Genomic DNA, 72,089 nt, shown 5'->3' with positions numbered 1-72,089 from the left:
CCACCCCTCTGTACCTCTTTAAATCTTCACCAGCATGAACAACTTCTCCAGCCTGCTGCTTGCACCAGCCTGGCTCCCCTCTGAAATCACTTCCTGGGCGCAGGGCCAGGAAATGATGTCAGAAGGAAATCCAACGTAAGCACAAGCAGCAGGCCAGAGAAGCTGCTTGTGCTAGTGAAGATTTAAAGAGGTATGGGAGGAAGGGAGGGTGTGAGTGTGACACAGGGGGCAAGGAAGGAGTGGGGTGGCATGGTAGGAGTGTGGTGGCGTGGTAGGAGCGGTGAGACAGAGAAGAGAGCGTGAGGCTGGAGGCCTCCTACCTTTCCTACGCCTAGCCCCCTTGCTCACTCTGCTTCAGTCACTTGATTTTATATTATACTAGTCTTTAAGCCCGTTACATTAATGGGTGCTAGAATACTGTTCATCCTCTATGTTGCCCCTTCCATTCACTGCCCTCTCATCTCTTTCCATCCAGTGTCCACCCTCTCTCTCTCTGTCCCATATGGCCTCTCTCCATCTCCTCCTTCCTTTTGTCTTGGTCTGGCATACCTTCCTCCTTCCCTCCAAGCCATTCTCTCCCCCTCTGCTCCCTTTCCTCATTTAACTACTTCATTGGTCAGCAGCAGCATTCACAATTCATTGCTGTTGCTGGCTTCAGGTCTTTCTCTCTGGTCGGTCCTGTCTTCATGAAAACAGGAAGTAGGCAGGACCGGCCAGAGAGGAAGGCCTGAAGCCAGCAACAGCAGCGAATTGCAAACGCTGCTGCTGCCTGAAGCACCCGAGGCTGACGCTTCTCTCCCCTCCCAGCCCAACCCCCACTGACTCTGCGACCCTCCCAGCAAGATGACTTTAATATGAAACCTCCCTCCAGCGTTGGCATCCGCTGCACATTAAACAGGCTGCTTCGGCTTTCTTCTGCAGTTGAGTCCCTCTGTTGCATCATTGATGACGTCATCGGTGACGCGGCAGAGGGACTCAACTGCAGGAGAAAGCCCGAAGCAGCCTGTTTAACGTGCAGCGGCTACCAACGCTGGAGGGATGTTTGTACCGGTGCAGAAGCGATATGTCTCTCCCCCTCTAGTACCTGTGCAGCACTTTGCTGCGGCGCATCCTCCCATGGGGGGGGGAGGGGTTTGCACAGTGGGAGCGGGTGAGAGCGCCGATCTCCAGTTGGGTTTTTTTGTTTGTTTGTTTTAAGTTGAAAGCCGGCGCTGCAGCTCCTCTCTCGATCCTGGTGCAGTTCGAGAGAGGAGCCGGTACCATTCACGGTGAGGAAGGCCGCCGCAGCTGTATCATTTTTTTTTTATTATTTGAAAGTCGCCGCGAGCAAGTGGTGACATAAAACCCGCGCATGCGCAATCGTGTTTTCGCGACAGATCAGGGAACACGATTTTTTTAGTGCGCATGCGCGGCCTAGCATTTTATTATATTAGATGTCTATGCAGATGATATACAGATACTATGCACTTTAGACCTTATAGATACAACATAAATCAATGCCATCAATTACAAACTAATCTACTTAACAGATTGACTGAGCACAGGCTGGTGCTCAATCCAAGGAAATCTAAAACCCTGTCGTTTTGTAGCCCCCTACAACAAACACTAGCAATTCACATAATTCTCTCCTCTACTCCTGTTCTAGCAGTTATTCAGAGTAGTGAGGACACAGAAAGATTGCGAAGACCTGCAATGTGACATAAACACGCTCGAGAAATGGGCAAATGGCAAATGAGGTTTAATGTGGATAAGTGTAATGTGATGCATGTCGGTAAGAAAAATCTTATACACGAATACAGGATGTCTGGTGCAGTACTTGGAGAGATCCCCCAGGAAAGAGACTTAGGAGTACTGGTCGACAAGTCAATGAAGCCGTGTGTGCAATGTGCGGCGGCAGCGAAAACGGCAAACAGAATGCTAGGAATGATTAAGAAGGGGATCACAAACAGATCGGAGAAGGTTATCATGCCGCTGTACCAGGCCATGGTACGCCCCCCACCTATAATACTGCGTCCAACACTCGTCGTCGTACATGAAGAAGGATACGGTACTACTTTAGAGGGTCCAGAGAAGAGCGATTAAAATGGTTAAGGGACCGGAGAGTTGCCGTGCAGTGAGAGATTAGAGAAACTGGGCTTCTTCTCCCTTGAAAAGAGGAGACTGAGAGAGGACATGATCGAAACATTCAAAGATAATGAAGGGAATAGACTTAGTAGATAAAGACAGGTTGTTCACCCTCTCCAAGGTAGAGAGAATGAGAGGGCACTCACTAAAGTTAAAAGGGGATTGATTTCGTGCAAACATAAGGAAGTTCTTCTTCACCCAGAGAGTGGTAGAAAACTGGAACGCTCTTCCGGAGGCTGTTACAGGGGAAAACACCCTCCAGGGATTCAAGACAAAGTTAGACAACTTCCTGCTGAATCAGAACGTACGCAGGTAAGACTAGACTCAGGGCACTGGTCTTTGACCTAAGGGCTGCTGCGTGAGCGGACTGCTGGGCACAATGGACCACTGGTCTGACCCAGCAGTGGCAATTCTTATGTTCATATGTTCCTTGGTATCATTAAGACCACTTGCTTTCTTTTATAACCCAGATTTCATCAGTCTTTCAACATACAGTGTATAAAATGCATATAATCTGTTCTATAAGAAATATTCTTATACCCTTGGCACTCAACGTTCATTCTTTGATTATTGCAACTCTCTATACAAGGGCATCAAAATCAAAGATCTTAAACATCTTCAACTACTTCAAAATACTGCATTGAAACTAATCAGAGGTCACCGCAAATTTGACTATGTCACAGCACTCTTAAAATCCACCCACTGGCTCCCTTTTTCACATAGAATCACTTACAAAATCTTATTGCTTATCTTTAAAATCCATACAGCCAATACTTCTCACTATTTAGCTAGACTTCTTACCTCCCACTGCCCATCAAGAATGCGCAGATCATCATACCAAAATCCTCTTATTAGCTCATCTCTCCAAAGAATACTTCCAGATACCATCCGTTGATCTACTTTTGCTGTTCAAAGTCCAGAGCTCAGGAATACTCATCAGGCTTTAATCTTTAACTAAATTTAAGATAGACCTGAATTCTATCCAAACTAGACTAAATCCTGGCTAATCTGAAGATTAGAGTAATGCTGTAAATAGTCATGATTTTCTTGAATTATCACAAATACCGTGGATTCAGTTGGATTTATGTCCTGTTCAATTATTTTATCTCGCTCTCTCCCCCCTCCCACCCCACCCCCGCTCCTCTGCTTTAGAAGGAGTTTGAATGTGGATTTAACCCAAAATAAGTAAGTCTATAACCTATAACAAATACAGACATACATCATTCTTGTTTCCATATTTCCTATGTTTTCCTCGCTCGGTTTGTTGTGTTCTGCATGCCTTCTGGGTTCCTGGTTCTCATGACCTATGTCCAATCACTCACTCAATCTCTATTTTCCATCTATTCTCCCACTCCCATGCTTCTTAGATATTTAAGTAGTCACCTTTCTTCATTTTCCTTTTCTCCCCTGCCCTTTGTGAACTATTCACTAGGTCTTTCTCTTGTTTTGTTTTGCTGTGTGTGTGTGTGTGGGGGGGGGGGGGGAGATTTGTCACTGTGTGTGTGTTTCTTCCCTTATCAGCTCTCTGTCCCTTTCTGTGCAAGATCAGATGGGACACAGGGATGATCTTTAGTCATGATCTCCCTGGGGGTCTCTGTCCCAGGCTCCAGTGCTTCTGGGATGAAAAGTGAAGCAAGAGACACACTGGCAGCAGCTTGTCCTGCATGGACAGATGGCCAACACTCCCATTAACATGATCCCAGACATTGCTCTAGTCCTGCCTTGGAAACTGCTTTTCTGTGCTGGCATCTTCTCACACCGGGCTAGCAGCCATGGCACTTCTCTTGCCCTACAGGGAAGAAAATGCTAATAACAACACAAAAATGTCATCTCACTTTGGAAAGAGAGAGAGAAAAGAAGATTATTTCTAAATTAGGATGGAAATAAAAGCCATCAATTATGTTATGTAATATTATTGTATGTTTTACTGTATATAATATATTCCTTATATTATATCAGTGAACTAACACTGCAACCACACAACATTATTCAAGTATTGTAATTTCTTCATTTTTCTTTATAGTTAATTTTCATGTCACAGGCTGAAAAACTGTTCCAATAATATAAGGGAGAGCCTTTGCTAGTCTCAGTGCTAATAGTTTTGCTAGCAATTTACCATCAACATTTATTAATGAGATCAGCCTGTAATTAGCTACCAATAAAGGATCTTTATTTGGTTTAGGGAGCACAATTGTGAGCGCCTCTAACATAGTTCCCATAGTATGCCCTTTTTCCATTTGTTCTCTATACAATTGAAAAAGATGAGGTAGTAATGTATTTTGAAAGGTTTTAAGAAAATCCACCGTAAATCCATCATTACCTGAAGCTGATCCCCCTTTGAGAGACTTCAATGCTGTTCGGAGCTCAGGCAGAGATATGGGTGCATCAAGAGACTCCTTAATATGATTCGGAAGCTTTGGTCTGAAAAATGATTGTAAAAATTCTCCTGTTTTGTCTCTGTTCCCAGAATCTGTATCAGAGGAAAACAGTCTTTTATAATACTTAAGAAATTGGGATAAAACTCCGATTGATTAGTATAAACCTTCCCCCATTACTACTAATAGCCGTAATCTTTTCTCTACGTTTTTTAGTCTTAAGGTAATTTGCAAACATTCTTCCTGCCTTATTTGAGTTTCCATAATACACTGCTTGCTGAAGGAAGAGATCCTTCCTTGCTAATTGACTACTAATGGCATTATATTTGAATTTGGCTACCACCAGAGCATTCAAAGTTACTTGATTCCATTGAGAGATCAACTTCCTTTCAAGATCCGAAATCACAGCTTTCAATTTAGAAAATTCAGTCATCAATGACTTCCTTATATGAGATGAATAGGCTATAATTTGACTTCGTATAGTTGCTTTAAAAGCATCCCATATAATTTCCAAAGATAACTTCTCAGATAAATTAAGTTGGAAGAATTCCGATATTTTATTTCCATGTCTTCCACAAAATTAGTATCAACAAGAAATGAATTATTGAATCTCCACATTGGAGCCTAAGAATATTCTTTATCAAATTGAAAACTCATCCAAATACCCACATGGTCTGTTATAACAATAGGATCTATATTAGCTTTCAGAATCTGATGAATTATATGATTTGATACTAAGAAACAATCTATACATGAAAAAGATTTATGCACTTGGGAACAAAAAGTAAACTCCCTAGCCTTAGGATTGAGTATCCTCCAAATATCCTTTAGTTCACAAGTGCTCATTAAATCATTACTCCCAAATACTTCATATATCTATCTGGTTGTTTGTCTATATAAGGATCCACATACAGCATTGAAATCTCCCTCTAAAATTAAGTTTGGAAAAGCCTGAGCAAGAATAATCTGCCAGTTTTTTAAAAGAAATCCAACTGATTCGAATTTGGGGCATAAAGATTGGAAAGCGTCAAGAATTCCTCACCTAAAGTCATAGTGACATAACCACCGCCCCTATGGATCAGCATATATATTATCAAAATTAGCAGAAAACTTTTTATTAACCAAAATTACCACACCAGCCTTCTTTCCTACCGCTGGTGTGAAGAAACAATGCTTGATCCACCCTCCTTCCAATTTAATTGATTCTCCTGCTGACAAATGTGTTTCCTGCAAAAAATGTAGATCCACTTGTTGTTTCAAGAAAGTAATTTAAATAAAAAAGTTTTATAGCCATTTTGCTTTAGTTAAAGAAAAACTACCAGATAAATTCCAATTCCTAATTTCCACCATACTTGAGAAATTACTGCTTTATGCACCTCTAGGTAACCTAATCCCCCTCCCTCCCTTATCCCACCCTTCCCCCACAAAATGACACCACTCATGGCAAACTTGGATGCATATAGGCATACCTATGATCCCCCACCCCCTACACAAAACTTATACATTATAAATCAGAAACTTCAATACTATAATCTAAAGACCCCTTTCAAGGCATAGATATATTTAACAAAACTACCCAACTTCCATAGAGTAACTATATCGAAAGTCTTCATCTATATAAACCTTTTGCAGCAGATTATACAATCATTCAAATATTTTATCAGACTAAGCCAATAAATGAACCTTATAAAGGAATGCATAGACAAAATAAACCTCAATTGTTATGGTGTTATCCTTTCTTATTCAACCCCATCAACAGAATTATATTAAAAAATAAATTACTAATATATAGAGAAAACTATCAATACTAAATCAATCAATCAATCAATAAAATATATAGATAGATAATACTGACATATATTATGAGTCATCTGATATGATACTATCTTCCCATATCTTTAAAATAAATATAAATGAAGACTAAGGGCTCCTTTTACTAAGCTGCGCTAGTGGTTTTAGCGTGTGCTGCATTGCCACGTGAGCTAACCCCGCACTAGGCGCCAAGAACTAACGCCAACTCAATGTTGGTGTTAGCGTCTAGCACACACAGCAATGTAGCACATCCTAAGCACGTTCTAAAACTGCTGGTGCAGCTTAGTAAAAGGAGCTCTAAATGAAGAAAATATATCAATGTTTAATTTCTTTTCCCTCCTTTCTTCTTACCTTTCCTTTCCCCCCGTTTCCCTTCCCCTTTCTTCTTCCCCCTGATTCAATTTAAATTTTTTTTTATTATTATTTTTTTTTAACTTTTTTTCTTCTTAACTATTTCTGGGCAAGAATCCAAAGCTTTACCCTGCACTGTGCTTGGGTTCCAACTGCCAAAATCTCTGTTAAGACTTACTCCAGCCCATCTACACCCTCCCAGCCATTGAAGCCCTCCCCAGCCCATTCTCCACCAAACGGCCATACACAAACACAGACCGTGCAAGTCTGCCCAGTACTAGCCTAGTTCAATATTTAATATTATTTTCTGATTCTAAATCTTCTGTGTTCATCCCACGCTTCTTTGAACTCAGTCACAGTTTTACTCTCCACCACCTCTCTCGGGAGCGCATTCCAGGCATCCACTACCCTCTCCGTAAAGTAGAATTTCCTAACATTGCCTCTGAATCTACCACCCCTCAACCTCAAATTATGTCCTCTGGTTTTACCATTTTCCTTTCTCTGGAAAAGATTTTGTTCTACGTTAATTCCCTTCAAGTATTTGAACGTCTGAATCATATCTCCCCTGTCTCTCCTTTCCTCTAGGGTATACATATTCAGGGTTTCCATTCTCTCCTCATACGTCTTCTGGTGCAAGCCTCCTATCATTTTCGTCACCCTCCTCTGTACCGCCTCAAGTCTTCTTACGTCTTTCGCTAGATACGGTCTCAAAAACTGAACACAATACTCCAAGTGGGGCCTTACCAATGACCTGTACAGGGGCATCAAAACCTTCTTCCTTCTACTGACTACGCCTCTCTTTATACAGCCCAGCATCCTTCTGGCAACAGCCACTGCCTTGTCATACTGTTTTTTCGCCTTTAGATCTTCAGACACTATAACCCCAAGGTCCCTCTCCTCGTCCGTGCATATCAGCTTCTCTCCTCCCAGCATATACGGTTCCTTCCTATTATTAATCCCCAAATGCATTACTCTGCATTTCTTTGCATTGAATTTTAGTTGCCAGGCATTAGACCATTCCTCTAACTTTTGCAGATCCTTTTTCATATTTTCCACTCCCTCTTCGGTGTCTACTCTGTTACAAATCTTGGTATCATCTGCAAAAAGGCACACTTTTCCTTCTAACCCTTCAGCAATGTCACTCACAAACATATTGAACAGGATTGGCCCCAGCACCGAACCCTGAGGGACTCCACTAGTCACCTTTCCTTCCTTCGAGCGACTTCCATTAACCACCACCCTCTGGTGTCTGTCCGACAGCCAGTTTCTGATCCAGTTCACCACTTTGGGTCCTAACTTCAGCCCTTCAAGTTTGTTCAACAGCCTCCTATGAAGAACTGTATCAAAGGCTTTGCTGAAATCCAAGTAAATTACATCTAGCATATGTCCTCGATCCAGCTCTCTGGTCACCCAATCAAAAAATTCAATCAGGTTCGTTTGGCACGATTTACCTTTTGTAAAGCCATGTTGCCTCGGATCCTGTAACCCATTAGATTCAAGGAAGTACACTATCCTTTTTTTCAGCAACACTTCCATTATTTTTCCAACAACTGAAGTAAGGCTCACCAGCCTGTAGTTTCCTGCTTCATCCCTGTGACCATTTTTATGAATAGAGACCACATCCGCTCTCCTCCAATCCCCAGGAATCACTCCCGTCTCCAGAGATTTGTTGAACAAGTCTTTAATAGGACTCGCCAGAACCTCTCTGTGCTCCCTTAGTATCCTGGGATACATCCCATCTGGTCCCATCACTTTGTCCACCTTCAGTTTTTCAAGTTGCTCATAAACACCCTCCTCCGTGAACGGCGCAGAATCTACTCCATTTTCTCGTGTAACTTTGCTAGACAATCTCGGTCCTTCTCCAGGATTTTCTTCTGTGAACACAGAGCAGAAGTATTTGTTTAGCACATTTGCTTTCTCCTCATCACTCTCCACATATTGGTTTCCAGCATCTTTTAGCCTAACAATTCCATTTTTTATCTTCCTCCTTTCACTAATATATCTAAAAAAAATTTTATCTCCCTTTTTTACATTTTTAGCCATTTGTTCTTCCGCCTGTGCCTTCGCCAAAAGTATCTCTCTCTTGGCTTCTTTCAGTTTCACCCTGTAGTCCTTTCTGCTCTCCTCTTCTTGGTTTTTTTTATATTTCATGAACGCCAACTCTTTCGCCTTTATTTTCTCAGCCACTAGGTTGGAGAACCATATCGGCTTCCTTTTTCTCTTGTTTTTATTGATTTTCTTCACATAAAGGTCCGTAGCCATTTTTATCACTCCTTTCAGCTTAGACCACTGTCTTTCCAAAACTCATTTCCCCTCCAGTTAGAGGCTGCAAAATGAAAAAACACCACGAACACCTTCTCTCTCACCAAGCAGTCCTATGAGGCAAAGACCTAGACCAACTGCTTTCGCCCACTACATACGGGGAATTCAGGAAACGCCTAAAAACATACCTGTTCCAGAAATACCTAAACAATTGACCCGCTCTCCCTCTCCCTCCCCCCTCCCTATTCCACCTGAATTTACAGCACTGTTATAAATATAATCTGTTATCTTCATCTTATAGTAACTTTACGTTGCTATTTATCCTCAACAGGTCCTGTCGGACATTACCTACTAAAATGTAGATATTACATTTTCGCTCAGCAAATTGTATTTCTATACTATTGCCTCCTGAGGTCTCTGATCTCTGTATTTCCTCTGAATATCTACTTATTGTATTTCGCTGAATGTCCAGCACTCTTGATTGTAAACCGCCTAGAAGTCGCAAGATTGTGGCGGTATAAAAGAATAAAGTTATTATTATTATTATTATTTTCCCCCTTATCAAGTGAATGAAATGAATGAAGTCAAATCTATCCACCCTTCTGATATTCTCCCCACTTATACTTTTAAAATGAGGCCCCACATTATACCCAGACTTATAATTAACTAGATATAACAAGATCATAGACAGTGACTAAAAGACCTACAGATGATATATAAACTATGAAATCAGCAGTATATCAAATGAATCAAAATGAATATATAAAATATTTCCACTGTTATAGTATTATTTCATAAAACCCTTATATAAAACACAGTTATATTGTAAAATAATATATAAAGGACTAAACATCAGCTTGAATATAACTAAAAACATCCAATGAGATCATAACATCCTCAAACATATCAATATGAATATAGGCAAAGACATCAGCTATTACAATATACCACATACCAATAAAACAAAACTCCTAAAACAATCACAAATAAAAGACTACCTTCATAAAGGCATACCATATTAAAATAAAGATAAATATTATAAAATCTCCAAAATATCAGTTTGAATATAGCATATAAACATCAACTGATAGTATATTGGCTTTAAGCCTTACCTTTAGCATATAGCATTATGAGTCCATCACAAAACATCAACTATAATAATGAAACTAATATATCAAGAAAACAAAAAACAAATAACCCTAAAACAAATTAAACATAAAGGACATACATAACATAAATACCAGACCTGAATGAATCTTATATTATAAGATCTAAAATTCAACATAAGTTATCAATTCAAATAAAGCTAAAGACATAGACTGTTATAGCATTATCTTCAATCATAGTCAGACATATTTTCCACATATAGCACTAAACAAATATATAATCACAACCTGAGAATATAGTTACTATTTTTTTTCTTTCTAATTATCCATAGAACAATCACGAATATAAATGGAGACATCAATTGTTTTGATGCACCTTTTAAATTAAAAACCAAGCCATTAAAACCTAAAAGAGAACAAACTCAAAAAATACCCTTATAGGTGAAGATATATATGTCATATATTCCACTGGAAACATACGTCAAAACTTCATTGTTCTTTCTTTGTACCTGTAGTCCCCATCCCATTCTAATACAAAGTGCAAATGAATTAATTTTTTCTCCCTTCCTTTCTTTCCTATTTCTCTTTTAATTAAATCTAAACAGTATGAATATAGCCAAATGCTTACACTGTGCTTTGCAACCAACTTTAATGTACCCACATCTCTTCAGTTCTAGAGTACCATTGATTAAACAGTTGGATTCTCAACATTTACATACTTGTATATTTAATACTATCATCTTTTGCTCATGCTCTCCTGACCAGAAGTCTAAAGCTAGTAAAAAAATGTAGCAAGTTATTTCAATAAAAGAAGTACAGTATAATCTTATTAAGAACATAAGAAGTTGCCTCCGCTGGGTCAGACCAGAGGTCCATCGCGCCCAGCAGTCCACTCCCGCGGCGGCCCATCAGGTCTATGACCTGTAAGGTGATCCTTGTCTAAAACCCTTTATTCCCCTTTTATGCTTCTATCTATACCCTTTCACAATCCTATCTATTTTCCTTTTTTGTTTTATTTCTATTTATTACTTTTAAAGTGTAATAACATGGCAACCATATAATTTTAACCTAGCAGTGCCCTACCACACATATGAAAAGGCAGGCAGGTAAAGGGCATAGGACTTGATATACTGCTTTTTCCGTGCGGTTTATGCAATCAAAGTGGTTTATATGGGGGCAATGAAGTGTTATGTGTCTTGCTGGATTCCCAAGTTACTGCAGTGAGAATTGAACTCACAACCTCAGGGTGCTGAGGCAGCTGCTGTAATCGTTAGGCCACTTCTCCACTCCTCAATCCTAAGTCTACTAGATTACTGCAACATCCTCTACCTCCCCTGCCCTGCTACAATGACTAAACAACTACAAACAATCCAAAATACAGCTCTGAGACTCATCTACTCATTGAGAAAACACGACCATATTACAGAAGCATACATCAACTCACATTGGCTACCAATCCAAGAAAGAACACTATTTAAATTCTACTGTATGTTATTTAAAGCCTTAAACGGAGACAGCCCAACCTACCTGAACAACCGCTTCATCCAAACCACCTCAATCAGACAAAGAAAAACACACACCCCATTCACACACCCCTCGATCAAAGAAGTAAAACGGAAAAAAACTATACGATGGCCTCCTGGCCACTCAAGCAGCTAAACTAGATAACCAAATCTCCAATCTACCGATAACGACACCAGACTACAAGACGTTCAGAAAAGAAATAAAAACTATACTCTTCAAGAAATTCTTGAAACAGCCCTAACTTCAAACTTACCGTCCTTCCCCCCTCCCTCTTCCCGCCACACAGAAACTACATAACCTACTCTTTACCTCTCCAGAAAGGACAAATGTTCTTCCATTGTAACCCTCTGTTTTTTATTTCTTTTGTAATCCGCCTTGAACTGCAAGGTAATGGCGGAATAGAAATCTCTAATGTAATGTAATGCAGCATGTGACACCAGTGATCAGACAGGTGGATAAAGGGGAATCCATAGATATCATTTACCTTGACTTCCAAAAGGCCTTCGACAAGGTACCACACGAAAGACTGCTTAAGAAACTATGAAACCAAGGGGTACAAGGGGAGGTCCACCGATGGATCAAAAACTGGCTGGCAGGCAGAAAACAGAGGGTTGGAGTGAAGGGTCACTATTCAGATTGGAAATGGGTCACGAGCGGGGTGCCGCAGGGGTCGGTGTTGGGACCGCTCCTTTTCAATATATTTATAAATGACCTGGAGGCGGGAACAAAATGCGAGGTCACTAAATTTGCAGATGACACTAAACTATACAGCAGGGTTGAAACAACGGAAGACTGTGAAAATCTCCAAAAGGATCTGATGACACTGGAAGAGTGGGCCAATAAGTGGCAAATGAGTTTTAACATAGGGAAGTGTAAGGTCATGCATGTAGGAAAAAAGAACCCGATGTTCAGCTACAAAATGGGGGGATCACTGCTGGGGGTAAGTAACCTTGAAAGAGACCTGGGAGTAATGGTGGATACAACACTGAAGGCATCGGCACAATGCGCCACAGCCTCAAGGAAAGCAAACAAAATGCTTGGAATCATTAAGAAGGGCATCACGGCCAGGACAAAGGAAGTCATCCTGCCACTTTATCGCGCAATGATGCGCCCACATCTGGAGTACTGTGTCCAGTATTGGTCACCGCACCTCAAGAAAGACATGGCAGTACTCGAGGGAGTCCAGAGAAGAGCAACTAAACTGATAAAGGGTATGGAAAACCTCTCATATACTGACAGGCTAAAAAAGCTGGGGCTATTCTCCCTTGAGAAGCGGAGACTTAGAGGAGACATGATAGAAACCTTCAAGATCCTGAAGGGCATAGAAAAAGTGGACAGGGACAGATTTTTCAGATTATGGGGAAGCACAAGTACAAGGGGGCACTCAGAGAAATTGAAAGGGGACAGGTTTAGAACAAACGCTAGGAAGTACTTTTTCACCCAGAGGGTGGTGGATATGTGGAACGCACTTCCAGAAGCTGTGATAGGCCAGAACAAGTTACATGGCTTCAAAGAAGGTTTGGATAGGTTCCTAGAGAACAAGGGAATTGAGGGGTATAGATAAGAATTAAGGATAGGGATAGGAGTAAAGATAGATTAGAAAAATAGTCTAGGACCACTGCTCAGGCAATGGGCCTGATGGGCCACCGCGGGAGCTGGGAGCTGGGCGCGGAAGCTGGGCGCGATGGACCTCTGGTCTGACTCAGCGGAGGCAACTTCTTATGTTCTTATCATTATTGATGAAAAACAATAATAAAAGAAAAAAAAAAACTATACTCACAGAAGACTCACAAATGATCAAATGCATGGAAGAGATTTACAGGTGTATGTGATTGCATGTTTGTAAACAGAAGGTGAAATGACAAAAGGGGTATATTTGAAAATGCATATATTTCATTTATTAGGGCCTTAACAATGAGCTTTAGTTACAGAATCTGCAAACTGAATATTTCATCGGGTACTGTTGTGTAGATTAGACATCAACATATAAATGCTACATGTCCAAGAAACCTGACTTTGATCTCTGCTGAACTAAGACAAAATAGAGGGAAATTAAGAGAAGGAGGGAGAGACGAACAGAGGTATCACAACTAGCCTGCAGTTATAAGCAAGGCTGAGAGATCATCGCTATCAATGAAACTCTTTCATTTGCTTCCTGAGCGGTATGGCCGTTAGGAGTGACAATGCAGGTGAGCAGATGCAGTTCTATGAATCAATGAGGTATTAAAAGGAAAGGAAAACAAAATCTCTGTTTATTTCACTGACTTCCGATTGATAGAGAGGGGGCTGGGAGGAAGGGAAAAAACATCTTTATTCCATCCAATTATGTGCTCTAAAGTGAGGACATATACTCGTACACAAACACACAGACATATGCACAGGCTCCTCAGTTAGAGAATGACACGGGGACAAAATTCCCCACGGGATCTTTCTCTATCACCGTCCTGTCCCTGAAGGTTCTGTCCTTGTCCCATCCCTACAAGTTCTGTCATCTGCACAAGCCTCAAACACTTTAAAATCCTAGGTGTTCGAGGCTTGTGCAGATGAGGACAGAGCTTGCAGGGATGAGGCAGGTACAAGGACAGAGCTCAAGGGGACGGGATGGGGATGGATATTGATTAAGTGGGGATGTCTGACTCTGACGAACTAGGGTACCGCAAATGTTTTTGCAAAGACAGAGCTCAGAAGGCAGTAACAAAAAAGGCAAAGGTATAGAACAACATACACAGTAATTTACATGTGGCAGTCTAGCAAAGAAATTGGTTAAAGACACCCAGCTCGAGAGTAAACATTGTCTCTTCTCTGCACTACTGCTATTTCTGCATGGCTGTTTTCCAAAAAGGAAAAAAGAAACCCAAACTGATATTTATTTATTTATATAGTTTTCTATCTCGTTCTCCCCAAAGAGCTCAGTATTTACATGCATTTTATTTATATTTCATTAATTCTACAAGATAGCTCATGGCGGTGAACAGTTTATTATACACATGACACCTATTAGCCCTGATATCTCATCATATCAGGGCTTCCCAAACCTGTCCTGGAGACCCCGCAATAGTGGTGTATCTGGCTTGGCCCGCTTCAGTTGAACACTCCCGCCTCTGACCAGAAAATCCCCTCCTCCAGGCAGTGTGTGTGTGTGGGGGGGGGGGGAGGGGGTGCATGGAGCGGTCATTTTTTTGATTACCTGATTGCCCTACTTCCATGATGTGGGGAAGACTTCAGCTCTTAAAGATTCCTGTATTACTCATTCTAAATTAGAAGTAATGGAAAAATCTTTATCGATCTACGAATCTCCGCTAGGTTAATTTTCCAGTGACTCATTTGATATCTCTGGAAATTTTATTAAGGAAATATTTTAAGGAGATAGTGGGATTTTTCAGTACAGAGACTCTTCCAATTTTGAACTATTATTATATTCCATAGAAATAAAAGGGGGGGTCAGAGCAAAGGGTGGACCAATTAGCACCAATTGATTTTGACCTGACTCAGTTTTTAGAAGACAGTCAAGATGTGATACAGACTAGATCCACCTTCTTGATGACCTGCATGAATGAGTTTGATAAAATACTAGTAATGAAAACTTATTTCAAGACTAAAGCAGCTGAGTTTTGTGGTGATACGGCTCTATATAATCTCGATTTGCATATGGAATTCCCTGTATCTCCCTTGCCTGCTGAATGGTCAACAGCAAGGGTTCCAAAACAATATTAAAAAGCAAAGGAGATAAGGGACATCCTTGTCTAACTCCCCTCTCCGGACGAAAACGCTCTGAGAACGTGTTATTAATCTGGCGGAAAGGGAACTATACAAGGTTTGAATCATTTGAATTTGAATCAGTTGCAGCAATTTCTAAGTTTACGGGAAAAGCACAAGTAATAATTTATGTTGGTTATTAGGAGTCAAGATTGTAATCACCCAAATTTTGTTGCCCATTAGACCATTGGTTTATTGAGATATGCTGTAAAACAGTGGTCTCAAACTCAAACCCACATTATGGATTTGTAGGTACTTAGAGGGCTTCAGAAAAAAAAAGACAATTTTGGAGGGCCTCAGAAAGAAATGACAATTTTGCATGAGGTAAAACTCTATAGTTTATAAATCTTTCCTTTTGGCTAAGTCTTAATAATAATATTGTAATTTATAGCTAAAGAAACATATGATCAAGAAGCTGTTTTATTTTACTTTTGTGATTATGATAAATATACCGAGAGCCTTAAAATAGTACCTGGCGGGCCGCATGTGGCCCCTGGGCCGTGAGTTTGAGACCACTGCTGCAAAACTTATGGGAAAATCTTCTCATAATGTGGGCTAGAAAGGATTTCTTTCTTTTTGGTGAGCTTATTATGAATTGTATTCTTTGTATTCCTTTTCTTTATTTCTTTTTTGAAATTGTAAATGTGAAAATTGATTAAAAAAAGAATAATAATGGTGAACAAAAATGAATGCATTGGTGTTGATTACAAGAATTGTTTTACACTGCTAGAGAAGGTAGGAAAATTCTAGTCATTGGTTATCTGAAATAGAAGAAGGGTGCTGAATACAGCATGTGCCACTTAATGATAGACAAAGCCACACTGAAATGTTCAGTGAACTGTTTACCTTAAGCCTGAAGGCCTACTGTCCATGAAGATTTCTTTGTAAACATAATTTCCTTTCTTTTCTTTGGCTAGTGGTGCAGTTTATTATCCTGCTCAGTCCAGAACACATGGTAACTTGACAGAAGATTTCTAAGCAGCTTAATTTTTGTTTTTCTTTTGCATTAACATGTTTAGGAGAAAGCTTGGTGGCTTAGTAGGTAGTGTATAGGCCTTTAGCAATTATGATGTAATATGAGTTCAAGTTAAGGTCCAGAAGTAAGATGATGTTTTAGGTGGGTCTGGGCAAGCATTTTTTAAAGCACATTTCACACAAAAACACAAGCACCTATTTTGGAAGGCCAGTTCCCTCTGTAAGTTTGTCCATATTCATCGAGATTTAGTAAACATAGAAACATGACAGCAGATAAAAATCAAATGGCCCATCCAGCCTGCCCATCTGCAGCATCCATCTTCTCCTTTCCCTAAGAGATCCCACATGCCTGTCCCATGCTTTCTTAAATTCAGACACAGTCTTGTCTCTACCACTTCTACCAGGAGACTATTCCACGCATCTACCACCCTTTCTGTAAAAAAGTATTTCCTTAGATTACTCTCGAGTCTGTCACCTCTTAACTTCATCCTATGCCCTCTCATTCTGGAGCTTCCTTTCAAATGAAAGAGACTCGACTCATACGCATTTAAGCCACATAAATATTTAAACGTCTCTATGATATTTCCCCTCTCCCGGAGGATTGGAGGATAGCAAATGTTATACCTATCTTCAAAAAAGGATCGAGAGGCGACCCAGGGAACTACAGACAGGTGAGCTTAACCTCAGTTCTGGGGAAGATGGCCGAATCATTGATCAAGGAAAGTATCAATGAGCATTTAGAAAGAAATAATCTGATGAGAACAAGCCAGCATGGTTTCTGTAAAGGAAGATCATGCCAAACGAACCGACTTCATTTCTTTGAGAGGATAAGCGAACAATTGGACAAGGGTGACCCCATAGACATCGTATATTTGGATTTTCAAAAAGCCTTTGACAAGGTACCTCATGAGCGCCTACTAAGAAAACTGTGGAGCCATGGGGTAGTAGGGGACGTGCACAGATGGATCAGGAATTGGCTGGCGGACAGGAAACAGAGGGTAGGAGTAAAGGGACACTACTCTGACTGGAAAAGGGTCACAAGCAGTGTTCCCTCTAAGCGGGCGGGTGTTGTGAGCAAACTTTTTTCACCGTGAGCCAAAAATATCGGGCGCCAGCAAGTTATGAGCCAACTCGCCCGATTCTCCTCTCGCCGCCCTGCCATCTGCCGTACGCCTCTTCCGATCGTGCGCTGTGACGAGAAACGTGTGCGCTGCGATGTAATATTTTGTGCGCCAGCGCACGCCAGCGCAGCTTAGCGGGAACACTGGTTCAAATGGTTTTATTTATTTCCCCAAATTTATTTTTGTTATACGCATTGAAAATATTTGATATTGCGTTTAAATCAAAATCTCAATAAACTTGAAACGAGTGCCCGTGAGATTGTGGGAGGGTTAAATACTCAAAACTTAGAAGTTTTTGCTACGCCAGCTTTCTGGTATCTTTACATACAGTGGCGTACCTAGCATATGTAACATCCGGGGCCCATCATTTTTTGGCACCCCCCCCCATCTGTAAGAAAAACATGATTTTTAGTAACAAACCACACGTCACACATGAGTACCTAGGAAAAGGCAGCATCTTACATATTGCAGTGAGCAGTACATCAATACACCCATTGTAAAACTAAACAAGCCAGACCAGCACAGATCAATCCTACACCGTCAATCCTAACAGAAAACCATGTCTTTCGAACACACAGAACACAGAAAACACCTTCGCCTAGTAAGGAATATGTAATCACAAACTAACCCCTCCCTCTTTTACAAAACTGTAGTGTGGATTTTAGCTACGGAGGTAACAGCTCTGATGCTCATAAAATTCTGAGCATCAGAGCTGCTACCACCAAGGCTGGTGCTAAAAACGCTTCACAGTTTTGTAAAAGGGGGGATAAAATAAAAATACATAGACAAAGGTTAAATTGAACCAGCAAGAAGCTGGACTCTGCATACAATGCTTCACAGAAACAGTGACACATGTCTCCTAAAGCAATAAATAAATAGAAATTTTTTTCTACCTTTGTCTTCTGTGGTTTCTCCTTTCCTCATCTTCTTGTAACTCTCTTCCTTCCATCCACTGTCTGCCGTCTCTCTTCCCCTATATGGCATCTTCTCTCCTTCTATGCCCCTTCCAGAAACTGTATGCCTCCCCCTTCCATCTCTCCTTTCACCCCATTGGTCTGGCATCTCTCTCCTCGCCTTCCCTCTCCCACACCTCTCCTCATAGTCTGGTATCTCCCCTTCCCTGATTCTCTGGCATCTCTCTCCTTTCCTTTTCTTCCATCTTTCGCTCCCCCCTCCATGCTCTCACATCTCCCCCTTCCTTTTCCCTTAGACTGGCATACCTTCCTCCTACGCTCCAAGCCCTGGCATCTCCTTTAATTCCCTCCCTCATCTTCCTTCTCCCTCCAGCTGGGTACCGCAACACTCTTCCCTGCAGCTCTGCACTTCCCCACAATTGCCATGCTTCGGTTCCTCTTCTTCCTTCCTTCCCCCCCCCCCCCCCCGCGGGACCCTGCGGCACCATCAACTCTTACTCCCTCTAATGTCGGCCCTGCAGCTCCAGACTTCCTCGCACCTTCTCCCCTCCCCCTTTGGATCGCTATTATTTTAAATGTTATAGCCGCGGAGCTGTATCCATCAGTGGAGATGTCTAACCTCGGCCTGCCCCGGAACTCTTACTGCAACAGTGACTTCCTGTTCCTGCCTAGACGGGCGTCTGCTGCAGTAAGAGTTCCGGGGCAGGCCGAGGTTAGACATCTCCACTGATGGATACAGCTCCGCGGCTATAACATTTAAAATAATAGCGATCCAAAGGGGGAGGGGAGAAGGTGCGAGGAAGTCTGGAGCTGCAGGGCCGACATTAGAGGGAGTAAGAGCTGATGGTGCCGCAGGGTCCCGCGGGGGGGGGGGGGGGGGAGGAAGGAAGGAAGAAGAGGAACCGAAGCATGGCAATTGTGGGGAAGTGCAATCCCCCCAATGCGTCCCCTTACCTTACCGACGCGTGTGTGCGCTGTGAAGAGAAACTTTGCGCTGCGATGTAATATTTTGTGCGCGAGCGCAGGCCAACGCAGCTTAGCGGGAACACTGGTCACAAGTGGTGTCCCACAGGGGTCAGTGTTGGGACCGCTGCTGTTCAATATATTCATAAATGACCTGGAAACAGGGACGAAGTGCGAAGTTATAAAATTTGCGGATGACACAAAACTCTCCAGTAGGGTCAGAATCATTGAGGAATGCAAAGATCTACAAAGAGACCTGAACAAACTGAGTGAGTGGGCAGAAAGATGGCAGATGAGCTTCAATGTAGAGAAATGTAAAGTCTTGCATATAGGGAAAGGGAACCCGATGTATAGCTATACAATGGGAGCGGGGGTACTGGAGGAAGGCAACCTAGAAAAAGACTTGGGGGTATTGGTGGACAAAACAATGAAGCCAGCGGCGCAATGTGCAGCGGCCTCAAAGAAAGTGAACAGAATGTTGGGCATTATCTAAAAGGGTATCACTACCAGAACGAAGGAAGTTATCCTACCACTGTATCGAGCGATGGTGCGCCTGCATCTGGAGTACTGTATCCAATACTGGTCGCCGTACCTTAAGAAGAATATGGCGACACTCGAGAGGGTCCAGAGAGAAGAGCGACTAGGATGATAAAGGGCATGGAAAACCTTTCGTATGCTGAAAGGCTGGAGAAGCTGGGGCTCTTTACCCTAGAAAAGCGGAAAAGCGGAGACTTAGAGGGGACATGATAGAGACTTATAAAATCATGAAAGGCATAGAGAAGGTGGAGAGGGACAGATTCTTCAGACTAGCGGGGATAACAAAAACAAGAGGGCATTCAAAAAAATTGAAAGGAGACAGATTCAGAACAAATGCTAGGAAGTTCTTCTTCACTCAGAGGGTGGTGGACACCTGGAATGCGCTCCCAGAAGAGGTGATAGGACAGAGTACAATATTGGGGTTCAAAAAGGGATTGGATGACTTCCTGAAGGTGAAGGGGATTGAAGGATACAGATAAAGGGTAACTATACAGGACACTAAATAAATAGGGAATACACGATTTAGGAAAAGGATCAGTTGCAGGTCATGGACCTGGGGGGACGCGCGGGAGCGGACTGCCAGGCACGATGGACCCCTGGTCTGACCCGGCAGAGGCAATGCTTATGTTCTTATGACTATATCCACCCTTCTCCTGTCCTCTGGGACCACTGTAGAATACAAAGAGTTGAAGAATAGTTCAGAAATTGGTAAATAAGATCTAATGATAAAAAATGCATTTGGGCTGCAAAAATCCAAGTGAATGGTATAGTATTATAAGGGGTGAAGTATTTCTGTGTATGAAAGAAAAGTGGATCTTGGGGGTGATCATATCTGATGATCTTAAGGTGGCCAAACAGGTAGAAAAGGCAATGGTCAAAGCTAGAAGGATACTCGGGTGCACAAAGAGAGGAATGGCCAGCAGGAAAAAAGAAGTAATGGTGCCCTTACATAAGTCACCGGTGAGGCCCTATTTAGGATACTGTGCGCAATTCTGGAGACCACATCTTCAAAAGATATAAACAGGATGGATCAGTCCAGAGGGTGGCTAGAAAACTGGTCAGTGATCTCTCTCATAAAGCATATGGGGACATACTTATAGACCTTAATATATATATGAGGTGCTACCCAAAAGTTCGGGGAATTCAATTGTAAAAAAAAAAAAAATTGCTTACTGAAACTCCTAGTTTCCACCTTTCCTTCAAAGTAGTCCCCTTGAGAATATATATAGCGATCCCAGCATTTTTTCCATGAGTCCATGCATTTATGGAAGACATCTTGGGTGAGTGCCTTGAGGACCTCCTGCGATTCTGCCTGGATCTCTTCAATCGGGTTAAAACAGTGCCCTTTCAAGTGTAATTTAATTTTGGGGAATAGGAAAAAAATCACAGGGGGCAAGGTCAGGCGAATAAGGGGGGTGCATAATCATTGTAATGTTTCTGGAAGTCAGGAATTGTCAAACAACGAGTGATGTGTGAGTGGACGATTTGTCATGGTGGAGCAATCAATTTTTGTTTTTCCATTTGTCTGGGCATTTGTGCTGAATGTTCTCACTCAAAAGCTTCAAAACCTCACAGTAAAACTGACCATTGACGGTTTGACCTGGAGGTAAGAATTCCTTGTGAACAAGCCTGTAAATATATAAAAAAACCAATCAATATCGACTTGACTTGGCTTGGCTTTTATCGACTTGCCGTACTTTTTTCGGCCACAGTGATTTTGGCGACCTCCACTGCGACTATTGCTGCTTAGTCTCTGGATCATAACCGTAAACCCATGATTCATCACCAGTTATTATACGGGAGATGAAGTTGGGGGTCATCTCCGACTTGTTGTTTGATTTCTGAACAGACAGAAATGTGATGAGCTTTCTGTTCACCAGTTAGCAGTCTTGGCACAAATTTCGTGGAAATGCGTCTCATGTTCAATTCATCTGACAAAATTCATTGAACTGTCCCACTATCTCTCAAACATCGTGGATAGTTTGTCTATGATCTGCAAGGATAGTCTCACAAACTTTTGCTATGGTTTCTGGTGTTGTGTTTGTTGACGGTCGTCCAGAACGGTCATTGTGTGGACAGATGTTCATCCTTCCTTGAAGCGTTTGTACCAAAGAAAGGTTTTGCTGTGGCACATGGCATTGGCACATGGCATTATCTCCAAAGGCTTCCTGGAGCATATGATGGGTTTCTGCAGCAGTTTTTTAAAGTTTGAAACAAAATTTGATGCAGATTCTTTGTTCAGTAAAACCCGTCATATTGAAATCCGCAGAGTCATTAAAACACAACCTTACAAAATTGCATAGAACAAAACACGACCACTCAGCTGCACGCCTGTTGGCACACTGATTCACAAAGCATATTTCTAGCGGCGGAAGGGCATACTATATCCAGTTTGTGCACGCTGTTCACATTCCCCGAACTTTTGGGTAGCACCTCATACTCTGGAAGAAAGGTAGGACAGATGTGATATGATAGAGATGTTTAAATACAACATGTCTGTAACATTAAAGAAGAACACCAGATTCTGAGCTGATGTCACCGGCTGGTAATATTTATTGAATGATGGTGTGGGTAAAATGGGAGGGGTGGCAGAGGATGAGGGGAATATATGAGGTGTTGTCAAGGGTCTTTAAAATAAGGATTGACAAGCTTATAAGAGGAGGTAAGAAAGGGTTAATAGAGCTTGAAAGAAAGAAAAATGATTAGGGAGGTTTCTAAGGTGATGGGGTGGAGCAGTCACATGATTAGTTGGATGTTGTGGCAGTCTGGAGTGAATTCTGTGAGAAAAGGGGAACAGTAGAGTAGTCTCTTCAGGAAAAGATTATCCCTCCCTCCCTCTCTCCCATTTGTGCTGGTGTTATGTTTTGTGTCAGTGTTGTGGGGTGGGGTGGCGGGTGTACATGTTATATGTCGACTTGGGTGGGTTTGGTGGAGCTTATGGGGTTGGGAGGGGGAGGTGGTCGCAGCTTTGGGTGGGGCAGAAAATGGGGTTTGGCCCAGTTGGATCTGGGAGATGAGCAGTTAATAAATAAATGTAACACTCGTATGCGATGTAACACTCGTATGCGATACCGCTGCGAGGGGAAGCAAGGCCTTGCGTCACCGTGGATCATGTTTGGAGGGAGAGGAAACATGGCCTTGCGTCACCGTGGGTCATGTTTGGGGAATGTTATAAATTTAAAGACTTAACGCGAGCTAGTTTCGACATCGAATAGCTCCCTGGGGGTGTGTGAAATATGCATTGGGGGTTTGTTGGTTTTTGGACACAGATTGCATTGTAAGTGGAGATAATATTCAGACACATAATAAAGCTGCAGCCAAATATTTATTCCAATAAAACTGAGTTGTGTGATTATTGATTGATGGTGATTAGATTTCATTTGCATTTGACGGGAATGCGAATGCTAATGTTATATACAGGAGGTACATTATGTTTAAAGTTCTGCAGATTTCTTAGCTAGAGAATGACACAGGGAAAAATTTGTTCCCGTCCCCACAGGAACTCAATTTCCCCGTCTCGTCCCCATGAGTTTTGTCATTGTCCCTGCCCCTGCCCCATTCCTGTAAGCTCTGCCTTAACCGCACAAGCCTCGAACACTTATGATTTTAAAGTGTTTGAGGCTTGTGTAGATGAGGACAGAGCTTGCAGGAATGGGGCAGGGACAGGAAAAGAACTCATAAGGACGGGATGGGAAAATGAGTTCCCGCGGAAATGGGGCAAAATTTATCCCTGTGTCATTCTCTATTCAGAGCCACAGGACTTAAATGTAAGGCTAAATAAATATGTGCCAACTAGGGCATTACGTTCTGATCAAAACATTCTGATGGAAACTCCCTCTGTCAGAGAATTAATTATGAATGATTGAGGTCAAGGATGTTTTTCCTGATGGCACACATGTGGTGGAATGAGAATTAAGAATGGAATCTGATGTACATCAATTTAAAAGGAAATTGAAGGCTTTGCGTTTTCAGGAATATTTTTATTGAGAGTGATAAAAGTTCAAGGCTCAGTGAGGGAAACTTGGGGCTCAATAAAAGAGAAATTGGGGCCATATGAATGTTATATGTGATAGTTGTAATTGTGGTTTTATTGTGAATGTATTATTGTGAACTGCATTAAACTACCTTTGGGTAGTATAGATGGTATAGAAATTTTTTAAATAAAGATAAATTAGGGAATTAAAGGCTCAGGCATTACAAAATATAGATTACACACATTATAAATAATACAAAATGCAGTTTCAAAAGTTTTTAGTGGGAGTGAATAAGTATGTTTCGTTGACTCCAATTTTGAAACAGCTCCATTGGCTACCGATAGTATGGAGGGTCCAGTACAAAGCAATGCTATTAGTTCATCGAGTTTTGTCATATTAACAACAAGCGCTAGCTATTTAAAACTGCTATAAGGATTGATACTTTATGATATGTGGCAAGAGGTCAGTCAGCTTTTTCAGTGGCTACAGTGAGAATGTGGAATAAGCTACCAGGAACTTTGAGATTATGTAAAGGTAGTCACAGTGGGCCTTGAAAGGGGAACAAAATACTTTACAGGCCCTCTTAAAAGCAAAGTACAAATATAATGAGATTTCCTCTAAAATGGCTAGGAAAGAGTTGTTTGCTCAGCGGGCTCTGTATTATGGAAACTCGAATAGAGCAGGAAGAGTATTAGCTAATTATCTTAAAGCTAAAATTGTGGCTATCAAAGATGAGTATGGAGAAACCCATTCTCAAATTGGAAATATTTTAAAACAATTTTTGAAGTATTATAAAGCTGTATATTCTTCTGAGCTATATTCAAATACAAAAACTTGATGGATTAGAGTTTTTAAAATTAATTAAGGGACCTAAAATTCCCGAGCATATAAAGGGATCTCTTGAATTGCCTATTTCACTAAAAGAACTACAAACAGTGTTGAAGTCCCTTAGAGTTGGATCTACTCCAAGTGGCGATGGATTCACTGTAGAGTTTTATAAATCATTTCAAATTACCCTCATACCTTATGTATTAAATTTTTATCAGGCTCAACTGACTAGAGGTTGCATGGCAGAATCTTTAACAATTGTTTTGCCGAAGCCAAATAAAGATCCTATGTTGGTTTCAATTACAGGCTTATTTCTTTGATTAATGTAGATAGAAAACTTTTGGCTAAGTTATTGGCTTTACGCTTGGCTAAGGCTCTCCCTCATATCATTGGTTTCCACCAGACGGGGTTCCTTGCTCAAAGACATTCTTCAAATAACACCAGATTAGCTTTTCATATGCTAAATTTAACAAAAGTCATGGAAGATCCGTCTTTCTCTGTATCATTGGATGTAGAGATGGCCTTTGATCGGGTAGAATTGACCTTTATGCTTCAAGCAATGGATTGGTTTGGTATTGGTTCTGGATTTATACAAATGATTCAAACCTTGTACGGCTCCCCTTTTGCCAGATTATATATTAATAATAATTTTTCAGACGGTTTTAGTCTGGAGAGGGGAGTTAGACAATGATGTCCATTATTTCCTTTGCTGTTTGACATTGTTTTGGAACCCTTGTTATTGGCTATTCAACAGTCAAAGGAGATTCAGGGTATTCCTTATGCAGGTCGGGAATATAAAGTCTCTGCTTATGCAGATGATATTTTGCTTCATTTGAGGAATCCAGAAACTACCATTCCACATTTACTGGATTTAATTGATCGATTTGGTAAATTTTCTGGCTATAAAATAAATTGGAGTAAGTCGTAAGTTCTTCCATTGAATGTGTATTGTCCCCTTTCTTTGGAAGGAAGAGGGTATAAAATATTTAGGTATTTGGATAAAAAGTACGTTGGAAGAAACAATGAAAGTAAATGAAAAATCCTTACTGCTAAAGGTCACAGAAATGTGTGAGCAATGGAACCCCTTACATTTGTCTTGGTGGGGGAGAGTTCAAATGGTTAAAATGATGATTTTGCCTGTGGTTTGCTACCAAATGGGTATGTTGCCAGTGTTTTTTTCAGGGGTCTTTTTACAAAAAAATAAATAATATACTTACCAAATTTATTTGGCTGGATAAAGCAGCTTGAATTGCTTTAGTATCTTTATAAAAACCAATTGCAGAGGGTGGGGTAAATTTCTCAAATTTTTATAGGTACCATCAAGCTTATATAATGCGTCAGGGTATGGAAAATCTTCCTGATTGGTTATGGTTGGAATGGCAGCTCCTGTCTCCGCTGAGATTGTGTCACGTTTTAAGTATAAAGTTTCCGAGATTATACAAAGACAATAGAATTTTGATCGATACATGGCAGACATTAAAATATATTGATAATTTAACACCTATTCTGATTCATAAGTCCACTTGTCAGTTCCTATGGCTGAACTCCAAGATTCAAATTGGCAGGTTTAAGGTCATCTGGAAGCATTGGATGAAGGCAGGTATACGTACTTTGGATGATGTAATATCAGATGGTCAGCTGCTTGACTTTTCACGACTGCAACACACATTTGGTCTTAATAAATCACAAAAGTATAGATGGTTGCAGTTGAAGCAGGCCATTCAGGAGGGGTTCCCTGATTGGAAAAATCTTAAAAACCAATATAGCTTGCCGGTCTTATGTTTTCAGGAGGACTTCCTGGGACACCAGGCCACTCAGTGGTATAAATTAATAATCTGGATTTCTGAATAAAAAACCAAAGACTGGTCTACGTGACATTTGGAGCACTGAGATAAAACATCAGATTACTGCGTCTCAATGGCCACAAATTTGGACTTGGAGGATGACATCTATGAGACAAACATGGTTTTTCTTATTACATAGAGCATTTTGGACCCCAGTTGGTTTATAGAAATTAGATAGTTTAAAGTCTAATACTGGCACTGTCATCTCGAAGCTGGGACTATGGACCATTTATTATACTATTGTCCCTTGATACTTAACTTTTGGAGGTCCATATGGGATCAAGTGAACAACATATTGGAAAATCCAGTGGCATTAACGTATGACACCATTTTATTTGGCACATTGATGAGAGCTAAAAGCCAAATATCTAATCGAAATAACAAACTTCTATTTATAATGACAGGGGTTGCCATACAGCTCATTTTAAGGAATTGGAAGAATTGGGATCGCTTAAGTTACAATTTTTGGTGGGAATCTCTGTGTTACATTTTTAAAATGGAACATTTCATGGCCATACAGCAAGGGCATTACAGAAAGTTTATGGATGTTTGGGAACCATTGGCTAAATTTTGTATGGAAGAATAATTGATTTTATTTTATAGACTTGTAAACATACACATCCAGGGTGGGTTGGGGGGGTGGGGGAAGAGAGTTGCATTGGAACTTGATTCATGGTATATATGGATAGTTTCTTGTGGGTTTTATTTTATTTGAGTATTGGGTGGGAGGATGGGGAAAAATATTATTGTATATTAATGTCTGAAAGTTTATTGTGCTTGTCTTGTGATATTTTATGCATATGAATTACTTGTTGCACAATTGTAGTTTGAAAATCTAATAAAGATTTTTTTTTTTTAAGTGACATAGTATAGCAGTTCATATGAGTTACATGTTAATATGATATGCATCCATTTCCCCTCCCCCTCCAACAACAGATGCAAGTCAGATATAGGGCATTTCTCCATGGAAGGCACCATATAAAAAAATATTGATTCTCATATCATCTGACCTATAGCAAAATAAATTTATTTATTTTAAAAATTTCTATGCTGTTTAAAACTAAACAGTTTACATAATTTGCATACATAATTTTGTAAAAACATGATAAAACATACATACAAACAATCATCAGAAATCATATCTACAAATTAATACCATCTATATATATAAAATCGGAGGTATGTATGTGTGTATGTGTGTGTGTATGTGTGTATGTGCCGCGATCACGCAAAAACGGCTTGACCGATTTGAACGAAACTTGGTATGCAGATCCCTCACTACCTGGGGTGATATGTTCTGTGGGTCTCGCGGCCCACCTGCACACGTGGGCGGAGCTACAAACAGAAAATCATATTTCACCCATTCAAGTCAATGGAAAAAATGTAAAAAGCTGTGGGACCGATTTGAACGCAAATTGGTATGCAGATCCCTCACTACCTGGGGTGATATGTTCTGGGGGTCTCGCGGCCCACCTGCACATGTGGGCGGAGCTACAAACAGAAAATCAGATTTCACCCATTCAAGTCAATGGAAAAAATGTAAAAAGCTGTGGGACCGATTTGAACGCAAATTGGTATGCAGATCCCTCACTACCTGGGGTGATATGTTCTGGGGGTCTCGCGGCCCACCTGCACACGTGGGCGGAGCTACAAACAGAAAATCAGATTTCACCCATTCATGTCAATGGAAAAAATGTAAAAAGCTGCCATTCTCACAGTAATTCCAACTACCTGGGGTGATATGTTCTGGGGGTCTCGCCGCCCACCTGCACACGTGGGCGGAGCTACAAACAGAACATCAGATTTCACCCATTCATGTCAATGGAAAAAAAGTAAAACGCTGCCATTCTCACAGTAATTCAAAAACGGCTTGACCGATTTGAACGAAACTTGGTATGCAGATCCCTCACTACCTGGGGTGATATGTTCTGGGGGTCTCGCGGCCCACCTGCACACATGGGCGGAGCTACAAACAGAAAATCAGATTTCACCCATTCATGTCAATGGAAAAAATGTAAAAGCTGCCATTCTCACAGTAATTCCAACTACCTGGGGTGATATGTCCTGGAGGGTCTCGCGGCCCACCTGCACACGTGGGCGGAGCTACAAACAGAACATCAGATTTCACCCATTCATGTCAATGGAAAAAATGTAAACAGCTGCCATTCTCACAGTAAATCTAAAACGGCTTGACCGATTTGAACGAAACTTGGTATGCAGATCCCTCACTAACTGGGGTGATATGTTCTGGGGGTCTCTTCACCCAAGAATTTATATGTTCTTGCTCCTGGAGGTGAAACTAAAAATGTTGTTTATAATCAAGTTTTGTGTTAGTTGTATTGTATTCATTTTGTCAAATATTTCACATTATAATTTGAATATTGTACTTTTTATAAAGCTGTAAAAAAATAATTTCATTCACCACTATAAAGTATCTTTATTTGAATCCATTTACAGTGTTATTGCTATAATTAAATACCCGTGCAACGCCGGGGCATCAGCTAGTAGCTTATATAATAAGAATCATGCAGAGAGGAAAATTATTGGCTAAAAAAAGGCATCTACAAATAATTGCATCTTGAGTAATTTTCTAAACATGCCCTTTTCACTACAGTTTCATATTTGGCCTACAAGGGAATTCCATATTTTAACTCCTGCACAGCATAAAGTCATTTTGCCAGTCTCAACAAGCCTTGGGCTAACATTCGTCTTCAGTAGAGCTAAATTTTCCACTACCAAGTACATTGTGAAATACAAAACCTGAGAAAAATTCAAATATACAAGGGTGAATCAAAAATGAAAGGCAATTGTTAAATTACTTAATAACTGGAACATATGTTCTCATATATTGCCTGTTGGATAGTTTGTCCATGCACAGTACAGCACTTGGCTTTTAGTTGTGTAGCAACCAAAAGGTTAGAAACATGGACGCTCCATTGAAAGATTTAAGCATCGAAGAACAATGTGCAGTAGTGCGCTTTCTTTGGGTAGAGTGAGTGAAACCTGTGGAAATTCACTGTCGGATATTGACTCAGTATGGACGTAGCACCATGAATTAATGAAAGGTTTATGAGTGGGTAAAAAGGTTTATAGTGGGAAGAACAGGTGTAACTGACGAAGGTCGTTCTGGTCAACCATCAGCATCATGCATACAAGAGTACATTGACAGAGTGGATGCCTTGATTAGAGAAGACCAACGGATAAAGGTGTTTCAATTGGCCTTAAATTTGGATATCAGCTATGGAACTGCATTTGTCATAATGCATGATGACTTTGGATACAGGAAAGTATGAGCACAATGAGTTCCCAAACAGCTTACTGATCTGAACAAGCAACAGCATTTGAAAGTTGTGACCCAGTTCCTGAGATGGTATGAAGAAGATCTGAGTATTCTGGAGAGTATTGTCACCAGCAATGAGACATTATGGAACAAATTGGAGGGGAGCTACACTATATGTTAAAGATGGAATTCAGTCCAACAGAATAAACATTCTACATGAAACAGATAGTAGCGTGGAATCCTTATGAATAGAAATTCCATGTGTGAGGGGAAGTAGTATACTGTCCAACAGGTCAGAACAGACAGATGAAGAGGTGTTTACAGAAATTAGTAAAGCTGGCATATATGGCAACAGTATAATATATACTGTATAATAGCATAATAATACTCCAATATTGGGAGTGCTAGGGAGGTAAAATTTCTAGACATACTAAATAATCATTTCTTGGAACAACTGGTCCAGGTACCAACAAGAGGGGGAGCTATTTTAGATCTAGTCCATAGTGAGGCAATGCTGTTAAGCCCTCTAGGAAACAGTGATCATAACATTACCAAATCTGAGCTAATATCTGGGGGAAATCTACTGTAGCACCATTTAATTTTTAAAAGAGTGACTGATAAAATGAGGAAAATTGTTAAAAAGAAACTAAACAGATTGGCTGCAAAGGTTAGGACATTACATTGGGCTTGGACTTTGTTAAAAATACCATATTGGAAACCTAGACCAGATGTATTCCATGTATTAACAAAGGTGGAAAGAAGAGCAAACAAAGGCCAGCATGGTTAAAAGGTAAAGTGAAAGAGACTATTAGAGCCAAAAGAACATCCTTCAAAGAATGTAAAAAGGATCAGAATAAAGAAAATAAGAATCAACATACAAAGTTATACAGAGTAGTGAAGACAGGGGGATTGCGAAGATCTGCAACGTGACATAATCAAGCTTGTAAAATGGGCATCGACATGGCAGATGAGGTTCAATGTGGATAAGTGCAAAGTGATGCATGTCGGGAACAAAAATCTTATGCACGAATACAGGTTGTCCGGGGCGTTACTTAGAGAGACCTCCCAGGAAATGGACTTGGGAGTTCTGATCGACAAGTACTTGAAGCCATCTGCACAATGCACTGTGGCAGCAAAAAGGGTGAATAGAATGCTAGGAATGATCAAGAAGGGGATCACGAACAGATCAGAGAAGGTTATCATGCCGCTGTACCGGGCCATGGTGCACCCTTACCTGGAGTACTGCGTCCAGCACTGGTCGCCGTACATGAAGAAGGATACAGTACTACTTGAAAGGGTCCAGAGAAGATCGATTAAAATGGTTAAGGGGATGGAGGAGTTGCCGTACAGTAAGAGATTGGAGAAGCTAGGCCTCTTCTCTCTTGAAAAGAGGAGATTGCAAGGGGACATGATTGAAATATTCAAAATACTGAAGGGAATAGACTTAGTAGAGAAAGACAGACTGTTCACCCTCTCCAAGAACGAGAGGACACTCTTTAAAGTTGAAAGGGGATAGATTCCGTACAAACGTAAGGAAATTCTTCTTCACCCAGAGAGTGGTAGAAAACTGGAATGCTCTTCCGGGGTCTGTTATAGGGGAAAACACCCTCCAGGGTTTCAAGACAAAGTTGGACAAGTTCATGCTAAACTGGTGAGACTGGACTCATTTGGAGCACTGGTCTTGACCTTGGGGCCACCGCGTGAGTGGATTTCTGGGCAGGATGGACCATTGCTCTGACCCAGCAGTGGCAATTCTTATGTTCTTAACATAAGCACTGGCAAATTAAATGCAAAGCATTGATAAAGTAGGTTTAAAGAGGGAGAGAGGAAGTAATGTCATTGGAGCAGATGGGAACTTAAGAGTAGAGCTCCGATCTAGGCTTGAGCAAATCCCCAGAATAAAATTGAATCAGTACCCTTACTTTTTCTGCATAGGAGTGGCTGATCAAGTGGGGTATAGTTGGCTGTGCAGAAAAAAATTGAACAGCGAAAAGATGTTGCTCCACACCGGAGAGAAGCAGCTGGGTTGCATCACACGTGGAGAGGATGCAAGCAGGCGGCTTTTTGCTGAAGTGGCAGTGCAGGAAACCTGAGAGTCAGCTCCAGTACTGTACTCCAGTAGCTGCTGTCTTACAAACATCATTATAAGCGAAAAGAAGATCTAAATTAGGACAGAAACACTAGCATTCAAAACATCTCCCCAATGTAACAATAAAACTCATTCAAAACGTGGGGATGTTCACGTTTGACACAAGGGCATCTTTCCAAAAGAACCTTTCAAAAAAGTGGTGGAAAAGACCTCAGACGCCCAAACAGTGTCTGTCAACAACTAGTGTTGTAACTCGTATATGGACTTGTTTCAGTATGGGTGGAGCATAATCACAGGTCAAAACCCACCATTCCATATATAGGCAAAACATAAAAAATCAGAAATGATTTTGGGCACACTGTTAACAAAAACGCACACTAGAAAATGTGAACATGAAAAAAACCCCACTGTCTCAATGGGAACACGTTTCACCAGCGGCTTCTTCAGGGGATTCATTAATCAATAATACAGTGCCTGCTGGGCCTAGATTAAAAACAAACAAACAACAAACCCAATATGACAAATTAGAAAAACTAACCTCGTGAATGGAAAACTTGTAAATAATATTAAACTGGTGCATGAAGAACTTTTGAAAACATTAAATTAATGCATGGACATCTTATGAATAAAATGAAACAACCTATACTTGCGACCTGTGGTGCCTTCTGCCATCTGTTCACAACCCACACTATTAGGGCCCACGGTATATCTGAGACTCCACTGGGTCCGCAACATACCCACCCAGCCATAGATACTTTTCAGCTGTCGCAGAAACTTCAGCCATAACAAACCCCCCATAACTGCATAAACCTACTCACATGTCCGCACACCACACCTCTTCTGTGCCCCCAATATACAAAGAGCCTAAGAACATAAAAACATAAGAGTTGCCGCTGCTGGATCATACCAGTGGTCCATCATGCCCAGCAGTCCGCTCCTGCGGCGGCTCTCCGGTCAAAGACCAGCACCCTACTGTGATTAGCCCTACCAGCGTACACCCTTATTTAGCAGGAACTTGTCTAGCTTTGCCTTGAATCCCTGGAGGGTGGTTTCCTCTATGACAGACTACAGAGGAGCGTTCCAGCCTTCTACCACTCTCTGGGTGAAGAAGAACCTTCTTACGTTTGTACAGAATCTATCCCCTTTCAACTTTAGAGAGTGCTCTCTATTTCTCTTAACCTTGGAGAGGGTGAACAACCTGTCTTTATCTACTAAGTCTATCCCCTTTAGTACCTTGAATGTTTCGATCATGTCCCCTCTCAATCTCCTCTGTTCGAGGGAGAAGAAGCCCACTTTCTCTAATCTTTCACTGTACGGCAGCTCTTCCAACCCCTTAACCATCTTTGTCACTCTTCTTTGGACCCTTTCGAGTAGTACCTTGTCCTTCTTCCACCTCAGACTTTGCACTCCCTCAGATACTCTATCACAAAACTGCTGTTCCAGATACGTACATACCCTTCTGCATGTCCCTATATTTGCATACTCTTGCTCTAGATACCTTTCAGTCCCATTCATATCCCAACACACGGCCAGTTGCATGAAAAAAATTCTGACCCCCTCTGTCAGCTCCCTGTACCTCGGAAGGAGGGTGACATCTCCCCCTTACTTCAGGCAGCAGATTGTCATGAGCCATCCCTGCATGACATGTCAATACCAACTCTGTATATTGATATGCTTATATTACATTAAAACTTGAGTTACAATTTAACTTTTTCAGATAAAGGAAATAAGAAACATGTGTCATCCTAGAAGAGCAACGGCCAAAAATATTTTTTTCTCTTCAGCCACTGAAGTTTCTCAGTTAAAGCGTCTTTTGAAATGGTCTGGTCCAGCCATGCACACCTATGCCAAGCGGTGTCCGATAACGACATTAGGCCTTTAAAACACAATTATCGACAGTGCTTCACATACCATTTTTATCAGGAAGGAAAATAAATGATTGTACCCTATAGAATGAGAACAATAAAAGTAAAATATTTATTATGAAAAAATATCTCATCTGTAATGTATTTGTGTGATAATAAAAGTTAATGTATTGGATAGGTATACAGAAAAAGTTCTGATGGAAAGTTTTTAAGACCCTCAATGCAACGAATTAATAGGTTCACCTCAAAGTTCACTTCCAAATATTTCTGAGTGGCTGCCTCGGAAGCATGAGGTCAAATCATAGCAGAAATTTGGCCACAGCTGCCTGATAGTACCAGTTTCACTCGATAAGCCAGGCAACATAATCGGTCTGTCTTTGTTGCCTATACTTTGTGGCATATTCTCATTAACCCCCCATGAACAAACCACCTCTCAGCAAGTCTCACTCCAACTGCCTGACCCCTGACTCTTTAACTCCTTCTCCCACAAATTAGTTTTCCAAATTGACAAATTAAAGTGCACAGTGTGCCCAAGATTACTAAATCATGCTAGGTTCTGGTAAATGTCAACTAGAATCTAAGAAAAAGAAAGAAAAAAACGCACCGACACAGAAATACCCACAACAAATAACAGAATTAGTATCATTATTTTATTTTTTTTTAAAGTCTACGTCTGCAAAGAACAAAACCATAAAAAAAACCACAACAAAAACTCAGTCAGGTTTAATAGTCAACAGAGTACAATACCTATACACACGGATATCCGGGAGACCCAGGCCCCCCTCTTGCTTAGAAAGTGACAACTCTACATAGGCAATGCGCGCCGTCTGGTGATGCCATAAAAAGATACAGAAAAGTGAACAAATTTTCTCAATGTCGCACTGTAACACCCAGAAAGGAACCGTTTGTAAAGGGTATAATAGTTTGGGTATTAATAAAAATGATTTCCAAAAACCCCCCCCCCAAAAACCAATACCTAGATTTTGAGCCCACTTGGGACAGAGAATGTGCCTGTATATAATAATTATAAACTTCTTTGAATGGACCATGGAAAGGAAATATATCAATCCAAGTTTCCAAGTTTCCAAGTTTATTAAATGTCTTGATTTATCGCCTATTCACATTTCTAGGCGATGTACAAATTATTCAAAAAGTTAATTAATATATCATTTACATTAAAAACAAACACAAAAAAGAAAAATTAAACCTTAAATGGGATATAACTGACAATACTAAAACATAAGGAAAGTTATTTAATTCAAGGGTTACATACAGTTATTATGTTTAAAAATTCAAGGGAAATACATTAGGAGGGGTAAACAATAAATTCAAAGAATTAAATTGACAAAGCAGAGAGATTTAGTCAGTAGTAGACTTAATCATTAAATGCATCTATAAATAAGAAGCTTTTAAGAAGAGCTTTAAATTTTCCTAAATTTTTTTCTAGTCTTAGGTAAAGTGGGAGGTTATTCCAGGACTGAGGGGCTGTTATAGAGAAGATTGTGGTACGTCTTGTATTGATGACTTTCAATGAGGGGATAGCTAATAGATGTTGATCCTGTGATCTGAGAGATCTAGAGGAAGTATACGGTATTAATACTCTATAGATAAAGGCAGGAGTTTTAGATTCTAAGGTTTTATGTGTAAGTAGGCATTGTTTGTAAACCTTACCCTTAAAATGAGAATTTCTTAAAAAGCCATGTTTTTAGATTTTTGTGAAACAGTGTGTATACTGTGATTGTGTGAATTTCAATAGGAAGTGAGTTCCACACTTTTGCTATTTGGTAGTTGAATGATTTGCTGTGAGTTGTCTTGTATTTTATTTCTTTCAGAGTTGGGAATGATAGGGTCAAGTTGTTAGAGTTATGATCTACCTAATAGTTTAGCAAATCCGGCAAAGGTATTAAGGACATCACCGTATAGTGTTTTAAATGCTACGCAGCATAGTTTCAGTTCTATTCTGTTTCTTATCAGTAACCAGTGTAGTTCTATAAGCAGTGGTGTGACATTTTAGTAGCCTTCCTCTGGACCGACTCCATCTTCTTTAAATCTTTTTGAAGGTGCAGCCTCTAGAATTGTACACAATATTGAAAATGAGGTCTTATGCAGAGGCATCAATACCTCCTTTTTCCTACTGGCCATATCTCTCCCTATGCAACTTAGCATCCTTCTAGCTTTCGCTGTCACCTTTTCAACCTGTTTGGCCACCTGAAGATTATCACATTCAATCACACCCAAGTCCTGCTCTTCTGTCGTGCACATAAGTTCTTCACCCCTTAAACCAGGGGTCCCCCAAAGTCCCTCCTTGAGGGCCAAATCCAGTGGGGTTTTCAGGATTTCCCCAATGAATAGGCATTGAAAGCAGTGCATGCATATAGATCTCATGCATATTCATTGGGGAAATCCTGAAAACCCCACTGGATTCGGCTCTCAAGAAGGGACTTTGGGGACCCCTGCCTTAAACTGTACCATTCCCTCGGGTTTTTGCAGCCCAAATGCATGACCTTGCATTTCTTAGCATTAAATTTTAGCTGCCAAATTTCAGACCATTCTTCAAGCTTCACCAGGTCTTTCTTCATGTTATTCACACCATCTGACATGTCTACTCTATTGCAGATTTTGGTATCATCCACAAAGAGGCAAGTCTTACCTGATAAACCTTAAGCAATATTGTTTATACCTACATGGCATAAATGTGCATGAGTCAAGTCTCTTTCATTTGAAAGGAAGCTCTAGAATGAGAGGACATAGGATGAAGTTAAGAGCTGATTGGCTCAGGAGTAATCTAAGGAAATACTTTTTTACAGAAAGGGTGATAGATGCGTGCAACAGTCTCCTGGAAGAGGTGGTGGAGACGGAGACTGTGTCTGAATTTAAGAGAGCATGGGATAGGCAGATGGGATCTCTTGGAGAGAGGAAGAGATAATGGTTACCATGGATAGTCAAACTAGATGGGCCATTTGGCCTTTATCTGCCATCATGTTTCTATGTTTCTGTGTTGACTGCACTAGTATCCTGTAGTGCTGTTGGATTAAGTAGGGTCTTACCCTTCTTAATTTTGTAGTATAAGAAAGGGTTTTAGGTCTAAGTTGTTAACATGATCTCCAAAACCTAACAAGCTATCTAAAATGCTGCAGAATAAACCCAGTTAGCACCTAAGATACGTATGACTGACTATTTTGTGGAGATGGCGCGGTATACAAACCTAAGGTTTAGTTTAGTTTAGTTTTAGTCTGGAGGCAGAGTCAGCACTTATGCAGTTAAATACTGCTATTCACCCTTCAACTGGCGGTTTATCCGTTAGGTAAGTGTAGAAGAAGGAGGATTGCCGCTTAATTAAAGTTTATACTCTGCTGGCAAAATTGAGAGCGTATTGATGTTAATAGGGCTTTTGTTTTCCTAGGGGTCAAGCCTTGAGAAAGCTGTTTATCCGAAACATGTCGGCATCAGAATCCCTAGCCAGAGACCACTCGGTTTAAGCTAAGAATCTGCTTATAACAAAAGTTAACAAAAGCTAAAAATTAAATGAATGTACTAAGTAAAAGTAAGCTCTTAAATAAGACTAAGAAGATTAGAAAATCAGATCCGGTGACGATTAGACACATAAAGCTCAGGGCAATGAGAGATGTTGAGCCCTAAGTGGTGCCGCTGAGGATCTTGCAAGGGTTGTGGATGTAATAGCTGAAAAATTACAGCTATTTTGGTGTAGATTCACCACTTAACGGCATAAGGTAACTGCATAAACAGAACCACATAAAACACAGTCCTATCTTTGTATGGTTTGCCTTAACTGGTTAAGTGCTGAATATTGCCCTTGACCGGAGAAGCTTTACCTAGCTGCAGATGGCCAGATATTCAGTGCTCAGCATTGAATATCCAGGGATAAAACCGGCAAAGTCACAGTTCTCTCCTCCTTGTGTGGCCACTGGCACAATTACAGTTTTAAATGCAAGAATAGGCTCCTCACCTACCTCCTCACCGGCGCTTAGAATCCTAAGAGCTAGATTTCTCAGCCTCTCTTCTGTAAAGCTTTCACTTTCAAAAGACTATGGAAATCCCTCACAAGATGATTCATCAGATCCTGTGTCTGCCAAAACCTGCTGCATCCGCTCATCATCAAGGAACAGGGTGTGCCTCCTACCGTATTCTGTTAGCAATGCAGCGGTGCCAAAAGTGAAGAGACACGAAAGAGAATTAGCCTCATTGGTTCCTCCATTGTCATTTGGCTTATTTAAAAGCTATACAAAGTGAAAATACCCCCGTTTCTTGAGTTTTAGCATTCATCTTAAAATGAACGCTCATCTCGACTTTCCAGGAACCATTACTCTATTTAATGTTTAACATATCTGAAGGCATATATTTACCTGAGAGCTTTGTGCACCCAACCCAATTTATCCTACTTACAAGCCATCTTTAGTAGATTGGTCAGTCTGTCCTAGACCAGTGGTTCCCAACCCTGTCCTGGAGGACCACCAGCCAGTCAGGTTTTCAGGATAGCCCTAATGAATATGCATGGAGCAGATTTGCATGCCTGTCATCTCCATTATCTTCAAATCTCTCTCATGCATATTCATTAGGGTTATCCCCAAAACCCGACTGGCTGGTGGTCCTCCAGGACAGGGTTGAGAACCACATTTCTAGAACACACCTTGCCCTTGTTCAACTAGTGGGCATCGTTCCTTTCTTTTCTTTTTTTGTAATTTACAGTTTATTATGTTCTTATGTTATGTTCTTATATGCTCAAACGTTAGCAGCCCTTACCTAGCAGTATCCTTCATTCCAAAGTGGATGAGCAATATTAGATCATGGTCAGTGGGCTTCAAAGTCTAAGCAATTTCTCCATATTGTCGTGCTTCTTTATTTTATTCAATTTTCTATACTATTCTCCTAGGGGAGTTCAGAATGGTTTATATGAATTTATTCAGGTACTTAAGCATTTTTTTTTTCTGTCTGTCCTGGAAGGTTCACAATCTATCTAAAGTACCTGGGGCAATTAAGTGACTTATCCAGGGTCATAAAGAGCAGCATGGGTGCTGAGGCTATAATTTTAACTACTGCACTACACACTCCCCCATTCCTGGCTGTTGGCAGACAGCACCATGGCGGGACATCATTTTTGTTCACCTAGAGTGGATGCCTATTACCCTCTGCTTCTTAAGCACAATAATTAATGATCCTGCAGTTTTAAAAACATAAGAATAGCCTTACTGGGTCAGACCAATGGTCCATCTAGCCCAGTATCCCGTCTTCACGGAGGTCAATCCAAGTCACAAGTACCTGGCAGAAACCCAAATAATAGCAGCATTCCATGCCACCGATCCAGAGCAAGCAGTGGCTTCTCCCATGTCTATCTCAACAGCAGTGTGTGGAATTTATGTTTCTCAGTTCCTCTTTATCTTGGATTATTTTTCTCCTTTTCCACTTTCAGAGCTGCTTATTGGTTCTTCAGCTTGAATGACGATAGGTGTAGACTTCGATCACCTCATCTCATGGTCCAGTGTCTTCTGCTCTCCTGGAGTTCTCAGGTAAAGAATGGCACAGGGATCATTTTCCCATCCCGTCCTTGCGAGTTCTTTTCCTCTCCCTGCCCCTTCCCTGCAAGCTCCGTCCTCATCTGCACAAGCCTCAAACACTTTGAAATCCTAAGTATTCGAGGTTTGTGCGATTAAGGCTGCGCCTACAGGAATGGTTCCTGCGGGGATGGGGAAAAATTTATCCCTGTATCATTCTCTGTCCCCTGGCTTTTCATTAGTGCCATTTCCATTCTCAAGGATGTTTCTCAGCCTTGCTACTTCCTCTTTTAGTTCCTCAATGTGTTTTCCGGAGGAATCAACCTGCAGCATCTTTTACACTAAACCAGTCTACCACTTTGAATCAGAATATCCAGCTGGATAAAGGAAGAAGTAGGACTAACAGTGATACAGTATTTACTGGCCGTTCTTCTGCTGTTGGAGCTGCTATTACTGCAGGCTGACAGTATTGATTTATTTATGCCGAAGGAAATCAGGTCACTCTACAGAGGAGCTTTTAGTCTGTCTTAACTTGCATTATACCAAGACTGCATTGTGGTGCCTGAAACATCAATGCCGCTCCATTATGGTATTGGTTCATACACAACATTTTGAATCTGAGCAGTCAAATGTACTGAAGCACTGCAAAGATTACATCCCTTAAAACGATATTGGGTTAAACTGTAATGTGAAACAGATTAAATTGGTTTATTGCTAAGCTGTGCAAGCTCCAGGAATGATCAACTGCCTAACCGCCTTCAGAGGATCCGGTTTTGCATGAAACATTGGCAAGTAGTGAATAGTACAGGGGTAGGGAAGTCCGGTCCTCAAGAGCCATATTCCAGTCGGGTTTTCAGGATTTCCCCAATGAATATGCATTGAAAGTAGTGCATAGTCATTTTTTAAAAAAATATTCTTTATTCATTTTGAAAACTTACAGCAAGCGTACAGGAATATATCATTAGTAACAACAATAACACTTGTAATTCTCATATAATTCTACAAACATAAAAATTATATCCCGTCCCACCCACCTTCTTTCAAATATTATAATCAATTATATCATAAATATAATATAAACACGTAATATAGTGAAATGCTGGCATTGTAATCTGGAAGCGGGGACACTTGATCATTTAATTTAACATTGTCCCTGTATAAGATTATTTTGGAATTCAATTTGGACTCAAGTAAATTGTCTATTAGAAAACCATGTTGCATTATCCTATGATACTATTCTGTTTGGCATGGCTACGAGGAAAAAAAGTCAAATATCAGCACATAATAACAAACTATTATTAATCTTGACTGGGGTTGCTATTCAGCATATCACCAATAACTGGAAAAATTATACTAATCTTAATTATATATTTTGGTGGAATTCGGTATGCCATATTTTTATTTATTTATAGAATTTTATAATATTACCAAGCATATACATCTTTTACAGCAAAGTGCGGTCAAAGACATAATAAACTAAGTTCCCAAAATTGAAAATATACAGTAATAGACAGTTAAATTTGAAAATAAAAGTACATAAATAAAATAAAGATAAACTGATTTGATCGCACACTAGTCCTCAATAATTCCAAGATTTAAAGAGTAGAACAGGGTGCTGAGGCTGTGGCTCTAACCACTGCACCACCACCCCTTTTACAAACCTGAGAAAGTGGTTTTGAGCGCAGGCCGGCGCGCTGAATGCTCTGCGCTGCTCTCGAACTCCGTGAGTGTCTGGAGCAGCGCAGAGCATTGAGCATGCCAGCCTGCACTAAAAATCACTTTCATGTTTTTGTGACAGGGGGGAAGAGTAAAATAAAGTTGAAACAATATCAAATGGATAAAAAATTAAAACATAGAAAGCATACAAAATCATAAACAAGATTTACGCCCTTCGGCCACAACCCCATAACCGGAAACAGGAACTACGGGGTCTTTTTACTAAAGGGCAGTACAGTTTTGTACTTCCTGGGCATTATTTAATTATTTATTTAAAACATTGATTATCGGCCTAAAAACTAGGGGGCTCCTTTTACAAAGCTGCGCTAGCGGTTTTAGCGCACATGAAATTGCTGTGCACGCTAGATGCTAATGCCAGCATTGAGCTGGCGTTAGTTCCTGCCGTGTAGCGCGGGTTTAGCGCGTGCTACAATTCTGCATGCGCTAAAAATGCTACCGCAGCTTAGTAAAAGGAGCCCTAGGTGGCTTACGATTAAAAAAAAGCATTCACAATCAACAGACGTATACAAAATTCAACAACCATCAATTGCATCAATAAAGTTAACAGAGCATCTTTAGGATTGATCTAATATACAAGTCTTCCTAGATTCAATCAACCCTTACTTCAATGAAATACCTGTACATAAAGATATGTTTTCAATAACTTCCTGAAACTAAGCACATTCTCACAGAAATGCAAGTTTCCAGGAAAACCAGCAATGGAGAAAGAAGATTTTGCTGTATTCACATAGGGGTCCTTTTATCAAGCTGCGGTAGGGGTTTAACGTGCGTAATACCGCGCGTTAAACCGCCTGCCGCGCTAGCCTCTAACGCCTGCATTGAACAGGCATTAGTTTTTTAGCCGGTCGCGGGGGTTAGTGCGTGATGAAATATCCGACGCGTTAACCCCGCTAGCGCGGCTTGATAAAAGGACCCCATAATGTGTGTTACCCCTTAATCTAACATCCAACAGCACACGTTTCTCAGAGCTTAATGTACGCTCCGGCTTGTAAATCTGTAACATTTCACTAAAATAACTGGGGAGTTTCCCATAAATACCCTGCTGAACCCATTTCATAATGAATGCAAAATTGCACTGGAAACCAATGCAATTTCGTCTATGTTCTACATTACGCCATTTGCTTAAGTTGTTTTGTGCTTCTTTTTAATTGCTACTGGAGTTTTTACTTTTATTTTTATATTCCCCAATATATTTTATATGTATATCGCTTAGAAGTTGTATAAGCGATAGAATCAAATTTTTAATGGAAACTTGGAATATTTCTTTATTTCGTCAATTTTCTATACCTTTCTCCCAGAGGAGCTCAGAATGGTGTACATGAATTTATTATAGGGGTAATGTGATCAAAACACAAAACATTAACAAGCCTGTCCACTGTTTTCTTGCCCTCTTTCTATATAGTTGGTGTGGCTCACTGGTAGAGCTGCTGCCTCTGCACCCAGAGGGGGAAGGGGTACAACACGGACCTGACGGACCTCGCGGATCTAAACCCGCACGTCCTTAAAAATCTGAGGTCCATGCCGCTTGTAGTTAGTTTCTGGCTCTGACAGACCTCAGTGATAATTTAGTGCTGACGGATCCGTCTCAGCTTAGGGAGGGAAAAGTATTAGGATCCGTCAGCGCTAAAATGTCACCAAGGTCTGTCAGAGCCAGAGACTAGTGCTGGAGTGGCTCTAAAACGAATCCTTTAAACCGGTTTCCTGCAGCCCCAGTAAATTAAAAAATCTGAGGTCCGTGGCTCTGACAGACCTCGATGAGATTTTAGCGCTGACGGATCCTAATACTTTTCCCTCCCTAAGCTGAGATGGATCCGTCAGCACTAAATTGTCACTGAGGTCTGTCAGAGCCAGAAACTAACTACAAGCGGCACGGACCTCAGATTTTTAAGGACGTGCGGGTTTAGATCCGCGAGGTCCGTCAGGTCCGTGAGGTCAGCGTTTTACCCCTTCTCACCCAGAGGTTGTAAGGTCTTATCTTAGTGCTGCTCCTTGTGACCCTGGGCAAGTCACAATCCTCCAGTACGTATTTGAAATGCCAAAGCTACAAAATGGCAGTATACAAGACCCCATTCCCTTTGTTTATTGCTTGATTAGTGTATTCAACAGTTTATGCAAATGCACTTACCTAGGGTTACCAGATTTTCCAGAACTAAAATCCGGACCCATGGCCCAGCCCAGCCCAACCCCCTCAGCCTGTTCACTTGTCAGGAGGGCATCTGCGCACACGCTGGTGTGACGGGATGATATCACAGGCATGCCTGTGACATCACCGCATTGCATTGCTGGAAGCTCTTCAAAACCCGGATAAAGTGCCGGATTTTGAAAAGCTGTCTGGACGCCCGGACATAAGGAGAACATGTCCGGGGAAATCCGAACACCTGGTAACCCTACACTTACCATTTCCTATTTAGGTGGTGGTAAGTGTATCCATGCTAAGTACAATAGTGACAGCACACCGTAAAGTACTTTATGCTAACTGCAATGCAAAGCCCATGCTCCTTCTCCACCCATACCTACCCACATGCGATGAGCATGTGAATTAATGCACACTGTTATGCCAGAGTTATAATGGTTACTGTGTTTATGAGTTAACAGGAAGCCATGTTAATTTGCATGTTACCTGCGTAGAGCGCTTGAGTACAAGGGCCCTTATATTAAAATAGTTTCAAGTTTATTTTTGATTTGATAAATCGCTTATTTAAATTTACTAAGCAAGATACAACTTTGGTAAAAAAATATAAACATACAATTAAACATAATATTTACATATTAAAATTATGGGTTGGACCAACAGACTTACAGACTAATGGATACACAAGGTAAAAAAAAAAAAGGGAAGAACTACAATTCAATAATTTTAGAATAGAGAAGAGAACCATAAAAGGAAAGAAACGTTGGGGGAGGGGAAGTAATAAAAAGCAAAGATTTTGTTTAAAGGTCATAAGCATCTTTAAAAAGAAAACTCTTTAAATTATTTTTAAAACGATTCAAATTATTTTCCTCTCTTATATATTGTGGTAAAGTATTCCATAGTTGCGGGGCCATTACGGAGAACACTCCCTTAAAAACCTAGTAAAATACAATGTTCTCAATTTTCCACAGAATCTGAGCACATGGAAGTTTGTTCGAAAAGAGTGAAGCGGCCTCAGGGTTCAGTTATGAATAGACAGCATCTTATATGTAGATGCTGAAGGAAATTTATTTTTATTTTATTTATTTACATGTGCTAGATATACTGTCTATTGCACAATATCTGTAGTAACAGTAAATGACAGCAGATAAAGACTTGTGGGGTCCATCCCGTCTGCCCAACAGTCACATTCCTTCTCAAGGCAATGTTGAAGCAACAAACTAGTAATTCCTTTCACTGTCTAAGCTTCAGTGTGTCTTCCCCTCCCTCCCGAGACAATTTGAATGTGGTATAAAATACACATTATTGCTCCTGATCTTTCCTTCCGCATATGCCCAGCATTGGCTACATTATAGAGAATGACACGGGGACAAATTTTTCCCTATCCTCACGGGAACTCATTTCCCGTCCCATTCCCGCAAGTTCTTTTCCAGTCCATGCCCCATTCCTGCAAGCTCCATCCTCATCTGCACAAGCCTCAAACACTTTAAAATCATAAGTATTTGAGGCTTGTGCGGTTAAGGCAGAACTTACAGGAATGGGGCAGGAACAGGGACAGCAACAAAACTCATGGGGATGGGAAAGGGAAATTGAGTTCCTAAGGGGATGGGGAAAAATTTGTCCCCATATCATTCTCTACACTGCACCACTCTAGAAATCAAAATGTAGTAAAAGTGAGCCAAGGATAGGACAATGAGGCCATTGTGACCTCAATGATGAGGTTGGCTCTTAGGCATTGGTGGAATGAGGCATTATGATGTCACAATACAGCTCTGGGCAGAGCTTACAGGAATGGGGCAGGGGCAGCGACAAAACTCACAGGGATGGGGAAATTGAGTTCCTGCAGGGACGGGGGACAAATTTGTCCCTGTGTCATTCTGTACTACATTGCCCCGCGGCTGGAGTTGCCATCAAAGCTAATTCCAGCTCCTCTCAATAGGGACCCAGACCGTAGAAGTCCGTCGGGCATCATCTTCATTTCCTCGCTGCTGGGGCTTCTATTTAAGCACCATTCCTGCGTATCATAAATGAAGTTATAGTTTTTGATCTGTTGAGTTTTGTGTCAATACTATCCTCTTTCTATTTAGGGATCCTTTGTGTCTATGCCATGCATTTTTGAACTCTGTTACTGTTTTTGCCTCCACCACCACTAGAGGGAGGTCATTCCAGGTATCCACCATCCTCTCTATCCCACAACCTCATATTATGACCTCTAGTTTTACTGCTTCTCCATCTCTGGAGTACATTATACAGTTCTTTGTGCTTGGATTGCTCCTTCTGTGGAACATCGGGTCTTCTTTTTTTGTTTTTTTTATGCAGACACATTTTTACATGTTATTAAAATTTAACTAATTGCACGCTCATGACTTATTTAGGGTTCCTTTTACTAAGCCGTGGTAGAGGTTTCTACTGCAACCTGGAGTGGTAAATGCTCCGATGCTGCTCCAATGAGTGTTAGAGCAGCATTGGAGCATTTAAGCACCCCAGGCCGCAGTAGAAACCTCTATTGTGGCTTAGTAAAACCCAGCGTTAATATCATATACAGTCAAACCTCAGTTTGCGAGTAATGGGGCTTATTAGTGTTTTGCAAGATGAGCAAAACACTCCTGCAAACTTTGACTCGCAAACCGAGCGTTGACTTGATATGCAAGCCCCCCCCACCACACCCCTGAGAACTGGCTTCGCACCCCCCTGCCCGCGGCTCCTCCCCAAACCCTTACCTCAAGCAGACACTGGCACGCAGCACCAATCCACAGGACGTGCCGGTGCAGAAAGAGCCTGCCATGCCTGCCGCTGATCTCTGCTGGGCTGCTGTGGGGCCTTGAGCATCTGCACAAGCTCCAGGCCTTCTGGCGCCCACTCTTTCCGAGATTCTCGGGTGTGGTACATATTAGAACAAGCACCAGTTTTTGGATACATTCATTTTATCTATGTTGTGTATATATGTTTTTATGATTTTTATTGAATGAATTCCTGCACCTTGTACATTTTTCTGCAATTGCTGTTACCACATCATTCAGCAACAAGTTTCAGAGGCAAACTATTCTTTGAGTGAAGAGTATTTCCATTTAACTTCATTGAGTGTCCCTTAGTCTTTGTAATTTTTGATAAAGTAAAAACGCGATTCATTTCTACCCATTCTAAACCACTCGAGATTTTGTAGACTTCATTCATATCTCCTCAGCTGTCTCTTTTCCAAGCTGTTGAGCCCTAACCTCTTTAGCCTTTCCTCATGCAAAAGGAGCTCCGCCTCCTTTATCATCTTGGTCATTCTCTTGCTTTCAGAACATTTTGAATGGGTACTTCATCATATCTAGCCACTGTCACAATTTTTTATACCTCAACCCGCATTCTCTTCTCCCTTGACGTGTAACACATGATATTTCCAAGTCGACAAACTGGACAACATGAAACTACAAATGTCTTTTTCATTATGGTTCCCTTTTTCTACCGTGGCATAGTAAAATGGGGCCTTAATGTGTGCGTAATATTCAAAATTGCATAAATAAAAAAAAGAAAAGCACTCATGCCATGGGCATATAGGTGTTGAGTTTTGACTGATATTTAAGGCGCCATTTATGGAATTCAGTCTACTATGACTTTATTTCATTTAGTGAAGAATTGCTCTATTAAAACACCTTTCTGTCATCTAGATGTGCGAGAACCAGGTCTAAATATTGATGTCCATCTTTTTTTGACTTGGACAGCCCTCCCTCATCTGCAATTGGAGTTGGACATCCATATTTTAGTTTCTCTGTAGTCCCAACCAAAACACACCCAGATCAGTGATGTAGTAAGGGGAGGAGCGGGGCCGTCTTGGTGAGGATGCAGGCACCTATCCTTCTCTCCACTCCCCCACTGCCGTGCTCGCATGCCAATTCCTTTCTTCCATACCTCTGTAACGTTCTTGGCACAAGCAGCAACCTCCAATCTGGTGCCAGCATCGGCTCTTTCTCTGATGTCACTTCCTGGACCCACGCCAAGGAACAAGACAAAACAAATGAACCAATTTTAGCCAAAAGATATATAGTTAAATATATTTTGCTAAAGTTATACCTGGATATCTTAGATATATTTTTCTCTGTCCATCTCTTTCTCATTTTATCTCAATGTCCAGCTAAAAGTTGTACATTTAGCAGCCTATGAAAATTAAATACAAATGTTTCTCCAGTTAATTGCTCAAGTTAACCAAATAAATGATTTTTGAATATGAATCCTATAGAGTAATTATGTTTTTAAAATATTGCATGTGAGGGTTTTGTTAAATAAGTAACTGAGCCAGGATAGGGCCCACCTATGTTACAAAGCTTATACAAATTAGATGTCCCATAAATCGTTGAAACAAGACTATACTCATAAATGTATAATACTCAAAGGCAGAATAAAGGAACTTTTAATTTTGTCAAGCAGAACTAATTAACATGTTTTAATTGTTACCAAGTAATACCTCTGGGGCTGAACTAGGTGACAATACTCCTTCACTGAGGTTTTTCTTCAAACTGAATACCTCTTGTACTTTTAATAATAATTCTGGCAGGTTTTTATAATAATGCTTGAAGGTATCCTGTAAATCAAAAGCTTTTTATGCAGCTGTCATTGGGACTTCGAAATTGTTCTTATGAGAAGCTTATGTACAGATCTTTGTTCATCACGGAAACTTTCCTCCTCGACATTGCTGTTTCTAATTGTAGGACATCTAATAAAAAAAGCAAGCCAAAAGCCAAACGCACAATAAAAATTGTGGCGAAGTACTTATTTCTTTTAAAGAAATAAGACATGGTATGAAAGGTGATTGCAGGACTTTCCTTAAGGAAAATAGAGTTTTGAAGGAGTTATTTTTCCTGGAATTAACTAAGGCAAGCTTCACCTCTATAAAGAACATTTGCCTAGGTGACAAGTCAATCAACCACGAACAATGCTAGATTTCTTAGTTGATAGGATACAGTTTTACATTCTTAGTGCTATTTAAATTTTCTAAATTTTGGCTTTTTTTAAATTAACATCTGGAGAGTAATTTTATAACAGAGTGCTTAAATGAGCAAGAAGGCTCCTATTTTGTAAAGATACATAGTTCTGACTAGGGTTACCATATGGTTCCAAAAGAAGGAGGACAGATTGAGACATCTGGGTTTTTCTTCCATTGAAAGTAAAACCCGGATGTCTTAATCCATTTTCTGGAGCCATATGGTAACTCTACTCCTGACAGCCACACAAACTCAAAGAATCATCAGCATGTATTTTTACATGGAAAACAAAGCTTAATATTTAACAGTATGATGTCCAATTATGTATTTCTATAACTGTAGAATTTACTTACCAAAGTCTTGGCGGGTGAGCCACATGTTAGGCACCTGAAAATTAATTGAAGGGAAGCATAAAGCTGAAGGCCCAATACTCTCACAGAGACCTGAATCGAGGGTCCACTGTGCTGGACTGATGTGGCTTTCCAAAGACATGTTTAATCTCATCACCTCGCGCATAGACTACTGCAACTCGCTACTCTCAGGCCTTCTGCTTAGCCATCTCTCTTTCCCCTCCAATCCGTCCAGAATTCAGCTGCATGACTCATATTCCGGGAGAGCCGCTTTACTCCTCTCCTAAAGTCACTTCATTGGCTTTCCATCCATTTTCGAATATAATTCAAACTCCTCTTTCTGACCTACAAATGCATTCACTTGGCTGCCCCTCGCTATCTCTCTTCGCTTATCTTCCCCTATGCCCCCCCCCTTAAGCTCTGCTCAGTTGGTAAGTCCCTCCTATCTGTGCCCTTCTCCTCAACTGTCAGCTCCAGACTCCATCCCTTCTACCTTGCTGTGCCATATGCTTGGAACAAGCTGCCCGAATCCCTACGGTGGGCTCCGTCTCTGGTAGTGTTCAAGGCCCGTTTAAAAGCCCACCTCTTTGAGAGTACTTTCGAGTCCTAACTCCTCTCACCTTGGGTTCTGCATCCCCTACCCTCTATGTCAGGGGTCTCAAAGTCCCTCCTCGAGGGCCACAATCCAGTCGGGTTTTCAGGATTTCCCCAATGAATATGCATGAGATCTATTTGCATGCACTGCTTTCATTCTATGCTAATAGATCTCATGCATATTCATTGGGGAAATCCTGAAAACCCGACTGGATTCCGGCCCTCGAGGAGGGACTTTGAGACCCCTGCTCTATGTCATGTCTTGTCTGTCCAAGTTAGATTGTAAGCTCTTCCGAGCAGGGACTGTCAGTGCTATATAAGTGATAAGTACCAGTAGTAATCTCAAATCGAGTAAATTGGATACGTCTTCTAGAACCCTGGTAGAATTATAGATGGCTTTCATGACAAATACTGGTGATGCCACTTCCCAGTCAGCTCTGGGAATACCACTTCTCAGGCCCCTATCACCTGCTACCTCTTCACCATGGCACCCTGTGATGTCATCACCCCTCTGTCACTGCCATGTTCAGCCTCGGCAACACTGCAGGCACTGCAGGCACATCAGTGCAAACACCTCCAATAGCACAAATGCCAATTCAGACCAGTGTGTTTAGCAAACCATTATATTTTTATGCCAGATATCAACTGGCATAAGTCCTCGTGCCCAGAGTTAAGCATGGGAATCCGCTATAAACACTTTTCTATAAAGGGTGCTCAGCCTGGAATGAATGCCCTTTATAGAACAGAGCCTAGGGCGGATTTTTCCCAGCACCTAAATTTGAGCATCATTTACTGAATCTGGCCTTATATAACTTTCTTGGGTATTCAGGCAAACAAAAGTAAAAGAAAAAAGAAAAGACCAAAATTATGCTAAAACACTCTCTAAACTACTGAATCTGCCATTAGGAAATAAAAAGTGTCAAAAGAGTGAGAAATTACCTTTAAAACAGAGGAAACACCTTTAGAGCAGCTAAACTCATAGACAGATATCAACCTGCATTGGCAGCCCAGCTGCCTTTTGAAGTCAGCATTTTCCCACGGCTGTGGTTTGATTGACAGATAAATCAAGAGCCAACATAAAAAATGAGAATAAAACTTTTAAAAAAGCAGGAAATCTCTAACAAACATCTATCCAAATATATTAGTATAAAAATAAGGAGGAAGGTAAGGGAGAGGCTACAAGACCCCACAAACAGAACTGTAATTGAGAAGAAACAAAACTGTAGACAAATTATAGATAAAAATTCCCATTTAAAATATATACATAATAAATATAAGGATGTCTTTTATTAAGCTGCATTAAGCAGCTAGCACAGGTTTTACTGCTATCTATCTCCCCGTTCTCTTGGTCTGACCACTTGTTCTGATGGCCCTCCCCAAGTCCAGAGTCCAGAGCCTCTGAGGCTGACCAGAAAGAGCTTGCCTGAATCGCTGCAGGGAAGATGATTGTTGGATGAGCAGAAGATAAGTAGGCAGGAGCATAGCTGCAGGAGTGTAGCTATATGGGTGTCTCGGGGGCTCATGCTCCCATTCTTGACTCAGGTTCTCCCATTGGCAGTCTAGAGTCGCTCTTCCTTTACTCTTCCCCATGGTGGTTCGGCATTTCTGTCCCTCTCCCCCAATCCCCACTGCTACTGCAGTTCTCCAGCCTCCAGGGTCAGCTCTCAAGGCAACCTCGTGTGTTGCCAGTCTCAGAAGCTTTCCCTATGCACAGCTTCCTGTTCCTGGTAGGCAGGTTGCTGCAGAGAGCTTCTGAGCAGGAAAGAGATGAGGCTCCCTTGAAGCTGATGCTGGAAAATCAGAGAACTGTGTGTGTGCGTGAGTGCATGTGCATGGTGGTGGTGGTGGGGGGAAAGAGTGAAAGATGCTGAACCACAGGAAGGAAGAAAGAGCGAGGGTAAGAGAAATGCATGATTGTCTGGGAGGAATGTGTTGTCCCCCCAGTCAACCCCTGGGTTGCCTCCAAATTGGGGAGAGAAGGAAGAAATGGTGCACTTGGATGAAAAGAAAGGAAAGGAAGGGAAGAGAAGAGGGAAGAAATGGTGCACATGAAGGAGGGAAGGGGAAAGAAGGGAGGGAGGAGATGGTGCAAATGGATGGAAGGAGGAGGAAAGACAAGAGGGAGGAGATGATGCACATGGATGGGGAAGGAGAAAGAAGAGAGGGAGGAGGTGGTGCACTTGGATGGAGGGAAGGAGAAAGAGGAGTGGGAGGAGATGGTGCACTTGGATAAAGGGGAAAGGGAAAGAATGAGGAGACGATGCACATGGATGGGTGAAGGGGAAAGAAGAGAGGGAGGGGATGCATATGGATGGGGAAGGAGAAAGAAGAGAGGGAGGATATGATGCACATGGATGGGGAAGGAGAAAGAAGAGAGGGAGGAGGTGGTACACATGGATGGGGAAGAGGAAAGAGGAGAGGGAAGAGGTGGTGCACTTGGATAAAGGGGAACGGGAAAGAAGGAGGAGATGGTGCACATGGGTAGGGGAAGGGGAAAGAAGAGAGGGAGGAGATGATGCACATGGATAGCAAAGAAGAAAGAGGAGAGGGAGGAGATGGTGCACTTGGATGGGGGAAGGAGAAAGAGGAGAGGGAGGAGTCGGTGCTCTTGGATAAAGAGGAAAGGGAAAGAAGAGAGGGAGGATATGGTACATATGGATGGAGGGGAGGGGAAAGGTAGAGAAGAGAGAGAGGAAGGAGATAGTACACCTGGGTGCAAAAGAAGGGATGGAAAAGTAGATAAATCTAGGGAGTATGAAAATGCAACAAAGTGAATGTGAAAAACAGTGCCAAACATAGATGTAGATTTCCTTTGGTACGTTCAGGGATACTAAGATATGAAGACAAGGTCAGAAAGAAGTTAAAGATTGATATAAAGCGTAACTGACCTCTTAAAGGTAACTAGCCTATAGAGTGTGATCAAAAAAATGTATAAAAATGCTCAGAGATGTGAAACTCTGAAGGGAAGGCTGAAAAACCTCCCTTGGGTAAAGAGTTTACCTTCCAGTCATTGTCATTTCATAAAAAAATCTTTGATCACATGCTCAAAAGGCTATAGATATGATCTAATTCTTGAACCGTATTCAAATGTTCAATATTTTTTCTTTCTTTCTTATATCATGCAACCGTCACTGCACTTTGAAGCTGATAAAGGATACACTTAGCTCATAGACAGGGTTGGTGGGGTCCCAACGTGGCCCCATTTCGATCCCTGCTTCAGGAGACCCGAGTAGTACGTGTTCAAAAAAGTTCCTGAGTACTAATCGTGATGATATTTTGTAACTTCGTGACTTGCAAAACACATCACTGCTGGAGGGTTAATAATTCAAACTCCTGCTTTGCCCACCAAAATGGTCTTTGGTACTCTCTTGCCTCTGACTTTCCATCTCACAGAAAAAGCCCCTGTTTTTATTTTCTGCCACATTTTTCTGAAGTTTTAGGAATCAGCCTGCCTATACCCCATGAGAAGGCATTATAAACACTTGTTTTTGGAACAAAGATTCAGGAGTTCCTGGGACCAGAACCAGAAGTACAAAGGTTGCTGCCTGGTACTGTGTGGTGGAGTGGGGAACCACTGCACTCTGGAAAAATTCAGGTGAAGGAGAAGGAGATTTATTAAAGCAGTGCATATGCATCCAGCCTACAGCCCTTTACCAGCGAAGGGGCTGGTTACATCTTAGGCAGAGGGGGTTTAAGTTTATTTTACAGCAAAACTGAATACAGGTAACAGATCTCTATCATCTGCCTACTCGGAGTGTCATCCAGCTGGCTGTTGTACTATGATACAGAACTGTAACATCTGTAACTGAAGGAACAATATCCAACATCTATTAATAATAATAATAATAATAACAGTTTATATACCGCAATACCGTTAAGTTCTTTGCAGTTTACAATATATTAAGCGAGGTTCAAATTGATTGAATTTAAGAGGGGAGAAGAGGATGGGCCATTTGGCCTTTATCTGCCATCAGGTTTCTATGTTTTTATAACCATAGAGCTCTATGACCTATTAACAGGAGGAGGAAGAGATAATGGTTACTACGGATGGGAAGACTAGATGGGCCATTTGGCCTTTGTCTGCCATCAGTGAGACGATGTTTACTACAGTGCAAAATCAGTTTCTTTTTCAAACGAGTTTCTGGTTCATCCACACAACTCATGTGGATCCACTTTCGCTTTAATTTTTAACAAAATTCTTAGGAGCCCTGAGGAAGATGTTTCAATCGAAACACGGATCGTGTCAGGTCCTCATCTGATAAAGCAAAGGCAATATGATTGTGTTATATAATAATAATAAATAATAATAAATTTATTTTTATATACCGCCAAACCCAGGAGTTCTAGGCGGTTCACAACAATTGGATAAGAAACAAACAATACAAGTTATTTAAAAGACAGCAATTGAAGGCAGCACTTAAACTGTATGATATATTTATATGCACTTATACTGTAGATTTAATAAAGAGTTCTTTTAAAAGCTTCTCTGGCTGCAATTTTATCTATTTTTTATGCTATCATTTTATATTTATTGTATTGTTTCAATATAAGCCTTTTTCTTCATTTGATTAGTGCATCTTCCATTACCTGTGAAGTTTTGTTAAGAAGGGTTGCCTCTTATAGGTCTACTCACATCATGAGTTAATACATTAGCACATGATAATAGAGTAACATATATTTGTGAATTTAGTCCTGACTGTATCAAGGTGGAGATTCCCTACTCCTTGACTCCATTTTCAATACAACAATTTCACTATTTCTAGGAGGTTCCTAGAACTATGTAAAAAAAAAGTTTAACAAGCCTACTCAGTGGCACAGTGAGGGTAAGTGGTGCCTGGGGAGTGGTGGCGCCCCCCCCTTGCTCCTTCTCAACTCCCCTCCTGCTGCATGCACACACCCCTTCCCTTCCCCCATACCTTTTTAATTTTCCAAGTGAGAGCAACAGCACGAACTTGCTGCCCGCGTCATGTCAGCCATCTCTCTGACATCATTTCCTAGGCCCGGGGGCCCGGAAGTAACATCAGAGAGAAGTGACACCGACATGGGCATCGAGTTCATAATGCTGCCCATGCAAGAAAAATTAGAGAGGTACATGGGAAAAGAAGGGGCACATGCAGGTGGTGGGGGGGGGGCAAGAAGGAGGGGGGCAGAGAGGAGAACGGGCATCTGTGCTCTTTATAAAGACTCTGCCCGGGGCAGACCGCCCCCCATACCTCCCTTACTACGCCAGAAAGCCTACTTACCCCCTCTTCTACGAAACTGCTATAGGAGTTTTTAGTGCGGTGAGCCATGCTGAATGGCTCGCGCTGCTCCAGACGCTCATAGAGTTTCTTTGAGCGTCGGGAGCAGCACGGGCCATTCAGCGCGGCTCTCTGCACTACAAACTGGTAACGCAGTTTAATAGATGAGGGGGTTAGTTTCATATCTCACTGGTTGCTACTGATTAAAAGTAGGAAAAGCATAATTATATGGTATTGCCTTAACGACCCTATGAAATCAAAGAAAAGCAAAATATACACATTCCTTTATTCCATTTTATTCTTATTCTGCAGTTTAAATCATCAAAATTTTAGATTCGCTAAAGGGGATCGTTCATCAGATTACAACATAACCCTTTCATCACCATTTTAGCTAACTATTTTCTAGTACCAAAATAGTTTATGCTAGCTCTTTGATTAAACATCTTTAAACTTTGACAGTCATGATTGTTCTCTAAACATGTGGGCTTTTGATTCTATGCAATGTGTAATTTACAACATGGCATTTTTATGAGATTAAAAGTTTATATGTTTAACAAATACAATAGAAATACTGTATATTTTTGAGAAAGGTACAAAAGTGGGTTGTGTGTATATCTATCTATACAGTAGAGTTAGATTATACACTCTTCTGAGCCTTTCAGCACTATATAAATGATAAATACCGTGTTTCCATGAAAAAAAGACAGTGTCTTATATTAATTTTGGGTCCAAAAAACGCATCAGGGTTTATTTTCAGAGGTTGTATTATTTTTGTTTTCATGTACAACAATCATCTCTCCCTTCCTCTCCTCCACCCCAATTCTTCCTCTTTCCTTTCTCCCCCTCCCATGTGCAGCATCTTTCCTCCCCTCTCACCCATCCCTTTGTGCAGCATCTTTCTATCCCTCCCTCCCATCCCCCTGTGCAGCAGAACCCCACTGACCCTCCCACCGTGAGACAGACATACCTCCGCTTCGAGGCCTCCAAAAAAAGCAGCAGCAGCAGCGCTCTGAATGGCCTACTTCGCGGCCTTCCTCGCCGGGGCCTTCCCTCTGCTGCGTCACTGATAATGTCACAAAATATCCAGGTTTATGTGCTGTGCTGTTTGTTTGATGCCTCTTAACTACTTGGATTTTTTTGTGATTTTTTTTCTATCTTATATTTTTTATATTTAAGACAGCCAAGGACCCAGTAAGACCTATGAGGAAGGCATTTTTGGTTTGGAAAAGCAAGGCCCGTGTTGGTTAATCTGTATTTTAAACATTATTTTGTTTTCATTCTGTGGGTCATTTTTGACTGTATACGTACATCTCTTGTGGATTGTTTTTAAGTTTTTTGGGACAATTAAACTACAAACTGGTACATCCAATTTTCTGTTCTCCAATCTTTTGGTGTTTTGCTGCTTCATTCCCTTTGTAGAACCTTTTGGTGCTATTTGCAGTTTATTGTTTTATCAAAAAATTTACTCGCGTATTTTTACAGAATAGCGACTTGGAAGATGCGCCTGTAAATTCTAATTGTTCTAACAACTGACAGTTACCACCCAGTTATTGATGTTAATTGCCTCGTTATTCATCTAAATTGCATGTGCAAACTGGTCACATGCCCAAATTTGTGCATGCAATTTTGAGCAACATTTGTAGAATTGGGGGGACTTTGTGCAAAGACGAAACACTCTTGCTGCGGAGTGTGCAGTTTTCCCAAAGAGTACACATTATTTACCAAGAAGGTCTACTCTTTGACTAACAGTGACTACATGCCATTAGGCATGCATGAATTGTCACACATAAGCACTCATGCAAGCACATTTGAGAAAAGGGGACAAACTCTCTGTAAATAATGTACACTGTTTAGGACTAAGATTTAGGCACACCCATATAGGCCAGGGGTAGGTAATTCTGGTCCTTGAGAGCCACAGGCAGGTCAGGTTTTCAAGATATTCACAATAAATGCGCATGAGATAGATTTGCATCTCAAGGAGGCAGTGCATGCAAACCCATCTCATACATATTCATTGTGGATATCCTTAAAACCTGACCTGCCCGTAGCTCTCGAGGACCGGAATTACCTACCCCTGCTCTAAGCCAATGAAAACCAGACCTAAATACCTGTGCCTAGGTTGTGTGCAGATCAGGTGTATTCTATAAAAGTGCTCCTGACTTTTATGAACACTGAAGACCCATCAATGTTCCTCCCCCTGGCCACGCCCCTTTTGAGATTTCCTACTGGAAAAGAGGATAGAGGGGTATAGATAGATTACTGCACAGGTCCTGGACCTGCTGGGCCACCGCGTGAGCGGACTGCTGGGCACGATGGACCTAGGGTCTGACCCAGCAGAGGCATTTCTTATGTTCTTATGCACTAGAATTACACGTATCACTTTATATAATGTGCTTAGAAAGTTGTGCACATTAATGTTTATGTGTATTGGAAGCTTCTATATCGCTACTAATGACAATTCAGAGCGCTTTGCATGAGCTTCAGTAATGGTGTTACAATACATGAGTTAAATATATGTACAGGATATCTTACCTATTTATACCATCTAGGTAATTTCTAATTAGTTTCAATGATTTTGTATTGATTGTCAATTCTCAGCGCTGATTAGCTTGCTAAACAATTAAGCTGCATGTGCAAATCTGTGCTGTGCACAGATTTGTGCACCCAGCTTGGGTTGCACAATATAGAATCTGGGCCTTAGCGTGCAAAACTGTGTACACAGATTATAGACTGGTGCCAGTTATGGGCACATTAATTGTCTGATTCGGTGCAAATTGACACTAGCAACCAATAATAGGCAATGAGTGGAATTAGTTGCACTAATTATTCCTAATTTTCAGTTATGCATGTAACTGTGCTTAGGTGCTGTTCTATAATTCTATAATGTGAGCACCTAAAGCCGAAAGCATGTAACTGCCTGAGGGGTGTGAATGTCGGAAGGGCATGGGTGGGATGTTAAGCTTTTAGAAAAAAGATTTACTTTCAGAAACAAATTACTTCTTCACAGAATTCTTCTAAGACACTCTACATCAGGGGTGCCCACACTTTTTTGACTCGTGAGCTACTTTTAAAATGGCCAAGTCAAAATGATCTACCAACAATAAAATTTTTAAAAAACACAACGCACACTGTACGCATAGAATTGTTAATTATCATTCCTATTCGGGGTTTTTTCAAAGAGGTCAAAGCAGATGACTCTATGCACTGTCTTCTTTACTTCTGTCTCCCTGCCTGCCCCCTTTCTTTCTTTCTCCCTGCCCTTCCCCAAGCCACTGCCACTGCCGCTGCCATCGGGGAACAGGACCCAAACCGCCACCAATGGATAACAGGCCCCAAAGCCGACGCCGAGGCCACCCCATGCTCTCCCTGCTTCGGGACGACCCTCATTCCTCTCCCCGATGTCAATTCTGCCGTCGGAGAGGAAGTTCCGCCCAGCCAAGCAGCGAATGGCTGTCCCGAACTTCCTTTCCAACGGCAGAATTGACCTCGGGGAGAGGAAGACTGATCGGCCCGATAGATCGCCAAGGCAAAGTGAGTCCTGGGTGATCGACTCACTTTGCCTTGGCGAGCTACCGGTCGATCGCGATCAACCTATTGGGCACCCCTGCTCTACATTATAGTTAAATGCTTCACTAATCCTGCTAAGTCAGTTTTTACTGAGACTAACCAACCTTCTGCAGATTCTTCAGTGCCTTACTTTGTGAATAAAGTGACATACGTTCAAAATTATTTTCCCTCAAAGGGCAACACATGTTCCTCAAGTACAGTAGGGGAGATGGATGCAAATGGTGGTGCTGATTGTTCACTTGTCCTGTTGTCGCATTGGAAATCCTTTAATATCCCTAACGACTGAACTATCAACCATCTTCACCTCGATGTGACCAATGACTTGTCTATATGACGCTATCCCTTCATCATGGTTAAAACGCCCTGAACATAATCTTCTTCCTCTGATCCTTCAAATGCTGGCACAAAGTCTTGCTACAAATTTTTTCCCTTCAACTTGGAAGAGGGCTGTAGTTCAATAAGTCAACCAATCTTGAAAGAAACAGGACTTGACCTGCTTAGGCCTGAGCATTTTCACCCTATCTAATCTTTGCTTTCTCTAAGATTCCGGAAAAAAATCGTATTCCATCAGCTTCTTATATGCATGTCGAACAGAGCTTACTGTTACAACCGCAACAATTAGGTTTTTGACATTTCCCATATCATTGCAAATTTATGTGATTTTATTTATTCAATTTTCTATGCCGTTCTCCCAAGGGAGCTCAGATCGGTTTACATGAATTTATTCAGGTACTCAAGCATTTTTCCCAAATGACACCTCTTTCCTAATGCTAAACCTACTCTACTGTGAAGCTTTTTGCTTCGCCCTCTTTATACTTCATGGGACAGTTGTAGATTAGGCTGGCAATCCCTGATTGTTTAATCTTTCTTTGGAGTAGGCTTTCTCTCTTTTTAACATGCACCACGGGCTTGTGTCTCCTTTTCCTTAGCCACTAAAGGATGAAGCCAAGGTACTTGGGGGCCTCAGAGAAGGGTGACCCACTAAATACTCTTTTAGGGACTTTCCAGGGAGGAAGGCGCATAGTTCCTTGGAAAACCTCTGAATGTGCTGGCTAAATATTGACCATTGACTGACTGTGGAAAAACAGATCAATACTGTTAGTAGCAATATTTTATACATACAAACTAGGATTTGCTGCTAAAGTTTCATGTTTAACACCTCCCCCCCCCAGTCTTTGGCAACCTCCTAGTACCGTGTTTCCACAAAAATAAGCCCTAGTGCGTTTTTTGGACCCAAATTTAATATAAGACACTGTCTTATTTTCTTCATGTGCAACAATCATCTCTCCCTTCCTCTCCTACACCCCAATTCTTCCTCTTGTCTTTCTCCACCCCTTCCCCCATGTGCAGCATTTTTCCTCCCCTCTCACCCATCCCCCTTGAACAGCATCTTTCTATCCCTCCCTCCCATCCCCCTGTGCAGCAGAACCCCGCTGACACTCCCACCGTGAGACTGACATACCTCCGCTCCAAGGTCTGCATAAACAGCAGCAGCGGCAGCACTCTGAATGGGCTGCTTTGCAGCCTTCCTATGCCACATCACTGATGATATCATAAGTGACGCGGCAGAGGGAAAGCCCTGTTGGAGAAGGCCGCGAAGCAGCCGGTTCAAAGTGCTGCCGCCACTACCATTTTTGGAGGCATCAGAGGTACGGTCAGTCTCGTGGTGGGAGGGGTCTGTGGGGTTCTGCTACATAGTGCTATGGGAGGGAAGGATAGAAAAATGCAGCACAAGGGGATGGGTGAGAGGGGAGGAAAGATGCTGCACATGGGGGGGGAGAAAGTGCTGCTGCTGGCGAATCGGGCAGCACTAGTGTCAGAAATGGAGTCAGGGAGTGTCGGGGACATTCAGGAGGGGCTTTGGGGGGTCGATATTAACTAGGGACTATTTTTGGGGTGGGGATTATTTTTGGGGAAACACGGTAGTAGGCTGATAGCATGCAAAAAGTCTGAATGCTCTTTGTCAACATTCGTGTTCTGTTGTGAACAGAAATCTGCTAATCTTGCAGCCACAGAGAGAAATGCTGTACATTTTGCATGCTGCAGAAAGGTTAACGCTCTATTTGAGACATGAAAGATGGTCTCAGGATATGGGTGGGACTTGAACACAGCCAGGAAACCATAGTTAAAAGCTCTGGCTCCAAGAGGAAATGGGCACGGATTCTCAGGAAGCCATTTTTTTTTTAACGTTCTTAGTTGACTGAGTAGGCATTGCATGATTGCAACACTTACAAGAGCCCACCATTCCCAGCCCAGCATGCTGCTACTGGATAACTTTAAGCTTGATAATGGGGTTCTCCCCATTTCTCATTTCCCCACCCTGTCTTTCACTTAATCGGTTGTAGCAGTTCAAAAGCTAACCTAATGCACTTTCCTGTCTCTATTTCTCCTGCTAGAGAAGTTAGAAGTATTACACCATTCCCTTTGCATGCACCAAGATGGACACACCATGGCCAACCCCCCCCCCCCCCCAAAGCAGCCAGAAAGAAAAATAAAAGAGAGAAAGAATTAAAACTTAAGTAAATGATTTTGAATAGAAATTATTCCGCAGAGGTTCTTCTTGTGTCAAGAAACACAAGAAGATACAATCTCATAAGTCCCCATCTGAGCTTCAATACACAGAATGCATCAATCACAATAAATCAATAAATATACAGTATACATACATACATATTTATTGTGGTTAATGTGTTCTGTGTATTGTTCTTGTGCGATTGTATTTTTAGTGATTGCATTCTATCAGCACATTTGAGGAAGGGGAGAGGAATTAAAGTCAGCAGCTAACCAACCTGCCAACTATAGTAAAAAGAAAAAAAAAAATAAATCAAAGCTTGGGATTTGCCAAAAGTTTTTTTTTAAAATTATTATAACTATGTAGTAATAATAATAAAAGAGTTTCCTATGGAAACAGCAAAAGGGCCCATTTTGCTGCAGCTTGGAATTCTCTGCAAGAGACGCTTTGCCTCCCTTTGAACTGAACAGGACTCAATAGTTCTCCACTACTGCATCCTTCAAAATAGGAAACGTTACCAGGAACATTAATTTATCATTTGTCCTCTTACCCTACTACTACTATTTATCACTTCTATAGCGCTGAAAGGCATACACAACACTGTACACTTTGATGTTTATAGATGGTCCCTGCTCGGAAGAGCTTACAAACTAACTCGGACAGACAGACTTGACATATAGGGGTTGGAATGCAGATTAAGCTCTATGATACACAGGTTATATTATGGCAAGGGCTATAACCCCTAAAACAATATCTATAATAGCTCCTCCTCTTGTTAGTTCTTGAGTCAGTTGCTTCATGAAGCCATTATTTTGTCTAGGAATTTTACATTCCTAACTTTTTCAGATACTGAAACATGTTTAGTCATATATTAATCCCCTCCTTTTATTCCCCCCCCCCCACATGTACTGACTCTAAACATGGATGGAGTCGGTCCAAAGGAAGGCTACTAAAATGGTGCGTGGTCTTCGTCATAAGGTGTATGGGGACAGACTTAAAGATCTCAATATGTATACTTTAGAGGAAAGGCAGGAGAGGGTAGATATGATAGCGAGATTTAAATACCTACGTGGCATAAATGCGCATGAGTCGAGTCTCTTTCATTTGAAAGGATGCTATGCAATGATAGGGCATAGGATGAAGTTAAGAGGTGATAGGCTCAGGAATAATCTAAGGAAATACTTTTTTTTTACAGAAAGGATGGTCGATACATGAAACGGTCTTCCAGAAGAGGTGGTAGAGATAGAGACTGTGCCTGAATTCAAGAAAGCCTGGGATAGGCATGGGGGATCTCTTAGAGAGAGAAAGAGATAATAGTTACTACGGATGGGCAGACTAGATGGGCCATTTGGCCTTTATCTGACATCATGTTTCTATGTTTGTTTTTCTTCAGGTTCCAAGGGTCAGAATTTGGTTAGCTAGTTATCAGTTTTAAGAATACTTGCTGTTCTCTTCTTACAAATGAATGAGCTGAATACAGTGAAAATAGAATTTTGAAAGCTTTATTATATTCTATTTTTCTCTCTTATATTGATTGGAGTATATTTTCATGCTGATTTGCCGAGTTCTTCTTTATAAAGCATTCTTTTTTATTTTATTGTTAGGTTCAAAAGAACTAGAGAGGAAGTTATGTGGACATGGCAATTTGCTGATTAACTGATTGCTCTAAGGTTCTGAAGTTTTCTTTATGAGAAAAGGTGAAGCACTTGAAGAATGATATTCTTTACCACGGCATGGGAAAATCCACCGGACTTTCTCTAGGGGCAATATTTCAACAGGGTGCTTATGTCAGAGTTCCTGAAGATGCAACAAAAAACAACAATAATCACAAAGGTGAAACTGCCTCCAGAACAGGGATAAAAAATATACTTTATTTGATGATCAAGGGTAGTATCATCTGCGTATCTCAGGTTGCTAATGGTTCTTCCTATTTTCACCTCAACACTTGAATCATCTAAGTCCAGCTTCCTCGTGATTACTTCTGCACAGAGGTTGAAAAGAAAATTTGCAGATGATACGAAGTTATTCAAAGTAGTGAAGACACAGAAGGATTACGAAGACCTGCAACGTGACATAAACACGCTCAAGAAATGGGCCTTGACATGGCAAAAGAGGTTTAACGTGGATAAGTGTAAGGTGATGCATGTTGGTAACAAAAATCTTATACATGAATACAGTACTCGGAGAAACCCCTCAGGAAAGAGACTTGGGAGTACTGGTTGACAAGTCAATGAAGCCGTCCGTGCAATGTGCGGCGGCGGCAAAAAGGGCGAACAGAATGCTAGGAATGATTAAGAAGGGAATCACAAACAAATCAGAGAAGGTTATCATGCCGCTGTACCGGGCCAAGGTACACCCTCACCTGGAATATTGCGTCCAGCACTGGTCGCCGTACATGAAGAAGGATACAGTACTACTCAAAAGGGGCCAGAGAAGAACGACTAAAATGGTTAAGGGGTTGGAGGAGTTGCCGTACAGTGAGAGATTAGAGAAACTGGGCCTCTTCTCCATTGAAAAGAGGAGACTGAGAGGGGACATGATTGAAACCTTCAAGATAATGAAGGGAATTGACTTAGTTGATAAAAACAGGTTGTTCACCCTCTCCAAGGTAGTGAGAACGAGAGGGCACTCTCTAAAGTTAAAAGGGGATAGATTCTGTACAAACGTAAGGAAGTTCTTCACCCAGAGAGTGGTAGAAAACTGGAACGCTCTTCCGGAGGCTGTTATAGGGGAAAACACCCTCCAGGGATTCAAGACAAAGTTAGACAAGTTCCTGCTGAATCAGAACATACGCAGGTAAGGCTAGACTCAGTTAGGGCGCTGGTCTTTTACCTAAGTGCCGCCGCGTGAACGGACTGTTGGGCACGATAGACCACTGGTATGACCCAGCAGCGCCAATTCTTATGTTCTTAAAAGGAGAGAGGATGCATCCTTGTCTTGTACCCTTTTTGATCTTGAACCATTCTGTATCTCCATACCTTATTTGCACTGTAGCTTTTTGATCGTAGTAGAGCAATCTGATTAATCTATAAATGTGTCCAGTACATCTTGAAAGGTTATAATTTGCCTTTAATTCAATCAGAAAGATCATTCCGGAAGGCTAGCACTAAGGCTCTGTTATCCAGCTCATCTTTGCAGAAATAATGCAGAACTCCACTGCGTACTAACCAATAGCAAAATCAGGGTAGCCAAGATTCCTGAATATACATATTTGGGCACAAATATGTACAAAGCTATTAATGTGTCCAGCTCCACAGTACGTCTCAACAGGTTAATCTGATTTTTATTTCTCTTGTATGAGATACAACTGAAGTTAAAGCCATTGTCAGCTCCCATCTTGGCCAGTGATGGCAGATCCCAAGGCTAAGGAGATATCCAACAAATATGAGGGGTCACTGTAAAGTTCAAACTGACAAAAAACTCCCACTCTTCAAAGCGTGGTATAAACAGGGGGAGGAAAAGGGTCTCAGACACCTGCTTGGTGACAGGGAATAAACCTCAGCCAAGTCAAACTTCCTCCTTCCTATTTCATTTATTTTTTACTTCTAGTAATTTTAATCATTTTATTAATGATTTATCTTAAAATCTTCTCCATTAAATCTTCATTAAAACCATATTCATGTGAATAGTATTCAATATATCTTCAAGGTACTTATCTTAAATGTTGCAGGCAGCCACAGCCCGATGGGACCCGTTTCGCCACAACTACTGGCTTTCTCAAAGGTTCACGTAAGCTGCTGCATAATTATTCAGCATTAGCGTTCAGTCCCAAGGCTCCCTAAAGACTGGCATCCTTTCATAAAATTATCCCCAACGTACATGGCTCTGCACTTTTCTTGCATTACATTTGACTAGCCCAACATTCATCTAATCCTATAACTTTGCAAGGCCACTTCTCTTTACTACTAACCATTTCTATAGCGCTATTAAAAGTATGCAATGCTGTGCACATGATACGCAGGTTCTTTCACTCTCCCTAGTGGGATCACAATCTAAGAACATAAGAATAGCCTTACTGGGTCAGACCAATGGTCCATCAAGCCCAGTAACCGTTCTCACAATGGCCAATCCAGGTCATTAGTACCTGGCCAAAACCCAAGGTGTAGCAATATTCCATGCTACCAATCCAGGGCAAGCAGTGGCTTCCCCCATGTCTTTCTCAATAACAGACTATGGACTTTTCCTCCAGGAACTTGTCCAAACCTTTCTTAAAACCAGCTACGCTATCCGCTCTTACCACGTCCTCTGGCAACGCGTTCCAGAGCTTAACTATTCTCTGAGTGAAAAAAATTTCCTCCTATTGGTTTTAAGAGTATTTCCCTGTAACTTCATTGAGTGTCCCCTAGTCTTTGCAATTTTTGACGGAGTGAAAAATCGATCCATTTGTACCCGTTCTACTCCACTCAGGATTTTGTAGACTTCAATCATATCTCCCCTCAGCCATCTCTTTTCCAAGCTGAAGAGCCCTAACCATTTTAATCTTTCTTCATACGAGAGGAGTTCCATCCCCTTTACCATCTTGGTCGCTCTTCTTTGAACCTTTTCTAGCGCCACTTAATCTTTCTTGAGATAAGGAGACCAGAATAGAACGCAGTACTCCAAATGAGGTCGCACTATGGAGCGATACAGGGGCATTATGACATTCTTAGTTTTGTTAACCATCCCTTTTTTAATAATTCCCAGCATCCTGTTTGGTTTATTGACTCCACATTGGGCGGAAGGTTTCATCTTATTGTCTGCAATGACACCCAGATCCTTTTCTTGGGCGCTAACCTACATTTTTTTAAACCTGGGGCAGTGGAAGGTTATTTATTATTTTTATTTATTTCTGAAATTTCTTAACCGCCTATAACTAAGTGGTTTACAGCATAAAACATTCAAAATGATTCAAAGAGCAACTTTCAGTATACACATTTAACCCACTAAAAATAGCAGGGAACAACAGTAGGATAACATATCATCAATCGTTAATGAATCAAGAGCATTATTCATAGTTCAGATTCCTCTGCAAACATCTCCCTTCCGCATAGCATCAGAGGCAAGACATCTACGTACAACTGAGTTTTTAGCATTCACTTAAACTGTAATCGATCCAAACAGGTCTTCATGATGCCAAGGAGGAGATTCCATTGTATTAGTCCTGCCACAGACAACAGTGCTATTCTTGATTTTTCATACCGCATAGTATTCTCCTTCTTCAAAATTAATCTCACAAGAAACTACAGTAAGAATTGAACCCAGTACCCCAGGATCTTAGTCTGTTGCACTAACCATTAAGCTATTCTTCCAATCTGTTCTATCTATTCCATCAGATAAACCTTCCTGCTAAGCTGTTGAGACTATCACTTGTAAAGATATTGGACAATCCTCAAGGCACTGCTGAGAAGAAATATTTCTTTGTCAGAAGCAGCAGTGAATCAGGTCATATGCATTCATTATGTGCCTTGCTCTTCACAAAGACTAAAAAAATGTAACAGCAAGGGTAAAAAAAAATGTGATAGATCTCAAATGTTCTTTCCATGATTATTAAAAAGCATGAAAACAAAAGAAATGTATGTTAAAAGGGACACATCGTTTTTATGTCCTGTTTTTTATGTTATACAGAGCAGTAGGAGACTTCCAGGACAAATAAACATTGACAAAATGCACAAGGGCCATTCATGGTTCATCCTGCATCCTATAAATATCGTCTTGTTCCTGCTTGAGTTATTTTAGTAACACACTACCAACTATTTCCTCCAGATGAAAAGATTCACAGTTTAGCCATAAACAGGATCTTGTATATATTTAGAGATTTTGGAGTTGGTTGGTCAATTAGGCTCTCAGTCTTAAAACAGCTTAGATATAGAGCTACAGATATACAATATATACATAGGTATAGATATATAGATATACATAGAAGTCAGAGGTCATACTTTATTTGATATACCACCAGGGGTGCACTGACAGTGATCTAGACCCCTGGGTAATAAGGGTCATGGCCTCCCTCCCCCAACCTCCCTTCTGAGAAAGATTATTAATCTTTCATTTTGTAATATTTTTAAAGCTCACTCCCTTTGAGAATCAGAGCCCTTCACTTCCTTCTGCTACAACCTAATATGCATAAAACCATACGTGTTTCATTAAAAAGAGACAGGAAAACCCCCTACTAGTAGTTTATCTCTTTGCTGGCACTATGAGTGGAAATTATTTCTACTTCCTATTTAGAAAAGCATACAGTAGTGAGACTCCTCAACTATCAGACTGTTTTTAATACCAGTAGGAAGAAAGCTGTAGCACCCTGCTAGCAACATTTTTTTTTTTGTAAGCAAGAGATTTACGTATTTTAAAATATGGGAGGAAGGAGGTAAAGGGGCCGGTGGTAATGGGGAACATTTTTAAAGAGGGAGGGAGGTGTGAATTGCTACCTCAGCACCCTGAGGTTGCAGGTTCAATCACAACACTGCACCCTATGACCCGGGCAAGTCCCTTAACCCTCCATTGCTCACTGGGACAGATAGAGAAACTACTTAGAGTACCTGATTAAATTGTGAACTGCTCAGACGGCTGTGTCAATGGGCAGTATAAGAAATAAACTTGGGATCTAGCAGCCCCTAGAAGTATCTTTGTAAGTTTAAGGTCTGACTCCATAGCATCTCAAGAAGAGTTATCGTACTTTCAGGTACACTAAGGGAGGAATTCAACAAAGAGCTCTAAGCAGGTTAGTGGGCACAATCAAGTTAGGGTGCGCTAACAACTAAAAACGCCCATTATATTCCTTCGGTGTCTTTAGTGGTTAGTGCTGTTTGTTGAATTCCCCCCTAAATGCTCTTAAGGCTCTAACGTAGTGGTTATCAACTGTTTTTTCTTGTTGGGACATACCAAACAAACATTGCTCGCATAGGTGAAACACTGCATACATGACCCTCACAGACCTTTGGTCTGATGCAGTATAGCAGCCCTTATGAGTTAAATGTAAATGTGATCTGCAACCATAAAAATCCATGCCCCCCCCCCCTAACAACAGATGCAGGACATTTCTCTATGGAAGGCACCGTACAAAAAATACTCTGATTCTCCTGTCATCTGACCTATAACAAAATGAATTTCTACAGCACCAAGTACATAACATAACATCGTACTTCTTAACCGCGTAACCATAAGTTCTACTCGGTTTACAAAAGATTATAAACAATTTAATGATGGCAAGAAAATTATTTGATTAAGTATTTTGAAAAAAGATAAGTTTTCAATTGAGCTCTAAAATGCTTATAAGAACAAACTCTGAGCAACAGTGGTCAAAATTCTCTATCGTGAGAAGCCACCTGAAACGCTAGAGCAGTGGTTCCCAACCCTGTCCTGGAGGAACACCAGGCCAATTGGGTTTTCAGGCTAGCCCTAATGAATATGCATGAAGCAAATTTGCATGCCTATCACTTCCATCATATGCAAATCTCTCTCATGCATATTCATTAGGGCTAGCCTGAAAACCCGATTGGCCTGGTGTTCCTCCAGGACAGGGTTGGGAATCACTGCGCTAGAGCATGGTCCAGAAATTTCTTGCTTTTACAGCCCTGTACTGGTGGAAAAGTAAACAGGGCTTGAGATCTTCTACTATGTTTGTACGATGGTAAAGAAAATCTATTAGCCATATAAAACGGAACGGTACCATACAAAATCTTATAGTAAAAACAACCCAACTTAAAGAACCAATGAAACTCACAATATAATGCAGGGGTGTCAAAGTCCCTCTTCGAGGGCCGCAATCCAGTCGGGTTTTCAAGATTTCCCCAATGAATATGCAAGAGATCTATTTGCATGCACTGCTTTCATTGTGTGCTAATAGATCTCATGCATATTCATTGGGAAAATCCTGAAAACTCGACTGGATTGCGACCCTCGAGGAGGGACTTTGACACCCCCGATATAATGGAATTACATGGTCATACTTCTTAAGACCGTAGATCAATCTAACCGCTGTGTTCTGAATCAATATAAGTCTGGCCATGTCTTTCTTGGAGATTGTCAGATAAACAATGTTGCAATAGTCCAAAAGACTCAGCAACAAGGATTGAACCAAAAGTTTAAAAGCAGAAAACTCAAAATACGGTCTAATGGTATGCAATTTCCACAGCATCTATCTGTTTTTTCATGGTCAGATGCTGATCCAGAATGACTCCTAATATTTTAATTGTTGGTTGGATTGTATACAGTGTTATGAAATAGTACAAAAACCTGAAAAAAAATACAAAAATAGTACTAATTCATATGATTCAAATAGCAAGAGCTTTACCTAAGAGCCCTAAAACACCAATACATCTCCTATTGTAAAACAGAACAAGTGGGACAGCTACAGATCTCTGCACTACATGCTCACAGAATACCATACCTCAGTCACACACAGACAGACCCTCACCAGCTACAGAACAAGGGATCACAAATTAAAAATAAAGACAAAAATTGAACTGAGAACCCCAAGAAGTCAAACTAGGCATGTACCACAACATGGGAGAAATAAAAACAGAAATTAATTTCCTTTTATAGTGAGCATAATGCAAAGACTTCCACAATGTACATTTTCCAAACTAATAAATTCAAAATAAAATACTTTATTACTACTCTTGTCTTCTGAATATTTATTCTTCCTTCATGTTAGTCCTAGGTTTTCTTTTTTTGCATTTCTTATCTGCTTCTGCTGTTTTTCCAGGGCCTGAGGTCCATTTCTCATTTCTCTTCTTTCCTCCTGCCTTATTCTATTCTCTTATTACATCTGTCTCTGACACTTTGATCTTTCTCCATTAGATCTTTCCTCCTTTTCTTTCTTTTCTGCCTTTTTGTCAACTCAAATTTCATCTAACTTCTCCTTTTTAATTTCTATCTCCTGCTCTCACCCCATATCTCTCATTCCTCAGCCTCCTAATATCATTTATTATTCCTCTACTCTTCATTACTGAAAAGGGTAACTCTCTACTTACTATTCTCCTTGACATCACCCCATGACCTCTCCCACAAGGTTTTTCCATTTCCAGTTTCTCTCCCCCCTCCCTTCCTCCATTCACCTTGGAAAACCAACATCTTCCTCTTTACCCCCACCCTTGTAGCCTAACATCTGCCTGTTTCTTCACTTCACCCCCAGAATTTCCATCTTTCTCTCTTGTCCCTCCCTCCCTACCCCTGTGGGCCAACATCTCTTGCTCCCTCCCCATCACCTTCAGATATATAATTTATTTCTCTTCCTTCCTTCTGCCATCCCCAATCCCTGTTGTCCAACATCTCTTCCTCTCCCCTCCAGCCTTGGGTTAATCATGTCTTTCTCTTCTCTCCATCCATTTCACCTCCTTCTAGGACCATCATTTCTCTCTCTTTCTTCCCTCCCCCCAGGTCCATAATGTTTCTTTTCCATCTATCTCCTCCCTGGTCCATCTTTTTTTTCTTTTTCCCCCATCTATCATTTTTCTCTTTCTTCTCTCCCCTTCACTTAGTCCATCCCTAACCCTGTGATCCAACATTTCTTCCTCTCCCCTCCAGCCTTGTGCTCATCACGTCTTTCTCTGTCTTCTCTCCATCCACTCCACCTCCCTCTAGGCCCATCATTTCTCTCCTTTTTCCCTCCCTCCCAGGTCCATAATTTTTCTTTTCCTTCTCTCTCCTCCCTGTCCATCATTTTTTTTTCTTTTTTTTCCCCATCTATCATTTTTCTATTTCTTCCTTCCCCTTCACTCTCCTGGTCCATAATTTCTCTTTCTTCCCTCTCTCCTTCACCTCCGGGTCCAAAATCTCTTCCTCTTTCTCTTCTTTTCTCCACTCCTAGCCTACCTTAAATGTATCTTCTAGGAGGTCTTTAGAAGTAGCAGCATTGGCAGATGCTGCATGTGGCCAGCTCAAAGCCTTTCTTCTGCTGCAACCTGCCCCCATATAAGCAGGACATTGCAGCAGAAGAGAGGCTCCAAGCAGGCCTTAGGCAGTTTCTGTCAATTGCTGCCACTGCCAGGGACTTCCTAAAAAACAGTTTAAGGTAGACTGGGGGAAGAGGAGGAGGAGAGGAGAGGAGAGTATAAGGGACAGCATTCACACTGGCAGCTGTTCTGTGAGCAGGAAATGTTGCCAATGTGAATGAAGATAAATCTGATTTGCGCGTGGTTTGGAAGTGCTAATTAGCAAGGTTTGTGGTAACCTATTCCCTGCAGATATTACCCCTGATGCAGCCTGTGGACAAAACTTGACCATGTTGAGTGTTTGTTATTGTTAAATCATATTACTTGTATTGGGACTGATCTGCTTTTTTGTTTGTTGTGAGAAACTTTTCACTACATCGAGTGGTTCCACTAACTATAGGAAACTGGAACATCACATCAGCTACAACAGAAAGTATGACTTATTTTCTGGATCATTACCATCTTTAGGTTTAAGGTTAAATTTACTGCCTAAAAAGTTAATAAGAGAATTCTGTTGATTAAGCGCCATACAAAACAAAAATGATGACAGAGAAGATCCCAGAAATATGCCTTGCTGGATAGAGAATGACACGATGACAAAATTCATCACCGTTCCCGTCCCCGCGGATAACCACGGGAAATAATCCCATGTCATTTTCTAGTGTGTATTTCAACCTCAGTCCTTCTACACCAGCATTCTTCAGAGCAAAGCTTGCGGGTCAGTGGTTGTGGCCATTCATACTCTGATTCTTCCCTCTCCTTAAAGAATGTCATGAAGATGGTTTCCCGCAGTTATCCGCGGGGACGGGAATGGTGATGAATTTTGTCACCGTGTCATTCTCTAATTCTCGATGTTAGAAATAGCAAACTGTCAGCATCTATGAGAGAAACTTGGTTTTTCTTATTACATAGATCTTTTTGGACCCCAGTTAGGTTACACAAGTTAGACTGTTCTAAATCTAATAGATGCTGGCACTGTCATCTAGACATTGGGACGCTGGATCATCTGTTGTTCTATTGTCCTTTTGATACTTAACTTTTGGAGGTCAATAGGGGGTAGGATTAATAACATTTTGGAATCATCAATTCCACTAACGTATAAGGCGGTCATTTGTGGAACATTATTACATGTTAAGCCCCCTATGGATCAATATAAAGGCCATCTTTTCTTTATCATGACTGGGATAGCCATGCAGATGATCACCCGTCATTGGAAGAACTACGATCGTTTAAATTTTCCTTTCTGGTGGGCAAATCTTTGTTCCAGCTATAGATTTGAAAGGATGAACGCTGATAGTTTGGGGCATGGTAATATATTTAAATTGGTATGGGGCCCGTTGACATCTTACACTACCTCACTATAATAGGTCTTATTGTTTATTGTTTATTCAGATTTTTGATTAAACGCTTTTTCGAAACTACAAAGCGTTGAACAAAATATAAAATAATGTTTAGACAGTAATTTAATGATTAAAACATAAAAAACTTCAAGACTTACAACAATTACATACTAGATAAATAAGGACCGAAAGGCCCCGAAACACGAATAGGAAGAGGGGGAGAAATACAATTGATATAGAAAATGTGAGAAACATTTAAGGTAAACACAAAAGGGACTGGGGAAATAAATGTAATAAACAAGAATAAGTTAATCTCTAAAATACAGTTGATCAATTAAAAGCATCTTTGAAAAGAAAGCACTTTAAATTGCTTTAAAAATTTTTTAAGGTCTTTGATCGTGAGTCAATTTTTGTTTATTTCGGTGCACATCTGGGGGGGGGTGTTATTTCTGTCATAGTTTGATCTTTGAATATTTACACTTGGGATGGGTGAGAGGATGGCAGGATATGACTAATTGAATAGGGTAAGG

The sequence above is a fragment of the Geotrypetes seraphini genome, chromosome 3, assembly GCF_902459505.1.
Source record: "Geotrypetes seraphini chromosome 3, aGeoSer1.1, whole genome shotgun sequence".
NCBI classification, from domain to species: domain Eukaryota; kingdom Metazoa; phylum Chordata; class Amphibia; order Gymnophiona; family Dermophiidae; genus Geotrypetes; species Geotrypetes seraphini.
Note: the sequence above shows the minus strand (reverse complement) of the source record.